Source organism: Ruditapes philippinarum, unplaced genomic scaffold (genome assembly GCF_026571515.1).
Source record: "Ruditapes philippinarum isolate M1 unplaced genomic scaffold, ASM2657151v2 ctg1635_1_1_1_1, whole genome shotgun sequence".
In the NCBI taxonomy this organism is placed as follows: Eukaryota; Metazoa; Mollusca; class Bivalvia; order Venerida; family Veneridae; genus Ruditapes; species Ruditapes philippinarum.
The window spans coordinates 33,261-105,349 of NW_026862835.1; the positions used below are offsets into that span (position 1 = coordinate 33,261).

General features: G+C 32.7%; 3 protein-coding genes and 1 long non-coding RNA gene across 5 annotated transcripts; 1 reads left to right on the forward strand and 3 right to left on the reverse strand.

Annotated features, from left to right (window-relative positions):
• Positions 1–1,351: 1,351 nt before the first annotated feature.
• Positions 1,352–16,211, reverse strand: LOC132720336 (ciliogenesis-associated TTC17-interacting protein-like). Its single transcript, XM_060704464.1, has 10 exons — positions 16,064–16,211; positions 14,562–14,656; positions 13,051–13,295; positions 12,159–12,245; positions 8,933–8,993; positions 8,111–8,214; positions 6,964–7,088; positions 5,876–5,952; positions 5,449–5,537; positions 1,352–4,550 (listed from the first exon to the last, which is right to left on the reverse strand). Exons 1-10 carry the CDS (start codon positions 16,078–16,080, stop codon positions 4,299–4,301), a joined length of 1,152 nt encoding a protein of 383 aa, XP_060560447.1. The 5' UTR covers positions 16,081–16,211; the 3' UTR covers positions 1,352–4,298.
• A 1,501-nt stretch (positions 16,212–17,712) lies between these two features.
• Positions 17,713–20,593, forward strand: LOC132720337 (uncharacterized). Its single transcript, XR_009624325.1, has 3 exons — positions 17,713–18,131; positions 19,182–19,300; positions 20,313–20,593. It is a non-coding gene; the product is annotated as an uncharacterized LOC132720337 (long non-coding RNA).
• Positions 20,594–22,246: 1,653 nt separating this feature from the next.
• On the reverse strand, positions 22,247–45,946 carry LOC132720338 (uncharacterized). The gene is made up of 26 exons (XM_060704465.1): positions 45,807–45,946; positions 45,087–45,181; positions 43,678–43,735; positions 43,261–43,419; positions 42,709–42,876; positions 40,307–40,321; positions 39,345–39,585; positions 38,955–39,138; positions 37,055–37,190; positions 36,205–36,270; positions 35,493–35,519; positions 34,963–35,169; positions 34,040–34,123; positions 33,636–33,662; positions 33,094–33,300; positions 32,312–32,383; positions 31,888–31,914; positions 31,333–31,539; positions 30,359–30,442; positions 29,264–29,290; positions 28,556–28,762; positions 28,104–28,133; positions 27,233–27,271; positions 26,719–26,733; positions 24,760–24,972; positions 22,247–24,321 (listed from the first exon to the last, which is right to left on the reverse strand). Exons 2-26 carry the CDS (start codon positions 45,174–45,176, stop codon positions 24,308–24,310), a joined length of 2,604 nt encoding a protein of 867 aa, XP_060560448.1. The 5' UTR covers positions 45,177–45,181; positions 45,807–45,946; the 3' UTR covers positions 22,247–24,307.
• A 2,662-nt stretch (positions 45,947–48,608) lies between these two features.
• LOC132720339 (ORM1-like protein 2) lies at positions 48,609–60,692 on the reverse strand. 2 transcript variants are annotated; one of them, XR_009624326.1, is made up of 5 exons: positions 60,546–60,692; positions 59,617–59,826; positions 56,362–56,513; positions 51,113–55,953; positions 48,609–51,050 (listed from the first exon to the last, which is right to left on the reverse strand). XR_009624326.1 is itself a non-coding variant. In XM_060704466.1 (4 exons), the coding sequence occupies exons 2-4, from the start codon at positions 59,788–59,790 to the stop codon at positions 55,818–55,820; spliced, it is 462 nt and encodes a 153-aa protein (XP_060560449.1). In that variant the 5' UTR covers positions 59,791–59,826; positions 60,546–60,692; the 3' UTR covers positions 48,609–55,817. The 2 variants fall into 2 exon arrangements, 1 of the variants encoding a protein (XP_060560449.1); XM_060704466.1 differs by having other exon boundaries at positions 48,609–55,953.
• Between the last annotated feature and the right edge of the window lie 11,397 nt (positions 60,693–72,089).

Below are 72,089 nucleotides of genomic sequence, written 5' to 3' on the forward strand. Positions count from 1 at the left end.
CTTTTATTTGAACAAACTTGGTAGACACCTATTAGAACATGTTTGATGCTCAATATCTTAGCCATAGCTCTTTGAGTTCTTTAAAAGAAGATTTCTTAAGTTTTTATTAAAATTATGCATATAGGGAAAATCAATGACCCCCCGGGGCGGGGCCAATTTTGACCCCAGGGCTTTTATTTGAACAAACTTGGTAGACACCCATTAGAACATGTTTCATGCTAAATATCTTAGCTCTAGCTCTTTTGGTTCTTTAAAAAAAGATTTCTTAAGTTTTTACTATATGCATATAGGGAAAATCAATGACCCCCGGGGCGGGACCAATTTTGACCACAGGGCTTTTATTTGAACAAACTTGGTAGACACCTATTAGAACATGTTTCATGCTAAAAATCTTAGCTCTAGCTCTTTTGGTTCTTTAAAAGAAGATTTTTTAAGTTTTTATTATATGCATATAGGGAAAATCAATGACCCCCCCGGGGCGGGGCCAATTTTGACCCCAGGGCTTTTATTTGAACAAACTTGGTAGACACTTATTAGAACATGTTTCATGCTAAATATCTTAGCTTTAACTCTTTTGGTTCTTTAAAAGAAGACTTTTTAAGTTTTTACTATATGCATATAGGGAAAATCAATGACCCCCCTGGGGCGGGGCCAATTTTGACCCCAGGGCTTTTATTTGAACAAACTTGGTAGAGACCTATTAGAAGATGTTTCATGCTAAATATCTTAGCTGTAGCTCTTTAGGTTCTTTAAAATAAGATTTTTTAGGTTTTTACTATATGTATATAGGGAAAATCAATGACCCCCCGGGGCGGGGCCAATTTTGACCCCAGGGCTTTTATTTGAACAAACTTGGTAGACACTCACTAGAAGATGTTTCAAGCCAAATATCTTAGCTCTAGCTCTTATGGTTTTTTAAAAGAAAATATTAAAATTTTTTCTTTCGGTTGCCATGGCAACCAGAGTTCTGCATGGAATTAAATTCTTTGAACAATTTTTAAAGGTGACCACCAAAGGAACATTCCTGTGAAGTTTGGATGAAATTTGCTCAGCGGTTTATGAGATGTCCTTTAAAGTAAAAGTTTCAGGACGAAGGACGAACGGACAGACGCCGAACGAAAAGCGATCACAAAAGCTCACCCTGTCACTTTGTGGCAGATGAGCTAAAAAAAACTGAGTGCTTTATATATAGAAAGTTTCAGCAATATTGTTCTGTCTGGGTACGTGGAGATGTTATTTGAAGAAAAATATTTGGTCATCTTTAAATGAAGACATGACGGACACAAGGTCATGGCAAAATCCCACCTTCAGCACGTTGTGCTCTGGTAAGCTAATTAATAACAAAAATAACTTATATATTTACTTATGAGGTTTATTTTTAAACATTATATAAATATAATACATAAAATACTTGTCACATATAAGCATTACAACCTTTTTAATAAAAGAAGAACAATTTTTATACATATATTTATGTATCACATTTGATTTTTTTTTCACATATAATTTATAGGTGATGCAAAACATACGTCACAATGCTCATATTATCTCAGAATTATTACTCATATTACAACAATTTCAACAAAAATTTCATGTTCTAACTCTTAGTTTTTTTATCCGGGACAAAAAATTTATATATACTTTAAAAAAAGGTGAAAAAATGACCCAATCAAAATAAAAAACCATTTGTAGGAAGAGAAAATAAATAGTGAAAATTCACTAACTTATTTCATTTTCTTACAAATTGCAAGACAAAAAAGTTTGCCCCCGACTATATTTAAAGTGAGACAGTTCAGTATGCACCACCTATATTAACACAGACATTTAACAACAATACTTGGTAGGTGTAAACTAATGAATTTTATCATACAGAGACCAGTACAAAAGACCCTTTGCCATTGGTCAATACCAAATTGTCAACAACCAATCAAATATTTGAATTCAAGACTGGCACACTGATTTTAATTCAAACCAGAAACCTGGAAACTAAACGATTTTAAAGGGACTCCACTGAGGTTTTCTAACATGACAGGCTTGGAAATATTCTTTTGAGATTTGTGTACCATTTGATGTAAGTCTAAACCAATAACTGATGTGCAAATTTTCAAATCATTCCCTCACTAACTTTTTTCTGATTTCCTGAAAAATATTTTTTATTGTGCAAAATGATCCCCACCTCCCCAAACAAAAAAGGCATTGCAACACTTTTTGCTCAGCCTGGGCTATAAATCTCACGAAAATTCCATATTCACTTCAGTCCTGGGTAATTTTTTAATTATCCTTTGCAAACTTTTCCATTTTGAAGTGCTCCACTAGATCTACATGTACATGTATGTAAGAGTTTTATGTTTTATATGCTTTTTGACCTCAGTGTAGCATAATGTGTTTTGAGAACACAGTTGAATTGGTTTGCACATATTAAATATACAGCTTGAAATATTTGTAAAATCAACAGATAGCTTATGTTTGTCACTCCAAACTGACATTTACAATAGTGTTTTCATGTTCTTTCTCTTTTGTATTATAGGCAACAATAACACCTTTCCTGTTCTCAAAATATGAAACCCAAGAAAAAGGTATATCAATGTAACAGGCATCTGTATGTAACTTTTCTAACTTATCAATTTCACTGTTATCACAAGTAAATCTTAAAAAAATAAGCCAATCACTGAGCATGCTCTATTTTTATCTCTGACAGACAGCGTGGTAACTAGGGTGCGGGTAACTAATACTTGCCCTCCAGTCAATGCACCATGCATGTATGGGTATACAATTTAACTCTTGACACATTTTCAATAAGAAAGTCTCAAAACTATGAGATAGGATTATTTTGTATCATAAGTTGACTTCACAATTCAACAAAACATTACACAAGACAAAATATACAAAACAAATTGTTTCAACAAATAACACAGATTCTGTTTGACTGGTACAAGATCTGACTGGTGTCTAACGATAAACCTATAACCCAATCTGTTTATAAATCATATATAAATACCGCAAATATAACAAAATTAACATTATTTGTTGCAATGATGCACAGTGTCAGAAAAACAACATCATATTTCCTATGCTTCTACAAACACTTAAATAACTTTAAACAGCTAGATGTTTACAAATCACTTCAAATAACAGTAAAATAATACAAGAGCTGTCATTAATTCAGTGCAAAGCATATCAACGGTATATCAATATCTGATGACAAATATCCACGATACACCAATATATCAAACACCAATATATCGATAATTACTTATAAAGACTTGTCTGTTATTCACTTTCATACCTGTTTAAATGAATTCAGTAAAATACATTGTATATGTTCTGCTCATACAATTACAATTGGTCTTGTATATATTAATAAAATGCCCATAGCATGAAATTTTTTCCCACGACCATATGAGCCACGCCATGACAAAACCAACATAATGAGTTTGCGACCAGCATGGATCCAGACCAGCCTGCACATCCGCGCAGTCTGATCATGATCCATGCTGGTCGCAAACGTATTATGTTGGTTTTGTCATGGCGCGGCTCATTAATTTATGTCCATTACATAATGACACCAAAGTTTTAGACATGGCTCTTACATCTATATATTTGTTTTGGGTAAATTTTCATATTTTCTTTACATTTAATTGATTAGTCAAAATTATTGATTTTTTTCAAATCTGTATCAATTATTGATCCACAAAAAATATTGATGATACATTAATATAGTTATATTGATGAAAGCTCTGCATAATAAGCTTGTCATACATGTATATCAATTAATCTTTAAGTGCTTTATGATTATTTTTTTAAAATAAAATTGCTTGGAATTCTTAAAATGGCAATAAAGTGATGTGATGACATTTATAAGAAGTCAATTTTTTTACATTTTAATAATCTCAAAAAAAATCAAATACCTGTAATAAAAAAAATACTGTGGCATTGTCAGACTCTGTAATCCATAAAGAAAAAAATCTAAAAAGAAGAAAAATTATAAAAGTCAAGTGGACTGACTGGCTTGTTTTGTTGTTTTTTTTTTTTTTTTCTTTGTAGTTTTTTTCTTCAAATTTTGCATATAGTTATTGCTAGACGAAAAACAGTTCGATACTATATAAATATGAATATAATTTCAGATCTTTATTTTTATTTTCATCTTAATTTTTCCATAACTAGAATTCAAAAAAATAATGAATAATTTTTTCTATTTTTATTTTTGTTTTTCAATCCCTTTTCTCAAAATAACACATTTTGTTAGCACAAGTAAGATTTGTAAAATTATTATCAAAGTTTTTTTCATTATCAACATTCTATCGTGTAGGGGCTCGTAGCTGTTCTATTTTGGTGTTAGTTCTGCTGTTTGGGAAAGGTGTTACGCTGGTGGAGGCTAGGTACGGTGACGGAGAGGGCATCGTCGTGGAGAATGCAGCAAAATATTCAGCAGCAAAGGAGATGACGTCATCGGGTTTCCGTAGCAACAAAAATTGCATAAAGTCGGCCAGTAGAGCTTTCAGTTCTGGATGATGTCGCATGTATTTCGCATGGTCAGCTTTTAGCTCCTCCTGAATATTTTTAATATTATTACATTTTACAATTTTACAAACTGAATTTTACAATTTGAATTTTTCAGGGATATTGAACAATTAAATATACATCAATCAAATATAGAAGATTAATATAGATGTTAGTTTCAGGTAACAATGGCAATTGTAAGATCATTTTATGGTGGCTGATTTGCGCCATGTTATATTTTCACTCCACAGGGCGCCAGGTGAAAACACAAGTCAACGGTTTGGCGTAAATTGGCCCCAGGAAGGGCACCAGGCAAAAACACAAAATAAGACAAATTGGTGACTTTGTCGTATCATCCTGTTTACGACTTACAGAGCGAAAGAATGACAAAGTAATCATTTTGTCCTGTTTTTGTGAGTTTGCGTTGATCCTCATGGAGAGAAAATACGACATGAAACAAATCAGCCACTATATCATTTAGCAAAATATCATCTCTTACAGAACAGAATGTAGATTTGACAAAATGATACAACTTTGTATGTCTTTTTTTTACCCCGATTTTAGCACATTTTTTAGTCATGCAGTCAATCCGTTTAACCAACATTCCTGGATACCAAACCAGTAATATTTCCCTGCAAGAGACCAACTACTTACACCCCATATTTTCTGAATCAGCAGTGACAGACATATGACCATTAGACTCAATAAACAAGATGAATTCTGACAGAGAAATATCCCCTTTACAAACCACCCCTGGAATACAAATCTAATACTCTCCCTATATGTTCATGCTTAAGTTGAGTGGAAATGATACAACTTGTTGAACAGAAGTATTGTTAAAAAATTGATTAAAACAAGACAAATATAGACTTTGTTTCAACACAATATTCCTAAACAGTTTGAATAGTTATAGAGAATGGAAGTTACAATGAATGCACAAGAAAGTACCTTTCTATCGAGAAACTGAGAGTAAAGTTGGGCATCATCCTCCCATCTTAATGGCTGCTTCTCAAACGTGGGTTTTGGTGGCTCTTCGTCTACAAAAAACATTAAATGAGGAAATTGGAATACTTACTTGAGAAATTTATATATGTGGAAACATTATGTATTGTGTCCAGTCTTACACAGAAATAGTTTGTACTGGATCCAGTCTCACTTAGAATTACAAACTGTGTTTCTGAATTTCAATTTAGACTGTATTAAGCTAAACCCTTGGAAATACATGTACTTAGTATTTTTCCCATATCTCTCCAATTTAAGTGTACCTGTTGATCTATGTAAGAACTTTAAATTCTACATTTTAAGGCTTTTAAACCTCAGTGGATTCCCTTTAAGCAAAGGAAACAATCTAACAAGTATTTATAAGACCTATTACCTCTGATTATGTAAGGAGGAACAAAAGCAAGTTTCATTGTGACCGGGGAACCAACTTGTACTCTGTTTGTCAAGTGTCTGAAATAAAAACATGTTTTTGTAATTAAACATTATATTTAACATGCACTGCATATCTAAGTTAAGACTTTATAACTTTAGGCCCAGGAAGTATAAATCTGTCTTTATCCTAGCTAGTTGCCTGTAGTGATGGTTTTTGAAGTTAACCTTCTGGATCACAGCAGTAAGGAACTTTAATCAATCAGAGCAAAGTTCATCAATTAATCAGAGCACAGTTCATCAATTAATCAGAGCACAGTTCATCAATTAATCAGAGCACAGTTCATCAATTAATCAGAGCACAGTTCAGCCACCGCAAAATTCCTGGGCAGACTGTCAAGCAGTTAACCAATACTTAAAGTTGCCTTCACTTTAGCAAGAAACTGCTATTACTGCTGTACATGCCACAGCAAAGGTACAGTGCGAATGACTTTAGGAAGGATTTCATGATCAATCAACACCAAAGTGACCTGAACAGCTAAAGAATCACCCCGGGTCATCCAATTCACAGTCCAACCCTCTACCAATTCAGCTTATATGGACCTGCTATAGATGCTTGTAAACAGGCTAGTTTGGCCTGGCTTCATTTAACAATCCTTTCATAAACCTGCCTTTATATAGGATACTCACTTTATTACTAATGCTTCAGTCACAAATGACCACCCTGCGGCATCTATTTCTCAAAAAAATCGTAATATCGGCAGGTGTCCATCCGGCCACCGTGACGATCAGACAGCAGCAGCTGAAATTTTGCTCATCTGGAAGGAGCTGTTGAGTTTTAAGAACAACTTAAAAGCTAACATTGTCCGGACGATAATTTTTGGGGTCAGTGATTTGAAAAAGTCATCTTGCGGGGACCGCCTGCTTGCATGCAGCGCCCGAACAATGGTTTTCGGATCGAACGATTGTTTTTTGGCGCCCCATTATACATCAGTTGTTGCCGATGTTGTAAAAAATCTTTAAATTGGGCGGAGGCTGTTTAATTTGTTACCTAGGCATAAAGCATCACAATTTTTTTACAGGAGCACTTACCCATCTTTCATAAAATAGGATTGCCATGTGGTAGGTAGATCTACAGCTGAATTAATGGTTCTCTCAATACCAAACACCTTCAGCTCTGTTTTGTCTACTGTCTGTGTTCTTTCCTCAAGTCGTCTCTGTAAAAATAACACCATCAAATGATGGTACATATTATGTTGTTTTATACTATACAGAGGAAGTATGATTGTAAATTGTCTTAACCCTTAACCTGCTGAATTTCTCAAATGGATTTTTCCAATTTCCATCTTGGAGCAGTCCATTATAAATTTTAGGGGATATCAAGGGGAAAATTTGAAGTTAGCCAGCCAACAGTATAGAGCCTGGTCAGACTGCATGATTGTGCAGGCTGGCCTGTGGCTCTATGCTGGTGGCAAAGACTAATCACTTTTGCCTTCAGCAGGGTAAAGGTCAAGAGACTATCCTTCATTGTTTGCAGGCCATCAACGCTTAAAGGTTAAGAAATAATGATTATTACATGAACTATGGGGCAGAAGTGTAATAAAGCCATTTAATAATAACAGTATTACACAAGTTCAATAACACTTTGACAATCATGTTAGATAATCACAGAAAACAAGTGTGTAAAGTTTCAACACATTCCCTTCAATAAGTTTGGTGAAAACCAGGAGGGGGGGATGGGGTGGACTCACTCATATAATTGAGAATTAGCCCCTATTTTTTCAGAGGCAAGGGGAAAATTGTACGAAGCGAAAGAAGGAAAAGATCAACAAATGTAATGAATTCTCGCTTTTCAATAAAAAAACCCTTGTTTTTCGAATCCTAGAATAGACACTGGAAACCAATGTGCATGCAAAAACTTAACCAAAGTATGACAGTAACAGTGACACCTTAAAGGCTGGTATCTATGTGAATAGCTCTCCTGAATCTTTAAATAGTTAAGCATAACACAACAATTACTTTCCTTGCATGAAAGAAATTAAGAGTTTGGTTTTGAACCCAAAGAAGTGAGGGGCCAAAGCAATTTGTTTTAAGAGACCGTAACCATGTGGCCACTGGAGCCATCAGAGAGCAATGGATGGGTAACTATTTCATCATAAGACCACTGAATAAAACTGTTTGCTGATTTATAAGTATCAAGAACTACAATGATGAAAGTTTTGCGTGAATCTGAACTTACATAAATGGCAGGACATAAGTTTGTATCCGAGTCGAACGATATCAGCTGTAAATTTTCAGGTATTCCTTTCTCTATGAACATTCTATGAAGAAGGAGATTGGAACCTGAAGAAGAAAAAAGTAAAAAATAAATGATTCACTTCAGCAGATGTTTTACATGTATTGAATATTTTTTTTATCGTTGGTGACTGAATATCTTTGAAAAAATGAAAATTTATTACTGAAGGTGTCATCTTGTCATTTTTTATGATCTGGGATCATTCTTTTGTAAACAAACACAATTCAATCAAAGCACTTTAATGATTAACTCAGTAGTACTGAATTCACAAACACCCTGCTTCCTAACCCCAGACAGCCACACAGCAATATCCCCCTAAACATCTCACTTCCCAAAAATCAGACAACCTCTTTACTTCCCACTTCCTGTGCCTCAGAAAATTACATAATCCTATACCCATCAACACCCCCAATTCCTGTACTTCAGACAACCACATAACCATATTCCCCTTAACATCCCACTTCCTGTACACCAGACAACCACATAACCATATTCCCCTGAACATCCAACTTCCTGTACCTCAGACAACCACATAACCACATTCCCCTCAACACCCCACTTCCTGTACATTGTACCTCAGACAACTACATAACCATATTCCTCTCAACACCTCACTTCCTGTACCTCAGACAACCACATAACAATATTTCCCTCAACACCACACTTCCTGTGCCTCACACGGCCACATAACCATATTCCCCTTAACACCCCACTTTTTGACACTCTAAGAGAAAAAAATAACGTTAAAAAAGCATTAAATCTTACCCTCTGAGATGAACCCTTTCATGGCATCATGGTTTACTGTTTTAGATGATCTTTGAATATCCTGGAAGGGAACAGCAATAAATTATCTTAAAATATTATATGATACTAAGGCGTATAATTTTAACTCTTGCTCCCACCAGAGCCTCTCATAATATCATTTTATTCATCTTCTTCAATAAATTTAGTATAGAGTGTAGATTTAATACTAAATTATTGAATGAGTTGAATAAAATCATAGTATGTGAGCCTCTGGCGAGCATAATATTGTTTAATTCAATGAGTCCAATAGATTTAGTGTTAAATCTACATGAATATAATATTCTGTTTATTACATAAAATAAATAAGAACGCTAAACTGTAATAAAGAGTCATTTTTCATTGACGAGCCTAAAGTGTAATGCTAACATTAGCTCGCTTTAACTCTTTGTTTGTATAACGCAAATGACGTCACATCAAAGTGTTAATACACTATAGTCTGTCCCACCAAATTTGAATATTCCATTTTTTATTAGATATAATAGTAAAATCATTTAAATTAATGTCATGTTAATCCTGACATCAATATCTCTAGGCATGTTTTTCATTTTTTCCATAAAGTCAGTTATATGGTCATAATGTTAAAATTATATTTTTTCCCGTTGACTTACGTTGTAACCTGACGTGACGTCCATTTCAAAATGGCGGCGTCAATATAGACGTCATTTAGGGTTCGTCTCACAATTATGGTGAAATGTACTCGGTAGTTATAAAAATTGATTAACAGATCAATAGCTAAATGTTATCATTAAAATGAAAAATGAGAACAAAGTTGGTGTTAAAAAGGCAATTTTACTAGCAAACCATTATTTAAAATAATAAAAATCATTTGAAGCGAAAATATCGGTAACCGCTTTATAAATTATAACACACAAAGATTTATATAATTATATAATTACCATATTTTATATTCTTTTTAAGAGAAAAAGAGCAATATTATGAAGTGATTTGATTAGATAGCTTTTCAATCAAGCGCGTATGTTGAATACCGCAACGCGTCGTAAGGGAACGGGAACACTAGCTAGAAGACTGAAAAAATGGTTCTTCGCTAATGTTTAATTAACATAATTCTGTAGTTGTCTGAATACTGTCCATTAGTATGTATCACGTCTATTTAAAAATAATTAAATTAACCAGGTCCGATGGGATACAAAAATATATTACTCTTCTTATTTCAGGTGCGATGTTCGTGCGTTAAAACTTTTCGTAGGTTCAGAAACCTGACGTATATAAATCGCCAACAAATATAACATTAGCATGCAAATCTGACAAGAAATATATAGAAAGGGGAACTGATATATGTTTAGTATTGTTTTGCACGGTGTCTACTTTAACTAGCTCATTTGCTAATGAGAGAACACAGACTCGCGTGCGAGGAAAAATGTAAATTATAAGAATATAAAAATACTTTCTAGTTTGAGCAACCAAACGTTGGCCTATACACTTTAAGCTTGTAAATACAGATTAATTTTCCGTCTCATAATTTAACAAAATGTCCAGAAATACCGGCAGTGTTTGATATTATTAAGAATAAGATTGAATTGGAGCGTTTAATCAGGGACAATAAGTTTTTTTTGTAGACTCAAAGTGTTACATACTATGTTAATATGAAGGGGATATCGAGTCAAAGAGAAACACAGAGTGATGTGTCCTAAATAATTATAGCCTTCCTAAAATTTGAAAATATTCAGTGAAAAAACAATAGCTATATTTTTTCGCGAGAGAAAATAACACCGCATAGGGTATATTTTGTAGCTAAAAGAGTAGGATTTACAGAACTCTTGAATAACGAGATAATTTGTAGGGAAATTATTTCTGAGAAATATATAAAATAGTTTAAAAACATAAAGTCAAAACGAAGGTTATATGTGAATTAATGGAAGAGGTATTCTGTCATATAGATTCATGCCATTAAGTGTGTTTAAAATTATTTAAATGTTATCAAAAGTTTTATTGTTAATATATGAATTGAAGGTGTACTTTTAACAATTACTGCAAAATCTGGGTACTGTATACAAAAATTATTTTAAATGCCATCAAGACAAATTTATCTCGCTTAAAATTATCTTTATGAGGATGCATATGCCTAACCGCCCTCTGCCAATGCCGCAACTGGAATCATCCATAAAAAGCGCGAGGCATTTTTGTTACGTCATATATTTCGTAAATTATTGGTGACGTAATAATGTTTTTTCTTTTAATAGTTATAAACATTGTGCTGTCGAACTAAATTTATGGACCGTTCTTGAATTATGGATTTGGAACATACTGGATTATGATGTGTTTCATTTACATATTTCATTTGCTAACCCAGATAACTGCACAAATGGAACAATGTTTTAATAATGAGACGGATTATGAAAAAATCTGGATCATCATAAGTGTAAATGTCATGCCATTCAGGAGTTTCAAAGTATACGGAACTGGATATAAACTGGCAATGAAGTGATCTTCAGAATGCGAATTTGTCGTGACGTTTATAAAGATCTATTTCGAAACTCATAGGGATTCTATTCAGCTTAAAAGTAAGTGCTATTTCTAGATCTACTCCACAGACTCGATGATCTTGTTCAAGTTGTTGCTTGTTATTCATTTTTTAAAGTTTTCTATCATGCATTGCAACGAAACTGTTACATCTTGTAGATACAGCTTTGTAAAATAATCATGAAACGACCCCGAGAACATCATGTACATTTTAGAAACATGACACGTGCTTTCTCCCGTTCATCTTCAAATGAAGAGTACTTCGGCAATGGCTACGGAAAATAAACAACAGAGATTTGCCGTAGAGAAATGAAACTTTGCTTTTACAAGAAAATTAGACACTTTAGAGAAAAATCCTGAAAAATCTCGAAGGTGACTTTTTTTTAGTTTACAAAAAAGTTTTAATTTTTATTCAACGTGTTTTTATTAATTCATACCAGGCAAAAGTTAATTTCCATTTTTAATGGGACAGACTATAGTGTAAAATCATTTTTATTAAATGGCTTTATTACACTCCTGAGACATGGTTTATGTGATAATTAATTATATTTTGCATATCTTTCTGTTCCAAGTGCTGCAGTTGTTTTTCTCAGTGGAGTTCCTTTAAGTTTATACGAGAGATGATCATGTATACTGGTTAGTATATACATTAGAAGGAAGTTATTAGCCTAAGAAGTGAATTATCTACTTTGCAAAGTTTTCTTACCTCCCCTTGTGTTATAACTCTGTTAATGACAAAATCACCATCCTGTTTAACTATGAATGTTTTTCTATCAAGCGGACAATTTTCAAGCTGAAAGAAAATAAAAACATTTTATTTGTAACTTTTTTATCTAAAGTTCTATTAAACATAACTAAGTGTTTTTAGCCTTTAAAAACATTCTGAGTGTTTAACATGTAAGACTAGTAATCAAAACATCACTAGTGCTCAATGTGGGTTCAAACTCCCTGAGGGATAAGCCGTTGTTTCCTTAAGCAAGAAACTTTACACTCAATGCTCAGTACTGGTTGGTTCCAGGAACACATTTGAGTGTGTCTATAAGCTTATAGTTCCTACACTATTCGAACTAAAATAAATTCTAGGTAAATATGAAAAGAAAGTAGAACAACAATTCATAACACTGGAGTATGTTTAAAACACTTTATTTATCGGCCGATTTCGGTAAAAACAATGACTTTCTTCAGGATAATACAATTTCAATGTAAAAAATCAGCCCTAAGATACACAAAATATGGAGACTAAATATCACATGACTTGGTCAAAATGTAACTATTTTTAGAATAAATTCTGTATAATCTAAACTAAACATTCATATTCCAATCTCTCAAACAGGTTATTGGCGTGGGACCAAGCCCTACCCCAAGGGTACCCTCCCGCCCAGGACCTGCTATACAACCCAAATATACTTCAACCCATTCAATATACATGTCAATACAAAGTCAAACAATTCTTTCAAAAAATATATTACTGACACTATAAACTATGTAAATAGTTTATAGTATCAATAATATATTTTTTGATAGAATTGGGGGTGGGGGGGAGGGGGGGTATCCTTGGGTAGGGCTTGGTCCCATGCCGATATCCTGTGATTTCTCACCTTTACGTATTCATGGTGTTGTTGTTCTAATGTCTCGAGATTATTTCCTACATAAGCTGTGATAGATGTCCCACATGGTACTCCATCTATAGCTCCATGACTGTTAGCATGTACGAGAAAACATTCTTGTCCCTTGTGTTTTGTTGGCTCGATTGTCACTGCAAACTCTCCTAGTTCTTTTCCAGTGTCAGATGTAGTAACTAAATGGTCCTCGAATGTTAAGTACTTGAAATCTGTTTCTGGCACTGAAGATAAAAAGAAAAGAAAATATAATGCTCAGTCTATGTCTTTGAGCTTAACAATATTCTTCAAAACTATTAAACAAACTTATATTTGTATGTGTTCAGAACTTTAAGCAATATTCTTGCCTTCCATCTGCATTTTTGTGCCATTTGCTCAATGTAAAATTATCATTGTTCTGTCATTTGCTCAATGTAAAATTATCAGGCCAAGATTATACATGCATATGCCATTTGGAAGGTTCAGTTCCTTAAAACATGCCTTTCTTTTTGTTTTAAACAAACTGAATTATTTAGTGTAAGCATTTAATTAATCATAAAGTATATAATGTCTTAGCAAACACTGAACTTTGCTGTTGCTTTGGTATGACCAGTAACTTTTCTGTTGCGATAACAAAAATAATTTTTTTACAAAATTAAATAAAAGGTATTGGGTATTAAATTTTTACTTTGAATTTGGGATGTCTAGTAAATGTGGGTGACCTTCAATGTCATCAGTAAAGCACTTAAAAACCTGCTACGAAGGTATTCAGTTCAAAGTAGGCAGAATTTACTAACAACAAAAATATATGTTAAATTTCAACAGCTAAAATTAACTTAGTCCAATATATCAGACGTTACAGGCTTGTTATAGTTTATGTCGGTCAAGTCCAGAAGCAAACATATCTCAAAACGACGTCATATTTATAGGACTAACATTAATCATATAAACTAAACTACTACAAAAAGTGCTGTCCAAGATCAGCCAGCACATCTGTGCTTTCTATGCATGGTCTGCACTGTTACCTTTTTAGTCAATACTGTATATACATGTATTTGAAATTTCCCTTTGTAACAAATGGTTTGGTCCAGAGTAAAAGATGGACAAGTCTATTTATGATAAATAGCAGGATTATGTTTAATACAGTTTGGACAGACTGATCTGGTTCTTTAGTTGTAGAGACATCAGTTTTACCTTGACAATTTTTACCTTGACCAGTACATGTTAGTATTATTCCAATGAATGCTTGATTGGGCAGCTCTTATAATATTAAGACATGTGATTCCAACCAAAGACCAGTTCTTAGATTTAACTTGTTAAGGTCACATCAGTTATGACTGTTCATCTTCTTATTTATTTATTTACATTAGTGAATGACAGTACTCGGTATTATTACAATATTACATATACATAACAAAAAACATAATTTTTGAGACTAGCATTCAAATGGTCACAGACGTGCTTTGAAAACCAGTATGATTTTTTTGAAAATAAGAATTACTAATACTTACCAATACTTTCTAAAAAGTTAATTGCCTCTGTTGAAGCTTGTGGTGGTGGAATATCTGCCGGTGGAGGTGGAACAATATCTCCAGAAGTTGCTGAACTAAAGAAGGAATAAGATTCTATTTGTTTTATAGTAGTAGTGAATAACAAAACTGAAATATGTTTAACTTTAGAGATATACTAATAGTAATACAAGATGATATACATGTACCTGATCTAAGTCAGTACTTTACTGCAATGATAGGATTTTGTAGCTAGAAATGAAATGGCTGGGCACTGGAATGTGTATTTAAAGACATAGACATTTCAAGAAGTGGAATTTTTAACGACCAACCCTTAAAATATCATATATGTCTGATACTGTTGCTGATTCATTTTCCAAATATGTTGGAGGGTCTTATTTATAACATTCAAACTTAACTTTAAACTTTGCATGATTAAAGAAAATCATGTTTGAATCTTGATGGAAAAAAATGGGCCCTGTGAAAATTAGTGCTGTTAAACCATTATCTGTCAGATCATAGTTATTTCCATACTGTTAAAACTTAAGTTTTAAGATGGCAAAAACAGTCATCATGAATGATGTGTTTGAATATGGCTCGATTTATCTGATAAAACATCTTATTAAATAAAGTTTAGTTTAATTATCTGTTTCTATTATTTTCAATCAAATTATCGACTGGTATACTTGTAAATCAACTAAGCTAAGTATCTATTAGTTTTCAAGTAATGACCAACCCTACCCAGGGATGCAGACGTACAATAGATTCATTTTTGGGTTTTGAGGGTAAGTGGCAAAATTCTTTGCTTTAATTTAGCATACCCAGATTATATGATAAGCCCTGATATCATGAGAAACAGGGATATATAACTCCTACATGTAGTCAAAATATATTGATGTGCCAAAAATAGATTCTGAGATATTTTTGTTCTGGGTCAGAAGCTTGCTTTTACGTTGTAGAGGCAGATAATGGCCAGACACAAAAATAGCACATCTTGTCGCTCAGTTTATTAAGTTGGACTAATATAACACCTAACTAGCAGCTAAATGATTGGGTAGAAAAATTGTGTATGCAGATGGGTAGCTTGGCCGTTAGGACTTCATAAGAGTATTCTGAGGGTCCCGGGTTTGAATGACAGTAAGACGGACCCTTCACATTTTTCTCAATCTGTTACAAAACAGATGATTCAAAATACTCAGTCTTTATTTGAGTGCTTATAAATGCTAATTTGCTTTAAAAATAATGACACTTTACAAAACAACAGGGAAACATGTGCAAGAACCAGTGACTAAACTTTAACGCTTATCTATATAGTTACAACATTTAAACTAAAAATTGTTTCATGAGTCAAAGATGAACAATGTTTACTTATTAAAAACTGAAATAATAACAACATAATCATTTAGTGAAATATGAAAATGTGTTTTGGTTACAAAAATATGCATGAATTTACAGTTATCAACGAAAAAAATCTTGATGACAATAAAAGAAATAAATATGCATACCTTGTTGTGAGACTCATAATTCAAAATATTATTTAATGATAAATTTTCAAAGAAAAACCTTAAAATTTACATATTTAGATGATAATTTTATCACTATGGCAATATTTCCGGGATGGGAAGTAACTCGTGCCGTATATCCGGTATTAGATATAATCCGTCCAAGGTACGTCACACGTAACATAACTGTACACCTAATTTATTTTATTTTTTTTTATTTTTTTTTTATATTTTTTAAAAATATTTGTCACAATTAGAAATTAATCGATGGAAAATGTCCGTTTTACGTGATATATGTTTTTGAAAATAAATCTAAATGAAAAGCAAAACAGTATTTCTTTTTTTAATCCTTGTTTTAGTAGAGAGATCCACTTATACATATTACATAGTACTTTGTAACAGAGATGTAATTATACATAGTACTTTGTAACAGAGATGTAGATTTTTCTACATCTCTGGTTGTAAAGGTAGCAATCTTGAGCTTTATATTATATTTATCTCTTTTAAATGTCTCTGTCTTGAGAGACACTTCCTTTCGATTTATTCAGATAAACTTATAGGCATCGAAAATATACTTATGCTCTAGATATATTTAGCTCCACCCTTATGCTTATCAGACGTGTATTCAAAATTGATAAACGTAAACATGCTGAGCAATACGTACATTTCTGTTACACATGTCGGATTATATTATAATATACAAGTTTGCTTCTTTAAAAAGATATGCAAGAGGTCTTTTGCTGCTTTTTAATTCGATAATATTTGGCGATATTTTTTGCATAAAAGACACACTGAATGGTTATAAATTACAATTATTTAACAAATAAAATCTATTATATATATTGAATATAGTATCATAATGAAAGTTTGTTTTACACTTCATTTTTTTTAAATGTTTTCAATGATAATATGCCGGAGAAATGGATACTTTTTCTAAAAGGGAACAATTTATGTTATGTCATCAAACTGAATTTAAAATACATGATATACACATGTGAAATACATATATATTAAAATTAGTATCAAAATAAAAGTTTCTAATTAAATTCAATAAGCACATTTTCGGTTAATGTTTTGGTAAGTTTATGGAAACATTTCCCCTACATTTTCCAAAACGGGCATAAAGTTTATTAATCAAACAGTTTTAAGTCCCAGATTTATATAAAAATGTTTATATCAATTGATTGGTATAAACAGTACATACAACCCCAATATTTGAGGAAAATCTTGAGTTAAATTTGTGTCATTTGCGCCAAAATATCTCCGTTGCGTTATTTAGTCATACAGTACCGGTTCTTGTTCAGAAGTGGAGCAGCAAACTTTCGGTACACGGTTCACTCGGTTATATAATAGTGCCTGGTGATATTGTACCGTAATATTCACAGTTACTATTTATCGGAAACGCTATTCAGAAAACAATACGTAATCGATTTATACATTTTAAAAGATTAATACGGAATGAAACATTCACGTAGCGCTAAATGGTCTCAACCCGGTACGGAATTAGACCCAACCCGTTGTAGTCTAGAAAGTAGTTCTTTAGAATTTTGAAGTGGCCCATTTTAAGTCATCTCTAGTTAGATTGGTCATAATTAAAGTGTATTTATTGCATGTGTGTGGTTTTTGTGTGTTATTATGATGTGTTTAAAAGTTGTTTTTTTGTGTATTCTCCAGGAACTCATTTGTTGGCGGAATGATTAAAGATGTACCAACCACCAGCAGTCAGGAGTTTTTAAAGTGGTGAATTTAAACTGTGTTACAACAGAATGAAGATTTCTGAAAAAAGGAGATGGCTAACCTATTATATTTTGGGCCTCATTTGACTTAGATCATAGTGTTGATGTTTAAAGTTGAAGACAGTATATAATTCATCAAGAACAGTGGAATCCAGAATTAAGCCTCAAATGTGACTGATTTACTATAGAACAAAGAATATGAAAATTCACCAGGCCGACACCCTCTTTAAGAGAAGAAATGTGAAAAATAGGAACTGGTTGATGAATATGGATGAAACTTTGCATCAGTGTTGTGTTTATGCATAGAAATCAGGAAAATAAAGGATAACTGACAGGTTTGAAAATTTTAAATTTTATTTCAAATTTTAAATTTTGACATTTTAAATTGGGACAGATGTTGTTATTGTTATCTCCCCTTCAAATGTAGATGTCTGCTACTGTGTCAGTAAGTGCAGAAGAAGGGTACAGAGCTTTTGCATGAAGGATTAACCACATTTTATTGAATTAAAACTGTAAAAATGAATTTAAAATTAAAAAATGAAATATAAATTTTGTTTAAAGCAGTTAATAAGTTGATAAATTTTATTTTTGCACCCTGTGTTTAGCAATTTACATAGTTCTATAGCTTATTTTCATAAGATTTATATAGAAAATGATAAGTTTTAGAGAAATGCATCTTAAATTATGGATAAACCATGCATTGCATGGCATTGGGGAGTGCATGTTTTCAGGCTGGTTACATTGGCAAAAAAAGTGATTGGCAAACTCATTCCAGAGGTCTTAGGGGCCCAAGAAGCACCGGCCATGGGATTCGAACAAGCACCATATATAGTAGCCTATTGCTCATATGGACCACGCATTATATGCACTGATGTTTCAGCAAAGTATTGATGCTGTAGTAATCAGATTGTAAATATTCACTATTGTCTTGTATTTCAATGAAGCAGAACTGACAATTGAACAGGACAAATGTGATTTACTTGTTGGAAATATAGGCATTTTCAGTGTAATGAAACTTGATGTTTTGCTGTGCTGCAGAATGTATTTGCTAATATATACATACAAAAGATTTTCTAGTCATTAAACAGTGAGTTTATGGATAATTGGCTCATTTAGAATAACACAGTTGGTGTGATTGTTGTTGTTTTTGTAGCAGCAGCTGCTACAGCAGTTAAATTAGGTTAGGTTTATAATGTCTAAACTGTTATTTCCATGCAGGTATGCATCTTTAAGCACACAATAAATAAGCCCTCCTGTGTGAATTAGCAAATCAAGCCATTGATTAATTAAGAAATGATTTTCTTTCTTTTTTTGATATCAGAATTACAGCATAAATGCCTCTTATAATTTCCTTCGACATGTATTAGTGTTGCATATTTTTTCAGACCATGCAGTTACCAAAGCCGGGGTTTGAGTACAGGACCTTACCTTATACTGGTTAAGATCTATGGAAGAACTCCTTCAGCTCAGTTTGGCAGCAGATTTGTCAGGACAAGTTGAGAAGGTAAAAACGTATGTCTAGTTTGAAAATTCAGCTATTTCCGGCAACGACTCCCAATGCTCGGGCAATATTAAGCAGATATTTTGATGTATATATCATATTTGGCAGATATTTTGATATCAGGAGAAAATTTCTCTAATTTTGACTATTTTAAGACTTCTCAATGATTTTAAGTGGGATACAGTATGTGCTATCATTTTTTAGCCTTATTTGTGTGAGAGTTGGCTAATCTTACCTTGTCAGAAGACATAGCCCATGGCGATATGGTAACCTCTTTGCTAAACTTAAGATTACCTCTGTTTGTCTTTATTGATATCTTAAGCAAACAATATAGGGTATATATCTTGGTACTTTACTTTATTTACCATGGTATATAGGTAAAAATCATAATCAGTAAGTTTTATTGCAATGTTGAAGGAAAAAGTTATGAAAAAAGCACATTTAATTGTGATTACTTGTATTTTAACCCAAAATTTCATGCTCTCATTAAAATAAATGGAGTTTATATTACAATTTTAAAGCAATAAGGGCTTATTCTTTCATAAAAATAACTAAATGACATTAGCCGGTAACATCAAACTTTATTTGAAGAAAATCCATTGGCAAAATCAAAAGATATGACAGAATTTGTGATATAAATTTTTGCGTAAAATTCTATTGGCCGAGGCTGATTTTTCGCATGAATTTTTATATTTAAGAAATTGTACTGCATTAATGTAATTTGTTAGAGACATGTCAAACCTATATGAATGTACTTGTATAACACTAAATTACTAGGAAATGAGTATAAATTTTGGCTTAACTTAAATTTTGGATTCATTTAGGTCTCAACCCGGTACGGAATTAGACCCAACCCGTTGTAGTCTAGAAAGTAGTTCTTTAAAATTTTGAAGTGGCCCAATTTAAGTCATCTCTAGTTAGATTGGTCATAATTAAAGTGTATTTATTGCATGTGAGTGGTTTTTGTGTGTTATTATGATGTGTTTAAAAGTTGTTTTTTTTGTGTATTCTCCAGGAACTCATTTGTTGGCGGAAGGATTAAAGATGTACCACCCACCAGCAGTCAGGAGTTTTCAAAGTGGTGAATTTAAACTGTGTTACAACAGAGTGAAGATTTCTGAAAAAACTAGATGGCTAACCTATTATATTTTGGGCCTCATTTGACTTAAATAGTGTTGATGTTTAAAGTTGAAGACAGTATATAATTCATCAAGAACAGTGGAATCCTGAATTAAGCCTCAAATGTGACTGATTTACTATAGAACAAAGAACACGAAAATTCACCGGGCCGTCACCAAATATCGTAAGTGGTATTCTCCGATTTTTCTATGTACCGATTTTTTCACTTCGATGTTAATTTTCCTTTTAAGTTAAGTCGTATTTTGAAATGGAGCATGTGCAAAACAATTTTTGCTCCTAATGATTTTAGGCTTTAAATGAGATTCGTTCACTATGTACAATCAGATACGCAAAAATGGATGCCGCCAGCAATCAGTCTGAACACTGTGGAGAGGTCTCATGACCTCTCCAATAAAGGCATCAAGACTCTCACGTACACCCCTAGCTGCATATACTCATTATCGAAACAGACAGGTGTAATGCTTACACAATATTGAAATACAAAAACATACGTGTATAGACATACTTATTTTTGATGATGGGTTTACATGTATTGGGTTAAACATGTACATGGTTGGCACTAAGCTGGATAAAGAGCTCCTTAGCCAAATATTCCAGATGGTTCTTGTTAAGAGTCACTCGTCAAAGTCAGCCGGCGTCACATCTGGGGTACCAACTATACTTGTTCCCCATACACACCACGTAATGTCACGGAATATGTTGATGTTTCAGTGCTGGTCCTGTACGTACTTTAATGGGAAGAAGAAGCTTACTTCTCGTCCGATACATGTTCCACTGCTGCACACTTGTCAAATGTAGAATTCAGTATTGTACTCAACGATATATTATAACCACGTCTTATCAAATAAAAAACATCTAGGAAAAAACCGACAATAACATAAGAATCGATGGAGTACGTAGATAAAGAGGCAACAACTATATTTACAATTGCTGCATTCAATACTGTTAAATTCAACTCTTTTTACAGCTTTAATATTTCGTTTACAATTCCGACTCATCAACAGTCTAAACTGATAAGCACCACCGAAACATTCTTAAATAATTACTCGTAAGTACAGTCTAAACTGATTCTAATTAACTTAAATATATTATTTATTACCCGCCCGATCTACCACGTAGCCTATACTTCTTCTTCTCCTTGTTTCTACATGAATACGTATAGTGAAATCAATACATATAATGTATGTTGCAATTGATTTTCTGTGTCAGTTCACAATCTGTACACACCTCTTAAACATTATATACTCTGATAATTTAAGTTTATTTAAATTTTAATAGAAAAACACAAGATGTTCGTGAAACATGTGTCTACCAAAAAAAGATATTTCGTGGTGAATGACACCATGGTAGAGACCTTGGTATTTGACCTACTGACCTTAAAACTACGAACGAGTAATTTACCAGTCATGACTTCTTTAATTTGCCACCAAATCTAAGGACTTAAGGCCAAATTGTTCTTTACTTACTGATCGGTCAAGTGTCATAATTTATCGTTCATGATCAACTTGCACCAACTGACGACCGAGGCGTTCGTTAGATTGTAATAAGACGAGCTTTTGTGGATAGTCTCAGTGACCTCAAATCACTAGAAATTATTTACAAGTAATGACCAACAGCTTCGTGAAATCCAAAGACTGCAGACCGAAACGTTCTCTATTTAATGATTAAACGATGTCCTGTCCTCAATCGGTCGGACGGACAGACCGGCTATATAAAATGAAACATCCTGGTTTTCAAAGGGACTAGGTAACAATGATCAGTAACTTCTGAATTCCGGAATAAGGGGGGAAATAACAACAATAAGTATACAATGTGACTATGAATTCAAACCGTTTAATTTCATGATGACAAGGATACAAACATATATAGAATAGAATGGTTGTTAAACAAACAATTATTTTTTTTAATTTTACATTTAGGTTCCTTAACTGGTTTAAAAATATAACTGATGTTTTTTTCATTTAACAAGGAGTTTTGATACATAAACTTGCAATTGAATTTGATGAAACTATTTTACTATAAGTTTTAGATATAATGAGTTTGATTTTGATAAAACGTTTTCATTTTCTTTTTAAAGCGAAAGCATGAACGTAAAATATATTTTAACAATACAAACAATAACATTATATTCAGAGGACAAAAGATTGCAACTTAAACAAACAATGTAAAGAAAGGGGAAATGATAAAATAAAACGTATATAAAAAACAATGAATAAAAACTTTGACAATCAGTAATAAAAACTTTGACAATCAGTAAGTAGTATCAAGTCAAAAGAATTTTTGAAAACAAAATTAATTCACAAAATGTAGCCGATTCAAAGTCTACAAATTTCCGAGTTGTTGACACTGCTGTTGGAGTAGGGATGAAGATGGGTCACTATTTAAACAGCTAAATGACAATGGCGGTTCGGACTGTTTCCTAGTGGCTGTGCAGAGTTTTCCTATTGTCTAGTTTTTTTGCGGTTATCAGATCCAATTTATCTTAACGTCTGTATATTGCACAGTGCTCGATCAGGTGCTAGCTTGACTTCGTCACCGATGCTCTATCTTATATGCTTTCATACAATGTATGAAACAATTACAGCCCAGCCAACCTTTCAATTTTCACTCCTATTGAATGCTAACTTTTTAAAAGTATTACTTATTTCCAGAACTCAGATCAAAGTACATGTTTGATATTGTGAAAAAAAAAGAGTAAAATATAGCAAATTATCAAACCATATGACTGACAAATGCACACAAAAGATAGCAGTCAAAGACGCCCAAAATGAACTTAAACAAAAAAAAAACAACAAAAACAACAGAAATAAAACAAAGCGAAAAATCAAAAACTACCAATAACAACAAATAATCAAAGTTAACAAGTGGAGTTTATGTATTTTACAACAATTTTCATGTTTACAAATGTACATTTCTTTCGTTAATTGAAATATTTATGCAAATGTTGTTGACCTTTTTTCACACGGCAATGTAAATGTTAAAACAACTTTAATTTGTTATATAGTGATTCAAACTTTAATTAATTTCATAAGTAATACAGAAAATTACCAACTATTTTCTTGCCCGACCATAAAGACATTTTTTTAAATATGTTTTGGTTTTATAGTATATAAAATGATATTCTTACTTTAGATTTGATCCAACAATATATTGTGACATTAAATTGTTTGAATTTGGACCAGACTGCCATTTCTTGATCCACCACGAAAACATTTATTTTTGGCATTTTTTTACCCAAAGTATAAAAATGGGGAATTTGAAATTGGTGCATATAATTATATAGGTTTGCTATAAGGAAGTATATTTAGCGAACATTTGGCTTTACATTTAAATATTAGATAATAGTAAGACACCGAAAGGAAACAATAAGTATCCTTTTAAAAAAGATAATCGGGGTAAAACGAGAACATCTTGCAATTGAATTTGAAAAATTGAATTGAAATTGAATAATTGAATTTTAGAATATTGTAATTAAGCAATCTAAATTCATAGAGACTTTTAAAAAGGCCTAAAGTATGTTATAAACTTACAAAACTGCTGTTCTTTAAACTAATCCTTAACATCTTGATTCAGTGAAGGTTTTGTAACTTACAATTCAGAAACAAATGTAGGTAAACAGATGTCAAGAGAAATAAGATGTGGCTCGGTTTCTGTATTGTCTATTTAACAAAATGGCGTCTATTTAAGAATCACCGTTAAAGTATTTATTGTATATTGAAAAGAGTAGTTGTACGTATGCATTGTCCAGTTAAAAGAGAATCAGGGCTGTCTATTTATAATTGCAAAATTACATTGGCGAAATACATTTTTTTTAATTCTATCGTGTTGTATTAACGTTCTTAAACAACTCTTCAAAATTGTGCATCATTTTCATGTTGGGATATCTGAAACGAAACAAATTTTAAGAATCGAAAGTTTATTTACGTTCGTATAACTTGAGAGAAAAATGAAGTTATAAGGTAAAAATTCTGCTAAACAACATGTTCACGTTTCTTTCACTAAAAAAAACAACATCATTTCATTTTTTTGAAAATAATTTTCATGAAGTTTTCTTTAGAAAGTTACTACTGAAATAAAACGTAGTATTCATAGAACTACCAAATCTTTAAACTCATATACATATATAATTAAACTAGTCAAGAATGAGAAAACATTACGAACCTTGACATTCAACTTTAAAAATTTTTAAACTCGTATGCATGTATCATTAAACTAGTCAAGAATGAGAAAACTTTACGAACCTTGACAATCAACTTTATAAATTTTCAAAGTAGCATACATATATATAATTAAACTAGCCAAGAATGAGAAACATTACGAACCTTCACATTCAACGTTATAGTCATGATTACACACAGGGGTTGGAAGACTTTCGTCAAACAGAGTGCTCGGAGGGCAAGTCTGTACCTCCCAGTAGTATTCAACGTTGGTACCAGCGGATCCCTCCTGGTGAGCACAGTGGCAGAACTGTTCACAGCCAGAGCCGTATAAAGGTTTTAAGCGCCGTACTTCATAATCATGCTGGCTGCATGGATCTGTAATTCAAATACAAGTATAAGCATTTCCAAAAAATGCTATAAAAATCCGTTCAACGGGATATTTAAAAATATAGGGTTTTCTTTTTGGTGTAATAGACTACTGAACAAAATAGCTAATGTTTCTTTTCTTTCTTAGAAAGAAATAATTCTATATATTATGTACCCCATAGGAGAGCCTACATACTGGTTTCGAGCTTCGTACATTAAGATTGTATTTAAATTCTAAACATAGGTAACCATACAAAACATGGCGGATTGCGTGCCCCGTATGCGCCCCTTTTCTTCTTTTTTGTTATGATCAAGTGCTATTAATTTCTCCATTTGATTGGCTTAGGTTAGGCGGTGTATGGGTTGAAATTGTCAAATCTTGTTAATTGTAGATGTAGCCGGCGACAATTATGATAACCCTTGTTGTAAAATAAGTTTAGATAATATCTTATATTATACAAATGTAATGTAAATTAGGAAATTATTGACTTTTCCTGCTTTCAATTTGAAACAGTCGAATATTGTAGTTATAATGGGTTTAATTAGTATAAATACAAAATACTAAATTGAGTGGTCATTCAAACTGAATGTGCTGCCGGACCTGACTATATAGTGCATTTTAAGCGTATTCGTTTTTTGGTTCTAACAAAGAAAAGGTAAACCAGTGCGTGCTAAACTGTACAACTTGAAATGCTTTCATCCCAATACGATTTAAATGAATATTTGCAGTGCAAAGAAATGAAGAAGTTGAATTAAGAAAATACATTAAAGAGCATTATGCTTTTATAAAACAAATTACTTAATACCTGTCTCTGAAGAGATATGAGGAGAAATAAATAAGACGATGTTTCCAAACAGAAACTCTGACAATACAGATAATCTTAATGATTTAACATATAACTTAATGAATATGCAGTCAAAAGTATATCTCTGCTGGTAATTATATTTTGCAAATGTAGTAGAAAGTATTCAAATGGTAAGAATTCCAGTGCTCATATTTTGCAGATACCTATATCAGGATAAAGTATGATCCATCTAAAGCATTTAACACAACAAAATTACATGAAAAATCAGACTCGGTTTTGTTAAGTTTGTACATGAGGAGTCATACAAAAATTGTAACATCCAATACGCCACTTAGTACCGACTTGAGTGCTATTCAATTTTCAACATTTAAAAATGTTGGAATCAATGATACCAAAGGACCAAAAAAACACACACACACAAAACAACAATACTGAGGTGATCACGAAGTACGAGACAATGTTTTCATACCTGTTGTATGCACGTGTAGTGAAGTTTAAATATCTGGTTAATATTGAGTTTGTTTGAACTCTCAGTTTTCATACTTACATTTTTAACATCGTATTTATATATAGTGGACACCGAGTCATTTATATTAAAGTTACCTGCGCAGTACTAAATTTTAACAGGCATTTATATTGTAGTTACCTGCGCAGAACTAAATTTTAACAGGCATACCTGCGCAGCACTAAATTTGAAAAGTCATTTATATTTGAGTTACCTTGCACAGTACTAGATATTAACAGGCGTTTATATTTTAGTTACCTGCATTCAGATCTAAAAAGTGCCTGTACTCGTATTTACTTCACCAGTGCCTACACCAACCAGATACATTCTTAAGTGATAGACGTTCAATTTTTTAATGGCACAGAAACCGTTATAAGTGCTTTAAAATATACGGTGCGTTTCCATTGCAAATACAGAAGAAACACTACTGTTGTTTTAACATACCTGCTTCAATACAACCTGATAAAAATATATACAAATTAGTTGCTGTTGCTGTTGCAGTTGTTGTTATTTTTTCCATACATGTGAGTAAAAAAAATTTCTAAACTTTTTAAATTTCTATTGTCAATTTTCAGTTTTAAATGAGTAACGGAACAGAAAACGATTCCGTTACTTTTAACGTTGTAATGTAAATCATTTCTTACAACAAGTGCAGTTGAAATAGATTTCAAACAAACATTGCTCAACATAGTAAGACTGGTATTGCAGCGAAATTGTTGAAATATAGAAAAACGAGACTTTATACGAACGTTTTAAACGATAAACTGAAAATGTTGCAGGCTTCGTTTGAAACCTTTGTCCCGGCATCGAATCAGGGATATGGTTGAACTTCAATTCACCTTTTGCCGCATTATATTATGCTAAAGTTTTATCGCATTTTTATATGTTAAGGATGACAAAAAGTCGAGTAGGATGAACAAAGGTATTACAATTTTGACGGAAGATTGAAACAGCTTACCTGGGTTGTCAATTGGTGCTGGGGTGGACGGAGGAATCGCTGTCAAGTACAGAAAAAAAATCAGGTTTTAATTCAATCAGTGGTGAAATCGTCAAATTGCTTCGCAATGATAATATCACCTTATTTCATGAGAACATATAACTTATGATAAGAAAAATATTTCACGATTTTTACCAGCGTTTGTGTAATGATTAAATAACATTATCATTTTCATTAGCTCATAAATCGAGTCCGAGAGCGCAAGCTAAGCAGTTAAAAGTTTAACGTTAATTTGAATTATATTTCACCGACATTAAACAAACATTTTAGGGGAGTAAGGTGTCTGCCTTTCAACCCAGGGTTCATGGATTCGAGCCAATATCGGGTCACGACCATGTTTCTTCATATGACACCGGTACTGGTTGGTTCCAGGAAGCGGACTCGAAAGTGATGTATATAAGATGCAAGAACTTGTTTGGCAATCGAGCATAAACCCAATCAAAATTTAAAAAGATGCATAATCAATTAAATGTTATATGAATAGATATATTGTACATGTAGAACAAACTGGATAAACAATGTTGAAAAAAAAAACGTATAAAAGTGTCTACCAATCAGATTGCATGGTCCTTTTTTAGTGTTATAAAGGCATCAACCAATCAAATATTTCCAAACATATTTATATTTCTAGATTGAACCAATTAAAACATTGGTTAATATTTTATAATAATAACTAGGAAAATAGACAGTGTATGAGTCAGTAAAAAACTAGAGACACATTGGAAATAATCGTGCTTAAATTTATGTATTTTATATTTTTTATATATTTTTCGTTTATTTTTCTTTCATATTTTCGGGGCGGATTGGCATGAATGTGTTTTGCTATACATACTCGATGGTGGTATTGTGGAAGGCCCTGTATCTGAAACAAAATGAAGTAAAAAAAATGAACATATTTTTTTAGAAAAAAAAAAGACTAAAACAAGCTAAGACCTACGACACATGTAGATTTGGATTTAAAACGGATAGAACAGAATTTGAAATGGGTGAGCCTGTGAAATGCTATTTAATTCTTGTGGTCTACTTAATAGAATGTTATTAGTAAATATCAGAAGATTATTTTTTGTATTTTCTTCTCCTTTTTCAAACGGTGTTTTGTTGTTCCGCTCCCCCTAAGGCAGAGACCACGTGTTAGCTGATTAAGAGAAATATAAAGTCAATATTTTCCTATATGTCTTTTGACACAGAATAACAAATTGACCACAAAAATAAACATATCGTATATATGTGATAAGTCAGTATGGAAAAGAACTTTGGCTTGAGATTTCAAAAAAATATGCTAACCAGAACATGTCACTTGACTTTCGTGGCCACATCCCGGCAAAGAATCGTCAAATAATGTCCCCAATGGACACATATGTTCTACCCAATAGTGGGTTACGGCGCCGGTATTCAACGTTGACGCATGCGCACACTGGCAGAAGTAACGACAATTTGTACCACCAAGAAGATTAAGTCTCCTGTCCTCAAAATCTTCTAAGGAACAATCGCCTGAAATAGTTACAATCGGAACGTCATCGGCTATTATTCATCATCATAATGATAATAATTATTATAGTCCTTATCGGAAGACGGACGGAAAGGGCTGAAAAATTGAATTGAAATAGATAGGTGGTTCAACACTGAAACCTGCCCTGGTTAGAAATGGTGCACGAATGTATATTTAAAGTTTTCCCCACCTGTAAACCAAACTTGTCTACTCAGCTAACAATGAAGGTTGGTGTAAAATTTTAAACTTATAAAAAAGCTTTATTATAAAACAAAAATGATTCTGAAATTAAGTTTGAAATATCATGAATTTTTAAAAAAAATAAAATACGTATGTTCTTGTGTGTCCGTTGTTATTTAATAAAAAAGGCGCTTCTGAAATATCTTATATATTAGTGTGCATGGAGTAAAAAACACAATGTGTTTACTTGTCTTTCAAGGAGGATGGTGTTTTGCTTATTTTGTTTCGTTGTTTGTTTGTTTTTTTTATTGTTTTCTACTTACCCAAACCAGCGTAGCAACGGTCATTTTCTGCAAAAATAAATGTATGAAATATTGTTATAATATACTAGTTTTGTATATAAAATCAACTTTCAAAGGCCGAACCGAGGTCTGGTGTATTAGATTAGAACAGATACATACACATATATTCGTACACGTTAACCCGCCAAATAATCAAAGTTTCACGAAAAAAAAATCCCAAAGGTGCCTACAAAGTCGCATCAATTATCCATTCATCCGCTACTCTGGATATGTTTCTCTTGGGAAATTCGACCTAATGTTGGGAAAGAAACCCACTGAGAAAGATATGAATAACTACCTGGAAACAATTATCCATCGGACGCATCAAAATCAGCAAAATTAAATACAAATTGTAGACTCGGTTTGATTAAGTCAGTACATTTGGGATAATGAAGAAGTGCAACACCCATCTCGACCCATAGCACCGGCTTTGGTGGTACTCAATTTTAGTTTAATGAATTTAACAACAATTACAACTTAGAAAAACATGTTTTTCTGAAGTTAATTCTTTTATCCATTTCGAACGAGGAATAAATAAAAACGTTAGACAAAGATGGAAAAACAAAAACAGCAGCACCTAACCTGGGTTCCACTCTGTCGATTTTTTATGTGCTTCGGAAAATCGACATTGATATTATGAAAACACGAACGAGTATGTAGCGTGTATGTTATAAATAAACAAAAATATCAACACCTGAATCCCAGGCTTAGCGGCACCAATAAAAATATATTGGAACATTGTGCCTTGTTGTAACAAATATAAATACCTTACAAAGATATGTCAGAAGAATATAAATAAAAATTCTTTCCTCAAAATAAGTCATAACTATGTCAATATGATTGTAAATTTAATAAATTACTAAGTAACTGCTTATGCATAATTTGTTGTGAATTATATAAAATTATTTCGTTATTGTTAAAACTGATTTGCACGCATATTTAATGGTATAAAAGATAAAAGAATAATTCGTATTTCTTAAAAGGCTTAATGCACTTTACATACATGTATTCAGCTTAAACCACAGAATTAGATGATTAAAAAAACATTTTTTTAGCTTCAAAGACTAAACTGATTACCAGGGGCACCTGTTGACTCATCACTCGGTTCTGTAGGTATCTGCGTTGGAGCTTCTGTTGGTCCTTGAGTTGGTGGAGAGATATCTGTAATTTGTCAAAAAAATATATGTAAATCATCAGAAATATTTTTTCCTTTTTGTAAGTATACGAAATATTTGTTCTCCTACTTCGTATTTTCTTTTTTATTTTCTTGCGTTTTGTGTTATAGATATACAAAATAGAAAATCACGTAACTTTGTTTTCCTGATCAATTTGCTATAAATCAATATTTTCTTATATAATGAATATTTATCTGTTGTGTTCTTCTTTTTTAAACTGCCGCTTGCAGAAAAATTCATCACATTTATTGACAAAGAATCAATTGTTAAAACAGAATACAAAAAGAAAAGCTGAACAAACAGAAAATTGGATGACAATAAAGTTCGTTTCATAACAAAGATAAAAGAGAACAACGTCCGATAAAAAGTTGGAAAAGAACAAATTTTATTAAACTACAAGGATACTGAACATTATTACTTGAACACTTATCATAGACAACAAAATAGAAATATAATGAATAGATTGGAATAATTTGAACAAAATGGCGAGGTTAACCTAGCTTTTACATATGAAAGTTGTTTCTAAGGTACCTAAATTTTTCATTTTCTTATATGCTGTGGTCTTGATGAATTAAAAAAGTCTTGTTTGTTGTTTTATGATAATGCATAATGTTTCGTTACTACGACATAATACATTTGTACTAAAATGAAATAGATAAAAAATCCTATTGACCATGTATATGTTTAAGAATAGTTTATTTTTTAATTGAAATTTATATTTTAATAATTTATGATACATACATGTGTATTATAAATGAAGATGAAACTTGCAAATGATTTGGTCTTAATCTATTTCTTTTTAAAAGAATATAAAGTAAAATATTTCATGCCATTGACGTTAAATAAAAAATTTAAGCTTTATTAAAATATACTTACCAGTACAATTAAAGCTGCTTTCATGGTTGCAGACGGAAATGCTTTCATCAAATAATGTTCCCGCGCCGCATGAATGTTCCACCCAATAATGCTTGACGGAACCGTCTAATTCTGTTGACTCATGCGCACACTGACAAAATTGTTCGCAGTTCGTTCCATGAAGAGCTGTTAGTCTTAAATTATTGTATTCTTCGAGCGTACAAGTTCCTTCAATAAAGAAACAACAATATAACAGTTTCTCCAAGTTGATGTCAATTTCTGTTTATATATTATGATGACAAAATTTACCTGCTTTTAACTTCGGTATTAGAATCCATATAAAATCAGATATACTAGGATGTATATGTTAACATTTGTTTAGGAATTGTTCAATAAAAATAAACAACATTCATAGATTACTCTTGAACTAATTACAACCACACTCTGCTTTGTTCATGTAATTTTGTTGTGATTAATGCTTCCGAGGGATCACTTTTGTTTCAAGATTTTTTTGCTGTAAATGAATGGGCTTTTTTTTAAATGTTATAAATGAAATAATTGCCTTCTCATGCTTACCGTGTTCTTCGAAGCAACGATCTTCACCTGCAAATAGTACAATTTGTAGAAACATATTCTGAGGTAACGAGAATTAACTATCATCTTACAATTTTAAAGCCGTGTTTATATTATTACCGATTTCTACATTGTTTAAATGACAAACTCAAAGCCGTTTATTTGAATCAAGCGTTCTTCGATCTCTCTTAAAGTTATGTCGACTTGAAAATGTAAAAATTCTCACAAACTAGTATCTGCGTAACATACTATTCATCTGATCAGCCTAACTGCACGCACATGCATATACGAAACGCTATCATATATAAATGTATGTAAATGGCCTAATGCATGTACACTTTTATTGTTTTATTGAATAGTATATGCATATACGAAATAATACGAAAATCTTTTTTTAGTTTTCCAGTTAAATAAGTAACATTATTACCAGGAACTTCTGTTGATTCATCACTTGGTTCTGTAGGTTCTTGTGTCGGTGCTTGTGTTGGAGGAGAAGTGTCTGCAATTACAAAAATGTTGAGGTGAACTGTAGCTGTTACACATGAAAAGTATTTCTTCTTTTCCTTATTTTTTTTCATTTTTTATATGCTGTGGACTTGATGAATTTAAAAAGTCTTTTTTGTTGTGACACAACATAATGTTTCGTTACAATTTTATTGTAAAGTCATATGTGTAGTTCATTTTTGTATTGGAATTTAGATTTTTATTATTAATGATACATATAATTAATGATGATGAAACTTGCAATCGATTTGGTCTTAATCTATTTTTTTCATTAAAGTATAAAGGAAAATAATTGATGTAATTGACATTAAATGAAAAATGTATGCCTTATAAAAGCTACATGCCTCCAGAAGAGTTAAAATAATTAAAAAAAAATAAACTTGAGAAAAATGAACAAAGATGTAAAGAAAAGTAAAAAGTTTTAAGATTCAAGTATTTTTGTTTTCATATTAGGTGCGATTAATGTCTGAATGTCTAATTTTTCTGAATTTACAACTATATTTCTACTGCATTACTAACGCGGTATATGCTATCTTGCATATTTTGACCACATTTTGGTAATTTACGTGGTTTGTAAGTGCTATTAATGATGTGTTCAATGCTTCCATTTGGTTCCTTCACAATATTACACATTCAAATACATTTTCAAAATTTTCATAAAAACAAGCATGAATCTCGAGGCGTGCTGCTTTAAAATAGACTTACCAGTACAAGTAAAACTGTCCTCATGGTTGCAGACGGAAATGCTTTCATCAAATAATGTTCCTGCGCCGCATGAATGTTCCACCCAGTAATGTGTGACGGAACCGTCTAATTCCGTTGACTCATGCGCACATTGACAAAATTGTTCACAATTCGTACCGTGCAGAGCAGTAAGTCTTACATCTTCATATTCTTCGAGGGTACAAGTTCCTTCAATATAAAGAAAAAAAGTTAACGTCTTCTACCTGCTTATTACGACCTATATGCATGTATGCCTATGTGTGTGTATGTGTATGTTCATGATTAGTTATTAGCTATGAAAGTAAAAATTGCTTGATCTTCAATTTGATTGTAGAATCCGCAAAAGAATATTGGACATAGGTATAAAAGTTATCTTTAGTTAAATGGGGGCACGTTAAATATCATATAAAATACTCGGAAATTATTTTCAAACCTTGTACTTATACAACAATCAGGCTTAATTGCACACGAAAAGGGTTCGTCTAAATTATCTAAATAACTTTATAATTGCGTTCAAAACTTACCGTGTTCTTTAAAGCAACGATCTCCACCTTCAATTAAAAAAGAACATTTTGAAAAACCACTTGGAACAATAATTTGCCACTGATCACTTCAAAGACGTCATTTTAGTATTTACCACATCTTAAGTTTTTATAACAAAAATAACTCCGTTAAGTAAATCATACATTCTTTATTCTCTTCATAGGTATACCAACTTTAAATTAGTTAATCTCATTTTTTTTAACTAGAATAAGAGCATATAAGTCTGATAAGCCTACCTCCACGTGGTAATTGACATTTGAGTTTACTATATAACGATATCATATTTGGATATGTAACTGGCCAAAAACAATTATTTTGCATGTATGCTAATTTAGAAGATATGAAATACTATTTTTAGTTTTCCAGTTAAAAGAAATACCATTACCAGGAGCACTTGTTGATTCATCACTTGGTTCTGTTGGTTCTTGGGTTGGTGCTTGTGTTGGTGCTTCTGTTGGTGGGGGAGTGTCTGCAATTATCAGTATTTTAAGTTAAACCGTATATAACTGTTACATTTGAATGTATTATAAGTCCTTTTGAGTTTTCATTTTTCTAGAATTTGTGGCCTCTATTTCTAAAGTCTAATTGAATATTCTCATGAAATTGCAAACTCTGTTTCTAGTACATGTACATTTAAAATTTGCAACTGGAATATTGTGTACATTGTGAATTTATATTATAATTTCTTACAATAAAAAAAATGTTTTTAATTCTTTTTAATTTTGTTATTTGTTTTTGTTTTGATTTCTTCATAGAACACAATGCCATATTGTAATTAGTTGGAGGTCTGCCGCCTAGAGGCCACTACAAAAAAATTCAACAAAAGAAAATGATTAAAATTAACGAGTAAAATTTTTATTTAATTCATGACGAAAAGAAAGTGGGTAAATGGGCTGACGATAAGCGCAAATGAGGAGATATGACCGCTAACGTGATTATTGGCAATCATGAAAAAGAACGAAATTATGTTTCAATAAAATTAAATCAATGAAAAACAATCGTCACTTTACACCTTCATTTTTTTCTAATTTAACACTGGTGAGGGTACGGCTCTTTCAATGTTTATGTCATGCACAACATTAGAACATTCATTTTTGCGACTTGCCATACCCAAAATTTGTCAAAGTACATCGATTCTAAAAGAACACAATGTGCCAAAAGCTTCCATAAACTTATTTGTCTTGAAAACTGGTAACTGAATAAAATCATGTTTAGAATTATGACAATATCTTCGAAACATGTAAACAGGCGTTACATATTAAATTGAACATGATGATTTTCATAAGCTAATCTTATATATCCTCTTACCATTGCATTCAACGTCGTAATCGTGATTGCAGACGGAAATGCGTTCATCAAACAATGTTCCTGGGCCGCATGATTGTTCCACCCAGTAATGCGTGACGGAACCGTCTAATTCCGTTGACGCATGTGAACACTGACAAAACTGTTCACAATTCGTTCCATGAAGAGCTGTCAGTCTTAAATTATTGTATTCTTCGAGGGTACAAGTTCCTTCAATATAAATCCATATGAAGATCAAATTTTCAATAGAACATCCATAAAAAAGTAAAATATTATAGGACTTGAGAATATTTTGGCAAAAGAATTTAAATGAATAAATAAAATATTTGTTACTATTCCTTTGGAGCTTTATTAAATAAGTTGCATATATTAGGAAGTCACCACACGGTGGTGAAACTGTAAACTGACATTCATAATTTAATCAAGCACAGGATTTATTTAATTCTTTTATGACATAAAACCTATCATTCTTAATTATGCTTTTTTTATTAGATTGTCTAAATTTAGAAATAATAATTGTGTTCAATGCTCACCGTGCTCACGGAAGCAACGATCTCCACCTGCAAAATAAATAACATGTCAATACATTACCCTAGAACACTAACCAATCGTATTTTAGTCCACTTTTAAGGTTAAATTTTTTTTTCAATAAATTTTGTTATTGTTTATTCTAAAGTGAAACCAACAATTAAATATAGCTTCAGATTTCAGGTAAACATGTATGTCATTGTTTTATCTCCTTTATTAATGAAAATAAAACCTCTTAAGATAAATTGATTATTTTGTCACTTTGATATCACAAGCCGAAAACCATTGTCAGGAATCATAAAAGATAGAGATTGGTTGGCACATGGGAAATTGATGAAATGATCAATACCAAATGAATTAAAACGCTAAAGAAAGTTTATAACGACCACTCATCGATGAGTTAATGCTGGACAATTTATTTTAAAAATCGACCCAAACGCTTCCTGCACTCAACATCCCACGAAGCATACCGCTTCCACATTCCCCTTTATTTTTTGAAAAAAAAGTTGGCCAATCTTCAGAGGTTCCGGTTTCTTGGTGTATTTATACAAAAGTAAAAATACCAGTTGATGTACATACATTATACATGTCAGGTTATGAATTAAATACATGCGCCAAATTTAAACACAGATACCGGTATCTGTATATTTTATTTTATTTTTATTGTTATTGACAATGTTATAATGAGATGCAACAAGAATAATGTACGACCTCTACCTGCAGTTGGTGTCATAACAGTTGTGGACTCTGTTATTTCGTCATCAGGATCATCCTTCAACAACTCTACAATGTAAAATATCATAATTATATATATAATCAATGTACAACTGTTGAAATGTTCAGCCTTGGAATCTTATTTATAGATATCGTGTTTGTTTAAATGGTTTGTTTACTTGTTTTTTCATTAGGTGGATCCGTTCTCGCCAGTGTAGAATAGTATTACGTTACAATATTTCAGTTACATACATTTGTGCCGACTAGAATCTATATCTAGCGAACCCGTTTTTCCTTTTGCTGTATGCTTAATACACTACTCGGTGGACTAATTTTCTTGTATTTTTCACAGAACGATCGCAAGCTTTCGGTCCTTACCGACAAACTTCGGAAACAAGATAATTGGTGATCAACGTGATGTTATATATATCAGATACATTAGCAGCATGTATAATACCAAATTATTGTTCTATTTGTTGTTGTCAAAGCCAAAATTTTTCAAATATTTAAAACTATTTTTTAGGTGAGAGGGCAAAGTCATACATGCACGAAAAACGCAATGATTGTGAATAGACGCTCACTTACGGATGGATCAAACAACTTGACATACATGTGTCGAGGAATAAGCGCAAATGCCAGAAAAGGTTCTTTTTTTTTCTTCTAACATATTTTAATAGTTACCATGCCTTTATATCTGTGCCTTTCCTGCTTCGGGCTCTTGTTTTACTATAGAATTCATTGTAATCATGCAGACGTTTATTAATCTTTATTACTTATATGTGAGTGGATATACGCTGAATTCTCATTAACTTTTGATTTTTGTCTCAGATTAGAATCCTGAAGTTAGACTTACCACATGCATTATCAGTGAGATCAGGTAAACGTTTTGTTAGTTCTTCGGTGTTATCAACTTTGACTACATAGTCCTGGTGAGACGCGATGCTCATTAATTCGGTATCATTAACATTACCAATACCGACAGCAAAAACCTAAAAAGTAGTGGAAAATTGGCAAAAGAGAATTGATAAATATCAAACAAAACATTGCATAGAGGATGATCAACATTCACTTCGTACGCACAGAATATTCATATAAATAATATAAATGTAGATCGAAGCAAACAGACCGCGCTCAGTTCTCAGCTTTTTAATATATCAAGTGCTTAATTTGACTTTAAATGAGAACGTTGTTATAATTGATAGGTTCTGCTGACAGCAAAAAGAATCATTATCTAGAATAGTGAGTCAATTTTAAGAAGATAGGCTTCGTGAAGAAGTGAACTAGTTGTTTGAACGGATAATTAGTAACGCGGCAGAGGACCAGTAAATTTGCATTGTTATGCTATAAACATCGAAAAACCCACTATATAATTGTGATGAAAAAACTTAAAGCATGGAAAATTTACATAAATATAACAGTGAACACATTCCGTATATGTTACTTGTTATGCCACCGTCACACAGGACTTGCCACCTTACTGCTTTCCAAGGGTGAACTAGAACGCAGAAGAAACGTCATTGGCCCCGTAAGGGCCGAGTTGAGAACGTAAAGACCACAATTGCAGCTTAGGACGCAGATTCATGGCGACTATTTTGAACATGCACAAAAGAAACGCTGAGGATCGATCTAGAATAAACTAGGGACGCAATAGTTGCAGTTAGAACACCATAAACACCCCAAGCACGTATTAACAACGTACTCTACATGCCGCATATAGTCGCTGTATAAACGCAGAAAAATTGTTTAACATGTAACTGGCTACTCTGTTATAACATTAGCGTTTTCAGTGCGTCTAGGTAGTTCTTAATATATCTATGACGTTTCCATGATGTCCTCAGGTCGTTGTGCACACCCATTGAACGCACTGAAGACTCCGTAGGGTCGCATATAAACGCCGTAAGATTGTCTAAGGAACGCCCTATAAATGTGTAAACGCATTACAAATGCCATCTCTCGAGGCGTGCACGTCGCGGAGAAGGCACACGGCATGTCAAGGTCAAGCCACCTCAGGTACAAGAGACAACTGGTTGACATTTCGTGACTTACATGAGAGGGTGGACTTAACAAGAGCCGTTTTTGTTTGTTGCCGTCACGGAACATGATGCCTTGGCAGTATTGTCGTACCTCCACCCACCACCAAAGAACGAAGAATAGGACAAGGAAGTTTGGCATGAAAAGACGTCCCCGATGCGACTTCTGGAGTCCGGCATGGACGATGATAAAACTCGGACATTCCGGCGCTGAGTATAACTAACACTATAAACACACACACACACAAATGCCATACATTTACTGGAAACGCACATAGCATGACATGACGCAGGTGTGACGGCTAACGGAAATTTGTACACAAAAAAAAAAATACGCCAGGGTCCTGAGCACGACTTCGTCGTTTTACAGGAAAGTACTTGAATGTTTAGATTGCCGTAAGAACGAACTGTCGGTGTAACGGGAGCGTCAGAAAACACGTTTAGTACTGGTAAATATTAAGAAGTAGATGAACAGATAGACAGGTAGGTGACGATATTAAGTAAATAGCAAAAATCTAAATGTTTTTTCCTTGTCATAGATAATTAAATTATTTTAAATACATGTATGTATTTTTGCAATTAAGGGAGTTTATCTTATATGTAAGTGAATGCTATCATGCTTACCCTTTTGTTTATTTCTAAAGATCTGAACTTTTTTTTATCTAAATCATTAATTTTAAAGTTTAGATATTTCAGGATTTTCAAATTAGTACCACTTCTTACCTTGTCAACATTTTGCTTTAAAGCGAACGCTGAGTGAGCAGTTTGTGATGGAATTGGAGAATTGCCGTTAGTTACAACTATAACTGTGTATGGAACGACGTCACTGCCAAAATCACTGAACAATAGGTTCGAATTGATGTAGTCCAATGATGTCGAAATATTTGGTGAGTTTCCATTACTCCATCTGCAAAAATGATTTAATTTTCGTCGGTTTGTGTTTGTCTGAAACACATTTACTTTAAATTACAAATACAAATGTATAGGCCTACCCATTAGTGACCATTAATAATTAAAGTAATTCGCCATGTTTTTCAACAAAAAATGATTCTAAAAATGTCTCTTATCAGTTTAATCTGCACTTTATGTTTTGCTAGATAAAATTATGCCTACTGTAGGTCACCAATTGCAGTTTGAAGTTCCGCTTTGTCAGCGTAGTCCGTAAACAAGATTACGTCATCAACTTGGTTTGAATACGTCACAACTGCAAATCGCGTGGTATCGACGCCCTGCTTCACGTTAAATGCGCCAACAAAGTCGTTTAGTGATTCAAGTTGTAAAGCAAAATTGTCCTCACTGACAGCAGAGGATGCGTCCATCGCAAACACAATATTTCCAACATAATCATCGCATTCTGCAAAAAGAACAAAAACATGAAATATCTAAAAACAGAACAGAACAACACTTAATTAACTCTAGTTACATGTAACAACATGCGAGTATACTATGCATAGTATATCAATATATAATGAGTGACATGGCCACTGAGCAGAACTTTCAATATTTTCATTACTTAAATATCATATTATTAAAAGGAGTGGGATTCGGGGGTTGATGTCCATATATGTTGGCGATTATTTAACACTGCAGTAAAGATTCAAATATGATACAATTCGTTTACTTGCAACCTAATCGTCGAATACCCACGGCCGAACCATAAATATTCATACATGTTATGTTACATGTTAATCAGCCGTGGGTATCCGACGATGTAGCAGCCTTTATATTGTATGAAGCGAAATGTATAAAACATGAAGCTAAATGACAATTTTTTCCTGGTCACATCGACATTTATTTTATCATAAGTTTCAACATCTCGACAGTTTCTGAAGTTTTACAAGTGGCTAAAAAGTTTCAAACTACGTATAAATTTCGTTATTTTAAAACAAATTTCTTTTTATCAATTGCTTTAGAACTCATAAAAGCCTTAATTTATGTAACATCTTCTCGTCAACATTTAAATGTAAAAACGTTTACGATAAACAAGTTTTAGATATATTTTAATATTCAATTTATTTATTTATTTATTTATTTATTTATTTATCTAATTTTATTTTGAATCAAATTTTACTTACCAGGTTTGGCAATATCTAAAAGAAAAAGAGAAGAAGAAAAATTAACACTAGATATCTAAAATCTGGAAAACACAATTAGGATTTGCATCTCTGTGCAACAGAGAGCCAATCTCTTCAGTGTTTCAAAAATAAAATCGATAAATAAAAAATAAGACTGATAACCTAATCGTAATAACTATATCCTAATGTTCTATCATGCCTCTGAAATGATTTTACTCTTATTTCTCAATTTAAGCTTTTAACTTTAGTGTACTTTTTTCATAGCATCCAAAAAATTTCTAATTTTCAAAATACCGGAGCTATCTTTCTCATTTGTTGATTGTTGGTAATAAGTATAAAAATGTATTTGTAATTGAGGCATAATGTGCCGTTTAAAATATATCCGCAAGTGCATGGGTGAAAGTTGGAAATTAAAAAATCAAAATGCTGAAAATCCTGAATTTAGCAGTTTTTCTATAGTTTTACATAGGAAATAGAAGGCTTTCAGGAGACTGAAAATCCTGAACTTCAGGAATAATCCTGAAAACTTCACCCATGCAAGTGTTCTTTAATAGTAAAGAAACGTGGTACATGTACATTACATTAGAAAATGTTTAGAACCGAAATAAAAGTTCATTGCGTGTAAACATTCAATTATTATTACACTTTATAGAAATTTTTTTATGAAAACACAACATGAAAGACAATTTGACAATCTGGAAACATGCGGATATATTAAATGAAAGTGGCTTTTTAACAAAGCATGCTCACAGACTACCAAATATATTCTTCGCCGGATATTATATTTTAGCACATGCGCAAAGATACGGAAGCGTCCTGGTGCCAATTCATAATGTTCTATAAAAAAAATAAACTCCTACGTAGGAGATAAAAAAGCCTAATTAGGAGTAAGTCCTACGTAGGACTTTATAACTCCTACGTAGGACTTTATAACTCCTACGTAGGAGATAAAAAAGCCTAATTAGGAGTTTATAACTCCTACGTAGGACTTTTAAACTCCTACGTAGGACTTTATAACTCCTACGTAGGAGATAAAAAAGCCTAATTAGGACTTTATAACTCCTACGTAGGACTTTGTAACTCCTACGTAGGACTTTTAAACTCCTACGTAGGACTTTATAACTCCTACGTAGGACTTTGTAAGTCCTACGTAGGACTTTATAACTCCTACGTAGGACTTTGTAAGTCCTACGTAGGACTTTGTAACTCCTACGTAGGACTTTATAACTCCTACGTAGGAGATAAAAAAGCCTAATTAGGAGTTTATAACTCCTACGTAGGACTTTTAAACTCCTACGTAGGACTTTATAACTCCTACGTAGGAGATAAAAAAGCCTAATTAGGACTTTATAACTCCTACGTAGGACTTTGTAACTCCTACGTAGGACTTTTAAACTCCTACGTAGGACTTTATAACTCCTACGTAGAATACATATCAAAGAACTGAAAGCACAGAGTTCGACGGACATGTATGCTAGAGTATAACTTAAGATAGCATATTATGTAGGAAAATAAATTATATGAGCCGCGCCATGACAAAACCAACATAGTGCATTTGCGACCAGCATGGATCCAGACCAGCCTGCGCATCCGCGCAGTCTGATCATGATCCATGCTGTTCGCTTACAAACCCTAGTACAAGTAGAGAAACTGATAGCGAATAGCATGGATCCTGATCAGACTGTGCGGATGCGCAGGCTGGTCTGGATCCATGCTGGTCGCAAACCCACTATGTTGGTTTTGTCATGGCGCGGCTCATATGTGTCAAGTTGTAATTGTGGCAAGCCACTTTAGTAAATACCTTTAGTCTGTAGCCAGAGATGATTTTGTCATTCTCTGCATTTATTAAACGATGATTCTGTATTATGTACGTTTAGTTATATTTATTATACACATGTACACAAAATGTATTGGTTAAACTTTGTTCAAAGTAGGATATACAATGTAATTCATTATTAAACATATGCATGCATAATGCTCCACAAACCGATATCTTCTTAAACTTTACGGAGCAGAACAAAACACTTCACTACCCCCCCCCCCCCCTCCCCCTGTCCCCTATAAGGATTTAATCATTTGAAACGGCCGAAAATGGATAAATTGCTCGTTTTGTTCAGCTAGTTCCTATTGAAAATCGTAATCATTAAAGCCTTTTAAAATTTTGATATGTATGCTTGATGTCGACTTTGTAAGTCCTACGTAGGAGTTATAAAGTCCTACGTAGGAGTTTAAAAGTCCTACGTAGGAGTTACAAATTCCTAATTAGGCTTTTTTATCTCCTACGTAGGAGTTTATTTTTTTATAGAACATAATGAATTGGCACCAGGACGCTTCCGTACAAAGACGTTATGAATGGCGTTCTTTCACACCGGAAGTTTACATATTAACAAATATGCACTTACTGTAGCACTGACTCTTTTTCTTCATTCCGATTCTGTTACTATTCCAGTTTGAATTAGTTGGACACTTCCGGCACAGTTTGTTTTTCCAGTTACTCTTGTAATAACCAGCTCGGCATTTTGTGCATGTTTTACCGCACTTAGATTCCTCATATCCGGGCGGGCACTTTGCTGCACGGTAAAAAGTGTGACAATTTATCTACATGTATATTGCATAACTAAATTTGATTACATTGATATTTTGTATTATTATTAATAATAACCGTAGATGTTTTTATATTTACCAGACGTTGATTATTTTACTGTAATGCGATTTTTGCAGATTTACCGAGCATTCTTAACGTCACTGTAATGCGATTTTAGATTTACAGGGCATTGTTAACGTTACCATTGCCATCTTTTTCTAGAATTAACGGAAATTGTTAATGTCTTCATATTCGAATTATTGAACTTTACAGGATAGTGTAATATCGTCGTAATGCGATTTTGTGATGTTACGACACAAAATCCCCCAACAGTTACAAAGATATATATATATTTTATGTCAATACTCACGAACACATTCCTTCCAGCTCTCTGCCCCTTTCCTCAGCGTGGTACAGCCATTCGGGCAGTTCTCACACAAGTCCGAGCCTTCGTTTGATTTGTAGGTACCATAATCACACGGTAGACACTCTAGCACCGGTAAACAACGGTGTCCTTTCGGGCACTTGACTTATAGGGAGAAAATATATGATAAATTCCAACAATACTTTTAAAATGAATATATTGCAAATATTTCCTTAATTCGTCTTCTATTTATCAATCGACGAGGTATGCCAATGTGTCAAAGAAAAAATATCTACCGACTTGTAGCGCTACCTGTCAATCACGATTACACTCATTTCCGGATTATTTAAACGAAAACAATTTTTGATATATAAAAATGTTAATAATAAATTTAATTGCTTTTTTATTTGTCTTAATACTTACAGCCCAGAAATTTGAATATGGCATTTGTCCCATCGTCTACATCGCTTGAAACTGTTTTCTGCATAAAAGAAACCTTTTATCATTCAGTGTGCATCTTTAATACCATAGGTAATATGTAGTACTTAAGTTACTTGAATATGAAAGGCATTGTATAATTCTGATTATATTATTTTTCGCATTTCTAGTAATACTTATTAAATCTTTCAATGGGACAAGTATAATCTTAGAGTGGGCATGATTTATTTAATAAAATAGACTAAATTTTACTTTTTGGAATACATTTTGACAAATGTCTCAACTATTTTACCAATTTGATAAAGAATATTTTTTTAAATATATTTTGACAATTGCTCTAATTCATTTCGACAATATAGCAGGAAGTACACTGTAAAATATCCCACTAGAGTGATTTTCAATGAGCTTTTACATGGAATAAGCACTTTGTTGGCAGTAATTCAAATGCCAACTAAACAAAGACACGTCGCCATATTATGCTCAAACATGTACAAGTAAGTAACAAATATCGTATTCAAAACAATAAAACTTTTCAGTACAAAAATTCTTTTTTATATACTATGCTATGCTATGCTATTGCAATGCTATGCTATGTTATGGGGAAGGTCTATGCAGGGTATGTGTGACAAAGCAGGGTATGCTATGCTATGTTATCTTCTCTGCCATGCCATGCCATGGGAGAAGGGCTGTGCAAATTTTGTGACAGCTCAGTGTTGGTCATGGCAGGACAGGACAGGCAAGTCAATATAGGGTAGAGTAAAAGTGATATAGTAACGCAATATGACAATTATTGTCATGAATTATCATGTACGAGTATACATGTAAACTAAATTTACAAATTGCCCAATCAAAAAAAAATGTTATAGTCCTTTGATCGTGTGAATCAGCTAAAATATTTATGTAACACTTCTAAAATGTTAATTAAACTTAATTATAAATATTGAATCTTAACCAATGATTCCATTCATTTCATGTTTCTCGGGGTTCTTTAAAATTATTCAAAATATGTTGTTGATTTAAATCATATACAAACTAATAATGCTAAATACGTAAGATGTTATTATACATTGTTGAGTACAATAATGAATTCTATCGGACAAGTACACAGCTGTCAGAACTATATTGGACGAGTGTGATACAGATACTGTGCCTCTGCTCTTGCATGTACAGAAGTTATCAGTACATTACGAAAGTTAACGCAACTAATACTGGTAAAATGCTTGACAGTCCGTCGAAGAACGATCCGGTGACTAAAATGAGCTCAGGTAAATTCAATGTGGCTTACTGCTGTGATCCGGAGTGAAAACTACCAACACCATGAAGATAAACAAGAAGATAACGCAAAAATACCCAACACCATAAAGAAATGTACAAGAAGATAACACAACACTTACGTCGATTGCTGCAGTATATACAGAATCCTCTCCCAGATCTCCATGTACAACGGCGAACGCCAGCAATACAACGCAACACGTCTTCAACATAGCCTCTGTATTAAAACAAATATATTTCTTATGACTTTATTGACAAAAGCCAATGGACCAGGCCCAAAACTTTCGTTAGCTATACAGATTAACATAACTGTAGTTAATTTTAATATTTTCGTTATTCTTCTATTTCGACACTTTCGATAATTTGTCAAAATTTATATATAAAAAATATATTTCTGTATTATTTTGTGAAACATATGCCTTTTTAAGATAGTGTGGGAAATAACTATATGTATTAGAATATAACAAGATGCGAATGTCAAGTTAGTAATCTTACAGTATCAATAACTGAGATTTGAAAAAAAACACAAGCATGAGATTTTAAAAAAGAAAATCCATCAATGAATATTAAATACAATATATGTCCTTTGTAGTAAACCAAAATTATATAATAATATATTCGGGTTTTTTTTAAATATGATTTTGTTATCTTAATTCTTATGACAATTTAAGTACAAATATAAATTAATTTCGAACATTTACGCCGGAAACCAATCTTTAGCTATTATAAATATAGGATTTCAGAAAAGAATTACAAATTCATCCAGGAAAAAAATAAGTAATCAATGCAAGTCAAAAATAAAACAATGAAATAAGTCAAAAAATAATGAAATAATTACTTACACTTTTCTATGATTCCAACTTCTGTTAACAATGCTAAAAAATGTTTAATTATTTTTTCACTTCCGCCCACGAGAAAACCTCGATATGGTTATGAAACAGTTTTTATATCTTTTTAAATTGACGTCATTAAAATTTGATACCAAAAGTATTGTTAACACTTTAATATATTTCTTTATACCATTGACAAAAAACAAAGAGCAATTTAAACACCAATGAATGGAACTAGATAGGCGTTTCACTGATTTTGTATTGAATCAAAATGAATTGAAACTTGAAACAAAGAAATGTGTCATTTAAGTCTATGAACAATTAGAATATTCTATAAATAAACACAACAGCCTATCTTTTGACGAGGGATTTAAATAATGTGTGAAGTATTTAATAAGAAAGTAAATCCTATATTTCACAACAAGTTATTTCCTTAAAGGAAATTGTTTTCAGTATCGAACGGTAGCATTGACTTATCAGCCCTTAAGTAGCCTGCAGCTTGGAATGTAAATGCTAACCGGGTATATATTAGATTTTCTGCAGTTTTTGAAAATTTTAAAGAACCTAAATGCAAAAATGCAGTAAAATTTATATTCATTGCTTATATTCACCTTTGCATAAGTTATTAATCGAAAAAAATAGTTAGTAAACCTTTTGGGTAAGATCAAAATGATTATTTAATTGTTAAATATTGATAAAATTTATTCCTTCACTATCGCCGATTACTTTACACAGAAAGCGCATGCGCGAAATGCTTCTTCCGTTTCTAAGGATATATCGTAATTTAAAAAAGTATATTCAAGGACAAATAAGTCCCAATCCATTCATGTCAAGACCTGTTTATGAAATCTCAAAACTTTACAGGTCTATTCAATATGAAATCTCAAAACTTTACAGGGCTATTTAACTACCAATGTATTGTCTTAATATTATTTCAAATGAATATATTCCCTGATTCAAACCTTCAATCATCGGACTAAGTTTCATAATGTTTATTTATCAATTAATCTCCTACCTTTTTTTAAAGAAACAAGAGCTGTCAGTACCTAATTGCTGAATATTGTGTTTTCTATTATTGTACCTGTAATCTCTATAAATGAACCTTCAAAATATAAGTGTAACCTTGACCTTTGATAAAGAGACGTGGTTCCTGGACGCGACTAAATATTGTTATGAGATAGACATTTGTAAATTATTTCAAAATCCCTCAATGCATGACAAAGATACAGTCTGGACATGATTGTTGTGTAAGTGGGGACACACGGACAGAGGGACATGAGCCTTAGCCGCGACACATTGTCTTGATGTGGTAGACATTTGTGCTAAGTTATTTTAAAATCCTTCCATGCATGACAAAGTTACGGTCCAGACATGAATGTGTATTTTCAAACTCTTCTCGGGAGAATGAGTACCTTCAAACTATAAGTGTGACCTTGACCTTGAAAGTAGGGACATGGATCTTTGTCGCGACATGTCGTCTTGATGTGGTAGACATTTATGCCTAGTTATTTTAAAATCCTTCGATGTTTGACAAAGTTAAAGCCCGGACACGAATGCATGTGTGTACCTATAAACTCTAATTGTGATAAAGTGAACTTCAAAATGGTAGTGTGACCTTGACCTTTGAGGTAGGGACGTGATTATTGGACGCAACACATCGTCTTGATGTTGAAGACATCTATGCCAAGTAATCTTAAAACCCTTCCATGCATGACAAAGTTACAGCCTGGACACTATTGTGTGCACCTATTAATTCTAATGGTGTTAATGTGAAACTCCAAAATGTTAGTGTGACCATGACCTTTAAGGTAGAGACATAATTTTTGGACGCGACACATCGTCTTGATGTGGTAGACTTTTATGCCTAGTTATTTTAAAAATCATTCGATGCATGACAAAAGTACAGTCCGGACACGAATGTGTGTACCTATTTACTCTAACTGCGATAATGCGAAACTCTAAACTGATAGTGTGACCTTGGCCTTTGAGGTAGGGACGTGGTTCTTGGACGCGACACATCGTCTTGATGTGGTAGACATTTGTGCCAAGTTATTTCAAAATCCCTCAATTTATGACACAGTTACAATCCGCACAAAATGAAGTGGGGACGCACAGACGATGCGATTGTATTATGCCTCCCTTGGGGGGGGGGGGGGGTATAAAAAAACTAGAGACCGAATTTGTCAGTCACAATGTTCTTTAAGATAGAAGTTTACGAGTAAATGCAGATAATTTTCAAACATGGAGGCAAGAAACACAACAATAAATTATAATTATGTAGTTAAACTATATAAATAGTTATAATTATCAATGTTTCACGTACCATGACCCATGCCAGTTTAAGTAGGGTAGGTAAGTGAATTATATTACTTTTATTTTTTAATATATATGAATTATTTATATCTGAATAGTAGCATTTCTTACTAGAGCTGCAGGAAAGAAAGAGTGCTCGACTATTCTCAGTGCTTGATGGTTAAACTTGATCAAATATAATGTAGAATTTTCTAAATTCAAAAAGGGTTATCATTCTGCCAAAATACTTGTTTGAGATATGGGCCTTTCATTGTGACCTCCTATTATGCACTTAATAAAGTGTGTGAATTTTTAACCCATTCCCTTAAGTAGTTTTTGACATACGAAGAAGCACGCAGACCTCATCAAAGTGCGACGCCGACGCCGGGATGAGTACAGCCTCTTTCAATATTACTGTAAAGCAGTAATTTTTGCGGGGTTTGTAGCGAGACCTTGGAAACAAGCAATTTTTTATTCCCAGCATGGACAATACTTTGCATTTATAAACAATAACAAACTCTTAAGTCCATAATTTATTTACAGTAAATATGATAATTGAATCAACAGTAGAAATACTTGTTTTCTAACACATTCTACCATACCTCAAATACACATTTTCTTACAAAATATTAAAATACTAATAAAACATTGAGCTACATGTATATATAACGTATCTATACATAGGAATTGTGGGGTAATCACATGTATATAACTTTATACATGTATATAACTTTCAGAATCTCAGTCAAACCTTGTGTCTAGTCATCAGCTTTACATGTACATTTAAACAGAAAATGATAAAAATAAACAACTTGTGAACTTTATAAGTAACTGTAAAGCATATGCCAGCAACAAAACAAGTCACAAAAACAGGTTTTTCAACTGCCCTCTATATAAATTAACTATGAGATAAAAACAAAACAAAACAAAGACATAATTTCATCAATTATGATCAAATCTGAATTATCCACTCAATATTCACCAGGGCACTTGGCTCTGTGAAAGTATAGACCAAATTTTTGAGAAATATTTGAGAAGTTGTACAATTAAGAAATCAAAATTCACTTAAGAAATCAACAGTTTTTTCCTTCCAAAAACAAAAACCTGGTTAATAAAAATTCTGTATCAAACATCTGTTACTACAGCATTACATAGCAGTAGCTTTATCTTAAATTTCATTAAGCTATGGAGTTGCCTGGCACCTTGGTTCACATGCTGTTTTTGTTTCTGTTCAAAATAAAATTAGAGCTCGCCAATTTTTTTTAAGCCAATCACCGACGAGGATTTTTCAAATTTTCAGGTTTCAAATATTAAAAGAACAGATTTTATATGAAGAACAAATTTTATATAAACTGGACGTTTTATATTATAAAACGCAAGTGGGCGGAGCACTAAGCCGGTTAGAGTGCATATTGGATTAAGCTCCGCTCCTTTTTAGCTTTCTTATTTACGAAGAACACCCAATATGCACTCTAACCTATACATACTGGTTAAAAAAGAAAAAATACTATCTTAACCAAGTGTCTCTTAAAAACGTACCTTGTTGGCATGGTTTATTATACTTGTGATTTTTTTTCTTCTTTTTTTACAATTTTCAAAATTCAACTCTTTCCTGACCTTATTAAATAATGTATAAATTACAAAGTATTATATATGAGGGATAAATTGGGACCTTAAGGTAGTCTTACTGTAATGCTTTCCCACTAAAAAATTTCTAACATCAGCCAGTGTCGTAATAAATTGGTCTTTTCCGGAACTTTATTTTTCCCAATTTTCCGTAATCAACAAATCTTAACCATTTATAACCTGAATTTAGTACATATTGATTACGAATGAGTGATTGTAAATAATCTAATACCCAAGATTTAAAAAAAAAAAACGTTCCGGAAATAACCAATTCGGTACGATATTGGCCGATGTTAGAATTGTTTGGCAGCAAAGCATTACAGTATGACGACCTTAAGATAATGATAACAAAACAGCAATCTTGATTGTCCATTCTACATATATTGAAGTCATTAAATTTGTTTTAAAATAAAAGCGTAACATTTTAATAACGAATGCCATTTTGAAGTAAATATATTGCTAAAATGACAGATTCATAAGTGTGATACTTGTACACAAAGTTGATAAATAATGAGAATGTAGAATAGTACAAAACAAGGAAAAGCATTGCAACAATTTTCACTCAAACCTGGCTAAAAAAAATTGTGCAAAAAAAATATTTTTCAATAATATTTTTCATTTTCTTTCGCAGATTTTTCCATTTTAAGTCTTCACTTGATCTATGCAAGAATTTCAAATTTTATGCACAAAAAAATCAACTAACTGGAATTCAGGCTAACAGTAAATGAACATACATATATTCATCAATGCATCATATAAAATAGCCATGTACACTTGAAATGTTAACATATTTTATATAAAAAAAAGATAAATAAATAAATATAAACAGCACACTGTTTATATATACCATCTTCACATTCCAAATCTATTCTAATCATTCATAAACACGTTAATACTTCTTCTTAAAGTCAGCTGTTTGAATACAAATATTCAATTTTATACATAATGTTTATCTGTGATATGTCACCATACACATGTAACACACAAACATGTATATGCCATTTATCACATACCCATGCCACTTTTTTCGGCTATATAAAAATGATAGGACAATTCATGCATTATATTTTGTTGCAACATCATAAGTGTTTTACAAACACATGACCTAAATGTACGCTAATTGTTCAATACAGTTTTTATAGAGTGGCAAAAGCGGTACAGTGTGTGATAAAAAATATTATATTCATACAGCTCAGCTTCATTACAAAATTTATTCCAACTTATCCAATAAATCTAGTACTGAACATAAACTCATTCAATAAATTTTGTACTGAACCTAAACTCATTCAATAAATTTAATATTGAACCTTAACTCATTCAATAAATTTAGTATTGAACCTAAACTCATTCAATAAATTTAGTATTGAACCTAAACTCATTCAATAAATTTAGAATTGAACCTAAACTCATTCAATAAATTTACATTGTAGTATTGAACCGTAGCCCATTCAATATCATCTATAAAACAGTTATACATCTGTAGATCATTAATCTTAAGCTCTCATGAACAAATCATTTGACAAACCAAAACAATCAAGAATAAATTATGTGAAAAAATGTGCTAAATTTTACTAACACCGGTTTTCCTACTAAAAAAAAATTCCAATATTATGCTGTATTAAATTTTGCTGCTATTTTGTTTTAAACCATTATGATTTCATCTGAACATCAAGGATACATGTATATGATCGTAAATCTATGAGATTTCAGTTAAGAGATGGTCCAAGTGGCTAAAGTGTTAGCTGTTGACCAGGAATAGTCAGTTTATAATTTTATAGGCTTTCCAATGCTATTGTAAATTTTTATCAGGCAAAAAAAGCAATTCTGAATCTTTTCAAAAAGCAAACAAAGTTTTTTTTGCTTGGTTTACATTTTGGTAAAAAATTCTAATTTATCGTTCTTCTACAAATTTACATCATGTGATGCTGTTGAATATTAATTAGCCACCTTAAATAAGTAAAAGCATAACTTTCCAGCAACTTGGGAAACTTGCAATAAAAATAGCCCATGTCTGACATTAACCTTTGTGATGGATTTAAATGTAATTTAGCCTACTTAAGATAAGTATAACTTTCCTGCAACTTGGTAAACTTGCAAGAAAAATGGCCCATGTCTGATACTAACTTTTAAAGTGCTAAATATCTTAAATAGACTTGTCCATCTTTCAATCTGGACTAAACCATTTATCAATTTTAGGGAAAAAAATCAAAATATGTGCAACCTGATTAGTCAGAAGGCATATAGATGTGCCAGCTTACATTGTATTTTGGTCTGCAATGGTCTCTCAAGTAAGGTAGAAGAATTTATGAGGCTGAGGGGTTAAAATAAAGGTACAATGTGCGAGTACAAAAATTGTAATTCCTCTTCTTTAAATGAATACATGTATAATACTGAAAGAAATCGTATCCAGATAAAATGACCGTAAAAGTTAATAAAACTTATCAATGATACTATATCAACACCTTTAAGGGCTTCCATTAATGGAAGTTTGGGAGTCATTTACTCCTTGATTTTGGCTAGTGACTTCCAAAATCTAATACTTCTCCTTCTTTACCTATATAATGTGACTTCCAATATCAAGAGATTTTGCAGTGTCTGACTTCCAAATTTTGGAACTTAGTGGAAGCCCTGAACTGTCCTTAGTGCTGTAACTGAACAACTCCTTTAAAATTTAGGAGTTACCCAAGGACAATAAATGTGATGATATACATGTATATGAAAAACAAGAGGGCCATGATGGCCCTGAGGTCGCTCACCTGTATAAAGGCACCCGGAGCGGGGCCAATTTTAACCCAAGGGCTTTTATTTGAACAAACTTGGTAGACACCCATTAGAAGATGTTTCATGCTAAACATCTAAGCTCTAGCTCATTGGGTTTTTTTAAAAGAAGTTTTTTTAAGTTTTTACTATACACATGTAGTTAAAACCAATGACACCACTGGGGCGGGGCCAGTTTTTACCCCAGGGCTTTTATTTGAACAAACTTTGTAGACACTTACTAGAAGATGTTTCATGCTTAATATCTAAACTCTAGCTATTTGGGTTTTTTCAAAGAAGATTTTTAAGTTTTTGCTATACACATATAAGGAAAATCAATAAGACCCGGGCGGGGCCAATTTTGACTCCAGGGCTTTTATTTGAACAAACTTTGTAGACACTCACTAGAAGATGTTTCATGCTTAATATCTAAACTCCAGCTATTTGGGTTTTTTTCAAAGAAGATTTTTTTTAAGTTTTTGCTATATACATATAAGGAAAATCAATGACCCCCGGGGCGGGACCAATTTTGACCCCAGGGCTTTTATTTGAACAAACTTGGTAGACACCCATTAGAACATGTTTCATGCTCAGGGCTCACACTGGCTCAAATAAAATAATAGCCAATAATTTCAACTTAAAAAAATAATAGCCAAAAGTTCAGCGGACTATTCACGAATTAGCGATTAACAACATAAGCAGTTGATTAAATAAACATTACATTTATATAAAACTTTCAGTTTTATAAGGATTCTCAAATAAACTGATACATTTGTGTATATTGATAACTACCTTTTTTAAAATAGAACCACAACTTTAATTGTTATTATAGAACAGAATAAAAACGTTATAATTAGTATAATTACTGTATAACAATAATATTAAAGATTCATTATAACTTTACATAATGCTGTTATCAGACAACTTTTTTTGTTTGTTCTAATCAAATTTTGTCAGCTATAACCACTGTCAATTTCCACATTTCACACAGAACTGGAGTAGATCTAGGTCATATTAGCCTATAGAAATAGCACAAGTTTGCAAACTCATTCACAGAATGCAGCCTTTTTTCTGAATAATTTACTGAAAAATATCATCATCACCAATGTAATACAAATTTTCTGCCACAGTAGTAAAGATTTTTAAACAGAACATAGCTTATTTCACCTTTAAATAAATATCAAAATTATCGGTGTCGCGAAAATATGTGACAATCGGATTTTTCCTGTTTTCTGAAGAAATATTCACAATTTTGGTTGTTGTGCAAAAAGTTGTTTGGAAGTTAATACTTTTTAAATATTTTACCATCGTTTTCCACTGGCGATTTAGTCAAGTAGCTTAAAACAAAAAAAACAAAATTTGCAATTACTGCAATTCACGGTAAATTTTGGATAAGTCAATATCCAGTTTATCAATTTAAAAACGATTTTTGTGGCTAATTGACGGATATTTGATGGCTATTATAAATGCTGGACAATATCTTTAAAGTACTTATACAATTATACATCTCGCATGTATTTTTTCACCTCGGGCAATATAGTTAGCAGCACGTGACCGGTAAAAAGTTGACACTCAATTAAATGCACCCCGCTGGTGTTAATTGGGTCTACTGCATTCATTATCTATTTTTACACCTTATATAAACACTGTTGGAAGTAAAAAATAATCGCCAGATTTTGTAGCCAAAATGCAAAAATAATCGCCAATCTTATAAAATAATCGCAAATGGCGACTATGGCGACCGACAGCGTGATCCCTGAATTGCTAAATATCTTAGCTCTAGCTCTTTGAGTTCTTTAAAAGAAGATTTTTTAAGTTTTTACTATATGCATATTGGGAAAATCAATGACCCCCTGGGGCGGGGCCAATTTTGACCCCAGGGCTTTTATTTGAACAAACTTGGTAGACACTCACTAGAAGATGTTTCATGCCAAATATCTAAGCTCTAGCTCTTATGGTTTTTTAAAAGAAGATATTTAAAGTTTTTTCTTTCGGTTGCCATGGCAACCAGAGTTCTGCATGGAATTAAATTCTTTGAACAATTTTTAGAGGTGACCACCAAAGGAACATTCCTGTGAAGTTTGGATGAAATTGGCTTAGTGGTTTATGAGGAGATGTCATTTAAAGTAAAAGTTTACGGACGGACGCCGGACGGACGGACGCCAGACGAAAAGCGATCACAAAAGCTCACCCTGTCACTTTGTGACAGGTGAGCTAAAAATACACAAAAAGTAAGCAAAAACCTCTTTTAAATTTCATAAGATCAAAAACTTAATTAAATCAGTAAAAGAAAACTTTATGATAAGTTAATGACATCATATTACACATGGGATAACAATTTTAAGCAAGCTTTCTACTGGACCAATCATATTGATATCCTTGTACATATAATGCACCTTCTACTTTTCTATGCACACACATATACGTATATATATACATAAAACATATATATATTAATATTTCAACACTCGAACGAAATAAAATAACAGACCAAAATTAAAAGGACAAAAATAAAGAACTTTTTAGGGAAGCTTGCTGAATAAATATTTACAATAAGTCTCACATTAGACTATTATTTATCAACTGGACTCTATAAAGGAAAGGCAAACCTGCCAAAAATAGTTGCCAAAAGAATTTTCCTTCTATAGAATTACAGCTATTCATTGCTGTTAAAGTGATTTTAACTGGTATCAACTGCCACAGTTATGCAAATTGGTCAGATCGCCATAGTTATGCAAGTTGGTCAGATTGCCACTGTTATGCAAGTTGGTCAAACTGCCATAGTTATATGCAAGTTGGTCAGACTGGCACAGTTATGCATGCTGGACAGGTAGTAAAATAGTGGAATAAGAGAGTTAAATTATCATTATTAACATTCCATATCATAACAAACTGTTCACTGCTACAAAAAGGTATTTAATTTTTTTTACCTCCATTTATACTGTACCTATGGGGGTTTTTGTTCAAGGTTAAAAACAAGTTGCAATCATACAATTGTCACACTTAAAAAGGATACTAAACAATATTCTGATTGAAAACCAGTCAAAAATATATTATTTTCATTGGTCAAATTTCGACATGTAATCATAAAACAAATATATTTCAGACTGGTCTCAAATATTATTATAACAAGCACATCCTTTGACCTAAAGGTCATGAAAAGCAGTCGAAAACATTTCAATACCTGATTAACTGCTTATGGCTTTCTTAAGTCACTCTCATTTTTATCCAATAGTAAAGCATTTTAGACTTTAGTCCAAACGATTGTTCAAAGTCTTTTTTCCTTTTATTCCAGGCAGCATTCATACATCATGTAGTCTATCATAATTTATAATCTTGGCACAATTTTCACCACTTGTTTATTTCAAAGAATCGTTTTCCATGAAACCATGGCATCTTTGCCACCACACTAAGAGCACAGAATGATGCGTTTATAAGAAAGTGTACTTTATCGTACTTTGTGTAAAAGCTCGCGAGGAAAAATCTGCAAGTAGATAAGAAAACAAATACTTAAATCTATAGAAATTAGAATATCATATTAAATTGCACACATTCACAATCTGCTACAAAGATTTTATCTACCAGCTTAAAGTGACATTATGTTCATTTTATCATTGTCAAATTAAGCTGAATAAACTATATAATTACATCAAAGGATTGACTATTATGATGGCAATTGACAAAAAGATGATATCGGAAAATATTTAGCATAAAATATCAATCTGCCTAAATATAAAAAAGATTGCCCTACTCTTTTTTTTTAAATTGAACATTAGAAAGAAATTACGATGGATATTTTAATTTATAACCTAGGCAATACAGACAATCAATTTTGTCGCCCCTGTGTGTAAAAGTATGAAGTAATTTGCCTGTAAAAGTATGAAGTACTTACAGAACAATTGGAACAATTGTAAGAAATTTTTTTGTTGGAGTAAATTGTTTTCCTTGATCCAGTTGTTCCCATTGTGTCTGTTTGCGGGCGGTTCCTTGATCTTCTAACATGTATGGTGTACCACGTGTCACATGCAGTATCACGAATAAAGACTGGAAATAATGTAAATGTTATTTCAATTATAATAGTGAGTTTGGATTTTAAGTTAAAATCAATATTGTGAAAAGCATATGATTTGCTGCCCTGCTGTCACATTTACTCTATCAAAACCCCACTTATAGGCTAGCTTGATAGTTTCCTCACATCTAAAAATTCAGAGTTTGTTACTGCTTTCTAAGGGGTTTGATTGTTGTTTTTTTTTCCGTTCTGATTTTAAGTTAACTTGTTCTATTTCTCAGTGGTCATTCCACCTTACATTACAGACTCTCCTGGATAACCAAACCAGTTGAGTATTTTCAAATTTCTCCTTAAGTGACAATCTACTAGCCACAAATGATTACTAAATCAGTGGTGACAGACAAGTGATCATTTGACTCAATTTCTGAAATCAACTGTCACAGAGTAATTTTGTCTTGCTTAAGGATCGAACAAACAACCACTGGATTTCATCCTATGATCTCCTTGCTGAGCTGAACAGGCGCACTATAACTGGGCCAATCAATTGTCAGCATTAACTGTGTTGTCAACAATTCAGTTTAAGTTACGCCATGAGGCGAGGATTATTTTATTGACAAGCACTGTATGATACGTAAATATCTGTACATGCCATTAGTAGTAAAGCGTGGCAAAGTCAATTTTGCTTTAATGTTCAAAGTTGGTGAAGTTCAGAAACTAAAGGAGACTAAGTCGCCCAAATCATCCACTTGCTAAAGCCCTGAGGGATAAAGTGGTTTAATATCAGCAACCTTAAACATTCAATCAGTGTTTACTTCTATGTACATGTAAATAATACATGTACGTTACAAGAAAACCAACCGGCATCGACCATATGCAAACAGTAGAGCAAATAGTTATATATAGCATTTATTCATAAATCTTGCTAATTGATCTTACACTCTATTACATATATGTATATACGATGTTCGGGAAGTTTAAGGACTTTTGCTGTATTTTTTTCCTTAATGGTGCGTTTTTATCCATATTTCACAAAATTAGCTTAAGGTCTTCAGCGTACCCGTTTATATATATGACATGACGTGAACGCTGAAGATAACCCCGTAGGGAAAGTCCACCAATAATCGTGCCAGGAATCTGACACGCTCGTATTTATTTATCGAACATGCCACGAAGTAAAGTGAAGCATACCTTGATAAAACGATATATAATCTGTTGATAAGCCAAGGATGGACAAATAAAAATCTTATTAGGAACATAAACTACCTAATAGTTTCCGACAGGTAAAAATTTCGGCACTTGGCCGCCATATTGCCAAAATGTTTGACCACGTGATTACGAGATTGACCTTTATGAACCCATGTGCCTCCAATATTTTTATAGATTACTTTTTTTTAAGATGTTGAAAAAGGTTATTTACTGACTGTTATATTCAATAAAATAATATTTAAATACTAAAAAATTTATGAAAATAAAAAAAAAACATTATCTTGAATAAAAATATCGAAATCATGTCAACAAAATGTTCTAAATATAGTACAAATCTGTTCCCGCGAATGAGGTCATACGAGGTCTCGCGTGACACTTGAATGTCATGGCCGACTGTAGTCGGCGAAAATTGATGTTTTACAGTTAAATAGGCAATTTTAATGACGGTATTAATATTTTATTACTTGAATTGGTATAGAACGATATTTAAATAATTGTTTTACCGTAAAATGCACAAGAATTGATCGGGTCAAGTGTATTTGCAAGTGAAAAACAAGAATAAATCAACTTAGGTTATTCTGGTTAGGTTTCGTAACGGGTCTAATCCAAAACTTTAATGCCGCATCTGATGAAAAACAAAAATGTTAAAAAGCGGCTTATAAAGTTTTGGAAGCCAGAACTATCACAAAATGTAATTTAAATATGTGTTCAATATGTAGTATAACGCTCACTATCAAGAATAGACAAATACTGCTCGAAACTTGTTTCTATATGAACCGCATAACACATACCAGAGCACTCCGATTTTATTGTATTTAAGTTAATGGTTCCGATATATTCATTTGATAATAATTTTCTTAAATTACAATGGATAACGTCACGAAAAAGCACAAGCGTTAAAAATGTCAAAGTCATTTCCGAAAAAATTCTACTCGTAAATCGTTACAATTGTTTGAATAACAACAGTTTTAACATCACTGGTGGTTACACAAATCAAGAGAAAAATGACATCAATAGGCGACGTTGAAGTCAGGGCAATCATCAAGTTTTGTGTAGGAATTGAAAAGACAACAATGGAGACTTATAAAATGATTCAAGCATCTAGTACAACAAAGCAATGCTGTAGATAGCTAGTATTTAGATGGCACGACATGTTCTGAAACAGAGTTTTTTTTCGGAAATCAAAGCACAGCTGCATGGTCGACGCTTTGATTCCAGGTTGGAATTACAAATTGAAACCCAGAAAATAATTTTGTCATTCGACAAAATCTGGAAACAGGACACGTACCACAAATAGGTCAAGAGGCATAGAAAATGTATCGCTGTGAATGGAGATTACGTCGAGAAGTGAGTCTATATGACGATTGGGGAAATTTCACGTAACCATATTTAGCACTGACATGACGTTAGCGTGCTCCAGGTATGCTTCGGTGTTTGTTTTGTTTTATATGTAATTTACTTACTGTTTCATGTATTCATTGTAATGTTTACAGCTGGCTGTTAAAGAATTAAATATTTTTATGGTGTTTTTCTTGCTTTTGAATTCCTATTATTTATCAAACTACAGCAAAAGTCCTTAAACTTCCCGAACACCCCTCGTGTATTAGAGTCTAAAAAGGTAAAGTAAAGCAACTCACTCTCCAATGAGCAATGGAATTTTCAAGCATAGTAAAAACTAATGGAAACATCAGTTTAATATATATACAAGACAAACCACTATATGCATTTAATATCTTATAAATGAACAGGAACTTTAGTAGAACCACCAACATTCGATAAGACAGATGGTAAGCTTTTTACTATCAACCAAGTTAAGTCCCTTGCTGGACACAACTTAACACCTGTAGGCTAAACAATGACAAGAGATTTCACAAATAAGACTGAAAGATGATGATCTAGGCATCATGGCTATCATTCAAGCAAATTACTTACAATGTCATGTAATACATTTGTCAGTGTCCATGCTACTGCAGTGCTGAAGAACGGCATACTCAAAATGAAAAGATGTGCTAAAAATATCACAAGAACATAGGTCAGCCATATTCCACGCTGGTTAAAGTAGTACGATGTGGGATTCTCAGATCCCGATGCTGTGCCGACTTGCATTTTATTGCCCAACCACAAAAGTATTGCTTTTTCTCTCTGAAAAAGTATAAAAATCGAATCTTTATTGCAAAATACTTTGATATTAACATTTTTATTTATGATCAAGACATAAACACTACCCACGTAAAAGATTGGAATTTGGATGTCGTCATTCATGAAATGGTCCGATACTGATAATCTTTTACGAAATGGTGTAAAATGTACTTTACAAAATATACTCCAACTCGGTATTATCGGCGCAACTCTATTATCAATGTACTCTCAGTATTTTGTCATGTGTGGTCATGTATACATTGAAATTAAAAATCTTTGACCTCATTCAATAAAAAATGTAATGATTAGTTGATTTTGTACTGCTTTACACAACATATTGATTATTAAATTCATCAATGAGATTCAATGCAGACATATAGGAAAAGTTAAGTACGCCGATAATACGGAGTCCCATGCTAACTATTCAGTTCAGGGCCGGTCGCGTCACAAGGATTTGCCAACCCTACCAACGAACTATATTCAAGTGCAGATCAAGACGACGCAGCCACTCACTTAACAAAATGATTATGCGAGTCGTGAAGCCCAGGGTCGAAACGTCTTGGATAGTTTAGGGCCGATACGTTTTGGGGCCGAAATGATTGGAAATACATCACCTACATCATCATGATCATGTCTCGATGTCAACAAAATTTTGCAACATACAAATTTTTTTTCGATGTAAAAGCCCAGTATTAATGTTCAAACAGAAGTAAATGGCTTACGTTCTTTAAAAGAATATAAACACCGAAGAGGGGGCAAATAGTTTCCTGCCTTTGTTGAATTTAGCAAAAAAATGTTTGACGTTTGGCATTGACAGGAAGTGATATCATAACCATATCCGGTGTATGATTAATAACCGTAATACTCCGTATTTACGGAATTTACTCCGTCTATCCGGACTCGATACCGGAAAATAATGAGGACCAACGTTTCCTTTCCGGTTTTCTCTGGTTTTGAAGCAAACGTTTTATATGATTTTGCACAATTTTTCTTATAGATCTTTCTTTAAATTCTTTATATTCAAACGCTGTAATGACGAGTCATACTTATCAGATTGATTCCATTACCAATTGCAAACTCCTCGCAGCGGTTACTTCCCCTGATCAGTACAGTAACCACTGCCACCACAAGTAAATTCGGTCGAATATAGCCGGATATATTTTTTTCACTTTTAATTTTAAAATAGAATACTTTATATCATTTTAGTCTTCTTTCGTTAAATAGTTATGCTTAATGTACAAGAATGTAAACAAATATATGCATAAAAATTATTTTGTAAACATAACGAAATATATTTTCACTGTGACACCGTATGTATAGTAAACAATGGCAAAATTTAGACATTTATTGAACGATAGCGTAAAAGATTTGACCCGGCACTTGTTTTAAAGTTTAAACAAATTGTGTGTTTTGAACATATTTTGTCTGGTAAGAATGTAATTATAAATCTGCCAGTTTGATATGGGGTCCTTGGCGTTCTTAAACTGGCCGCCATGTTTTTGTCACATGATACAACTATCGTCACGTGATTTCAGTGGTGGCAGTGGTTAAAGTAGCAAAGCGTAACGTAACCGCTGTGAGGAGTTTGTACCAATTGACGTACGTAGTTTTTAACCATGCGTACATGTATGTCATAAGGGAGACTGTTCCATATCTGGCCGCTTTCTAGCCTAATTAATTCGGCGTGATCGGTTTGACCCATTTTAAAGACTTTTTTTCCTTACTGTCAAACCTGGAAAAAGACAGCGCCCGTCCAAAATTATCTCGGTGTCTCTTTGACAAGTCTAATTAGTTGGACTAGCCGCTTTCAAACCTAAAATAATTCTTACCGTATGTTACTGTTTTGACTCTTCAAATATTGACACTTTTTTATACATAAAAGAATAATTGGACTTTTTATTGAATTAAATCATTTAGATATGGTGAAGACTTTTCATAAAGGCATTTAAACACTTCTTTGGCTACAATTTTAATTCTTCAAATATGTAAAGTAGGTGTGTCATATGTAGAATACTTTTCTTAGAGCTCTATGCTGGAGTTTTTCAAGCTTTTCTGTGTTTGTTTAAGAGCAAAAATGTCAAACTAGGAGACCGTAGTTAAATAAGAAGAAGACATTCTAAATTAAACAAGAGCACCGCTAGGCGGAGCATTATATGCCCGAAAGTTTTTTTTTTTTTAAGTAAAGATGAAGCATTTGTAAGACATGGGACTAAAATAAAGTATTACCTCCTTCAAATAACAATCCTCCTTTGAAGTTTCAAAATTGTGGTCCAAATGGAACTTTAAGTTATGTCCAAGAAACTGTTTTCAATTCTAAGGTAAAAGTGACCTTGACCTTTGACCTTGTGACCCCAAAATCATTAGGGGTCTTTTATCCAATATGGACAATCATACTATGAAGTTTTTGAATATTGTGGGCTAAATGGAACTAAAGTTATGCTCAAGAAACTGTTTTCAATTTCTAAGTAATAGTGACCTTGACCTTTGACCTTGTGACCCCAAAATCAATAGGGGTCTTCTACCCAATATGGACAATCATCATATGAAGTTTGAACACTGTGGGCCAAATAGAACTTAAGTTATGCTCCGGAAACTGTTTTCAGTTCTAAGGTAATAGTGACCTTGACCTTTGACCTTGTGACCCCAAAATCAATAGGGGTCTTCTACCCAATATCGTCAATCATCCTATGAAGTTTTAACACTGTGGGCCAAATGGAACTTAAGTTATGCTCCGGAAACTGTTTTCAGTTTTAAGGTCATAGTGACCTTGACCTTTGACCTGTGACCCCAAAATCTAAAGGGGTCTTCTACCAAATATGGACAATCGGACAATCATCCTATGAAGTTTGAACACTGTAGGACAAATAGTACTTAAGTTATGCTCCGGAAACTGTTTTCAGTTTTAAGGTCATAGTGACCTTGACCTTTGACCTTGTGACCCCAAAATCAATAGGGGTTTTCTACCAAATATGGACAATCATCCTATGAAGTTTGAACACTGTGGGCCAAATGGAACTTAAGTTATGCTCCAAAAACTGTTTTCAGTTTTAAGGTCATAGTGACCTTGACCTTTGACCTTATGACCCCAAAATCAATAGGGGTCTTCTACCCAATATGGACAATCATCCTATGAAGATTGAATATTGTGGGCCAAATGGAACTTAAGTTATGCTCGGGAAACCAAATTGCTAACGTTTTCAGTTTTAAGGTCATAGTGACCTTGACCTTTGACCTTATGACCCCAAAATCAATAGGGGTCTTCTACCCAATATGGACAATCATCCTATGAAGTTTGAATATTGTGGGCCAAATGGAACTTCAGTTATGCTCCGGAAACCAAATTGCTAACGGACGGACAGACGGACGGACGGACAGACGGACGGACGGACAGACGGACGGACGCCAGGGGGTATAACATAATATGTCCGAAATTCTTTCGGGCATATAAAAATAATCCTAATTCTTTATGGGCAGCTTCTTTACACATTCTGGTGATTTGTATATCAAAGTAAAATAAAAAGTCGATGTCTACCCCAAGCAGTTATAAACACAATCCTCACATTTTATTGTTAAATTATCAATTTGGAATTCTTTCGAGTGTTCATTTGTAATTTTCTTAAAGATCCTGTATGTTTTGTGATTGATATTGTTACTGTATGTATCATACACTTGCAAAATATTATATATGTATATAATTATGCAAATAAAACAATTTTCAAACATCCAAGAATATGTAAAATGTGTGCTGCAAATATTTGTGCACATTATATTTAATCAATAAGTAGCATGCATTTATTTCTTATTGGAAAATTTGACTTGGAATTTATAGAAAATAAATTTCTAATTACCTCCCTTTATTTACGCAAAATGTTAAATTGGGTAATATCTTTATAAATAATGCTTATTTGAACTTACAAGATTGACAAATCTTAATTTGAGCATCATATTTATGAAATAAAACCATGAAAAAAATGTGTTACAGGATCTTTAAAAGCCTTTTGGCTTAAATTGAAATTTGCCACTGTTAGCTTGTATTTTATCAATGTTGAACCATATTATGTACATTTTGTGTATTTTGCTTTCATTTTCAAAGGTTTTTTTCAGTATGTCTAATTTTGAGTTGGAAAAGGCTAGATTATTGTCATCTGCATAATTGTAGAGGATGGACTTATCTATAAAGTAAAAGATATCATTCATGACGATGTTGAAGATCAAGGTCCAATAATAGATCGAGCCTTGAGGCACAACCTTAATTGTTTCAAGTCCAGTGCTATGATATTCTCCTATTTTTACTGTTTGTTTTCTGTTTGATAAATTGTTTGAAACTAGAGCACGTGCATTTTAAGACAACCCATATGCCCCTAGCTTTTGGACTGTAAGATTATGCGGTAGACAGTCAAAAGCCTTGGACAGGTCCATTAGGATTGCTGTTACATGCTCATTTCTGTCTAACGCCATCTTCCAGTCCCCTTGTAGGCCGATACCGACTTTAGAAGTACAGTAAAAGAACAAACAATTTACATGTCCTGCATGTAGTGGTGATTTTAACATGCATAAGAAGAAGAGTTATGTTCTTTGATCCATCGTCGTTAAATAAATAGTGGTAATATTTTGTGCAATTTGATTAAAATCAGCTCCTTTATCAGCTTCTCTTAAATATCTGACATCCAACCATAGGTTGTCACCTTCTCGTGGTTTTTCAAACAATTGCGAGTTTCATTATTTCAATAGCAATGAGATTTCAACTTTTAAAATATGGTAAACAAGTCAACAAGGAAAGGTGGCGTTCAATTAACGCAACCCCCACAAGATCAGCAGACTCCACACAACTGTTAAATGTAAGTGTTTATCACACACCCGTTCCGATTTTGCGACTCCGTAAATATGGTATTGCACGGCCGTGCATATATTTTGACGTGACGTCATTAGCGTTATACAAACATAGTGTAAAGACGCGCTAAACGTTAGCGTTATACTATAGACGCGTCAATGAAAAATGACTCTTATTTCACTTTAAACGGTCTTTATTTTGGGTATGTGATAAATAGAATATTAAATTCGTGTAAGTTCATTACTGAATTTATTGCACTCGATGAATAAAATAATATTATGCTCGCCAGAGGCTCGCATAATATAATTTTATTCAACTCGTGCAATAAATTCAGTATTGAACTTACACTCATTCAATATCTTCTATATCTTTAGCATGTCAATGTCATTTAATTCTTTTTTTTCCATTTTATTTAAGGCTAATGCTACAGTAGTGTCTACATCCCGCTCTTTAGTAGTACGATTAGTTTAACATGTAATACCATAAATTTGTCTTTCAAGATTTTCATATTGTTGGATTATGTGTTTCTTTTATAAGTTTTATGTTTACATGTATGTATGTCGGTCAAAAGCTATACATAACTTATGTTTTGTGAAACGTGTATATGTATACCGATAATAATTATATATTAATTATATTTTTATTTGTTTTGAAACATTGTCAATAAAGCTTTAGAAATTATAAACTTTTATTTTTAAAAGCTTTTAATTTTGGATTACTGTATTTGTTTTCAATAATATATTCATTGACCATGTAGTTTTTTTTTGTTGTTTTATTTTTGTTGTTGTTTTTTTCATTTTGGCAGATTGTGATTTGGCTTGGTGAAGTTTGTATTTTAGTACGAGTAAACAAATAGTTTGATTTTCATTGTGCCTTTGTGACTGTATTTGTGTGACGCGACCAAGAAAGATTGTATGAAGAATGAATTAACACACACGGCCGATGTGTTACCCAAAATATCACATGGAGAATTGTTTGTGTAAAGTTTAGTTGACTTGATGATATGATATGCATTACATTTGTGCACGTTATTGAACATCTTCAACTTTTGCTTTTAGTCTTGCAGTCTGTTCAGTTCTCCTTGAAGAGGATATGTTTGAAAGTCACTCGCTGAGCATATTTCTTAGTCATCAACAAATATCATTCATAAAAAAAACAAATATCATACGAACGTTGCTCTGCCTTTTAATTCTTTGTTCTCAGGAATATTACATAGAATGTTACATTTTGTGTTTCATCTTGTGTTACACCTTAATTATACCATACGGTTTAAGTTAAATAAGGAGACGCTTGCGAATAACTACATCAGAACCTTAACTATTGTTCATAGCAGCTAAATCAACCAGTAATCAGCCGTCCGTCTGTCTGTCCGTCTGTAGGTATTTCTGATTCAAGACAAAATCATGGAACTTCAAAAACGCGAAAGTTACATCGTTTTAATGGGAATCTTCATCTTTTGCGTGTTTTGGTATAAATTTACAAAATTTACTTCTATTTATGCGTCTGTCCAAAATAGAAATAAAGAACAATGAAATAAACAAGCCATACATAAACAAAATGGGGTTTTTCTTTTATTTTTATTATCATTATTTTGGACAGACTTATAAAGAGAAGTCTTGCCTTAAAGATGGGCATCGCCTACACCAAACCCTAGCTCTTTTTGTTCCACATTTTCATTAATATAATTCAACTGTCACAACATTTGGCCTGAAATTGTGCATTTGGAACAAACATTATTTTCAAATGTGCATTGGAATATATCAAAACCATGACATGCATGTATGACGTCTTATTTGCCACGACATATGACAAACTGGAAGAAAATTTCCATGTTCGAATTCTGAAAATCATGAAAAATATCGGGCAATTCAGGATAGGGCTAAGACTTTTTATAGAGCCATCGCATGCTTTCTTTGACATAAATATTTCCTTCAGATCAGACTGGCGTTCCTGTTAGAAATTCCATAAGGAATGGCGGAATGGGAACTCGGGTGCACCAAGAATTGACCCTTAGAATTAGGTGTGAACAAACGATCCCAGTAATAACGAAATTGAAAGTAATTCTAGTCTTAAAAAGAATATAAGGTACATTTATAGATAAAGGAGTGAAATGTACTCGACTGCATTCATCTGAACCTTTTTCATTTTGTGTACAAACTACTGATGCCAATAAGCATTATATATGTTCGTTATTGTACCAATAAGAATTGAAAATCAAATGATGTAAAATGAAAAAAAAATATAAAACACATCACGACTGTTGGTTTAAATAAATATTTATTTAACTGTTTTAATAAGTGTAGTACAAAATGTACATGTAATAATAATTAAAAATAAATTGAAATATCATAAATGAAAAACATAGTGTTTTTTTAAATTTTCAGAAACAGTCTAGAATATTACAAAACAACTATCAACAATATCCACACTAAGTATAGTGATACAAAGATAAATGATGACAAAGACGTTTATGTGTCTGCTTTTCAAATAACAGATCGTGGGGGATGAGCGTTTGCCGACTTCCGGCCATATTCCCTTATGTTACGTCCACAAGGGTGACTTGACACTAATTAATAAACGAAGAGTTTTAAACGTAAATATGTTGACACTCGTCTAATGTTCCCCAATGGTCCCCAAGATACAAAAAAAAATAAAACCGTACAAAACAAATCAGAAAAATTTCATGAATTATTTTAACGCTTTCTAAGAAAAGACGTTTGCAAAATGATACTTTTATGTATATGATTTTTATATCTCAAAACGTAATTGATATGAAGCAATAAACATTGATAAAAGGAAAAAGAAGTTAGTTTGTAAATGAAACTTTTTGAATCCGGATTTATCAGAAAGATCATTTACAAATGCTTCAAATAACGGTTGGATTTTATCTCTGCAGATAAGCAAGTGCGGTTCTGTTTCTATATTATTTTCCGTATATTTACCACCAGCTTCTTCTATATACTCGCTTTTCTTGAAATCTCTATTAAGCTCTTGGATAAAGATGCCCCATGGGTAGCGTAACAAATGATAAAATGAAGCGTTAATTGTCACAAGCAAACAATTCTGAGTCGGGAGCAAAACATTTGCCGGACTTATAGTAAGGTCATTTTCCACAGCATTTTGTGCAAATTCAAAAAGCGGTACATTATCGTTGTGATCAATTAGAGAGAAGACCAGAGAGGTAGAGTTATGGTTATTGGTTTCCATCTTGAAAAGATCTATTTCTACAGATAGTTCAAATTCTTTTTGTTGATTTTTTGATTGGACATGAAGGATAGAGTCGTGATAGTTGTAGATTGATTCAATGACGGAGATATCTACCGGTGCGAAAACTGGAATGTAAAATTGAATATATAGTACTATAAAATCAACGGTAGTATTTGAGTATTTGTCGCCGGAATGACTTTCAGACTGTTTTAGGAAAAATTTAAAAATAGAAGATTTTATGTTTTCATTTTCAAAAAAAGAAACAAAACTTTCTTTCAGCTTTTCGATTACTTCCGTAACATGTTCACCTGAAAGAAACTGTAAGGTTGTAATCTTTAAAAATACGTCATATTCTACTCCTGATATCTTGTCCACAATATTGACACATTTTCCACCAATAAAAGATTTGAAACCCTTGCAAACAAGATTTACACACTTCTCCTGCAATACAAAAAGCAGAATGAAAAGATTTAATAATAATTAATATGAGAGTAAACAGCAAGTAATAGGGAGCACCATTCACTAAACGCAGCCAGTTAGACAGGGTAACAAGAAATACAATTATAAGGGTTAACTTACAGGAAAGGGTAACATTGTATCTGCGGTAGTTTTCATTTTACATAGAACTATTGTTATTGCTAGAAACAATTTGTGCCGGGGCGACATAAAGTGAATAGTAACTTGCATTATCCACTGATCGGCGTCTTAAACAGCACTCACTCGCTAAGTTCAGAAATAAACGGAGTCTCTCTGTCCGTTTTCGACATTACCCGGACTCTCAAATAAGTGTGTGAAGTTTCAACTCATTCTTTTTAGTAGTTTTGAATACACAAACTTGCATAAAAAACCTAATCAAAGTGTAACGCCGACATCTGGGTGTATACAATAGTTCTCCCTATTTTTCGAGTACTCGTGACAATAGGCCTGTTTTATTGTTTGTAGTATTTTTTATTTGTCTTTGTCATGCAAGAGTCATAATAATATCTGAGCAGTGTTCATTGGCTATTTCCACCTATTTGTCGTTTTAATCTGAAGAAAACATCACTAAGGAGTAAGACCTATAACCAATGTCAATTTCTTACTCAAAACCGGTTTGAAATAGCCAATGGACAGCTCTCAGACCGTGCTATTTAAGAGAAGTAGTGGGCCATGTAACTGTAAACAGACGAAAAGATAAAAATGAAGTTCATTCCGTAACAATAGAATAAGTAAGGGGCCATGGCCCTTCTATTAAACAAAAGAAAATAACAAAAGAAATGGCCCCTTAGTCCATTAATTTAAGTGGTACGCCCGATATAATTTTGTATAGGAAGGGCAACAGACAATGATGCATGTACTTTGTTGTTAATGTTATTCAGAGGTTAACTGTTTTCAAATTCTGTATTCGACATGAATGACATTAATAGATATAGTTAAAATAGGAACGTAAGCAATGCTTACATGGCTTAACCGACAAAAATTTTAACTCAGCACGCTCGAGTCTCCTCTAGTTGAACAGAGGTAATGAGCAGTTTGGAACGATATTCTTTAACTACATAATTCAAATTTACTTATTAATTCTCAAAAGAATAAATATAAGAGGAACAATGCAGCCGTTTGATAAGTGAATTTATGATTTTACCTCGGTTTTATTGAAGCTTGAAAATGGTAGGAAAATAATTTATGAAAACACAGTCATGTTGTGCTCAATTTCAACACTTGTCATATTTGTGATGGAACCAGAAAACGATGCACGAAACTAAAGTAGCTGTCTGCGTATCACAACCGCCAAAAGACATACTCAAATTATGATTTATATTTATTAAGAAAATATATATAGTATAATCTTTGAAACGTACCTGTATTGGATCGAACAGTCTGTCTGTTGTGCACGTGTTATGTTGTATTCCGTTTGGCCCTAAATCATTATTTGCCGTACTACCTGATATTTCGTTTTCAATGTCAATGTTCAGAAAAACTGTAAATGAAATGTTTATAAATGGGTTTGGTCTACAGCTAAGCTTTTTCAGAGGCAGAATTTCATTGCACAAAAAGCAAAATACATTTTTGTATGTATTCAGAAAGATAGCCGTGTAAGCGCCACATGCTCTTTCAATAACTTTGTTATAACTGGCCCATTTACCAGTCACATTGCATCTAGTAATTGGAATAAATTTGCATTTATTTCCGGTTTCTAGCGGAACTGGGTTAAAGACTAAATTACACGTGTCACTTAACATTATATCATCGACTAGCGTTTCTAGGCTTCTTGTAATAAATTGTCCTGAGCCGCAAACAACTTGCGGCTTCCAGTAATGAATGTCTTCGTCACTTAAACCATTGCAATATGCACAGTAACGATTTTGATATGTGGTATTTGTTGCAGCATTCAAAACAGGAATTTTTGAAAACAGATCATTGTACTTAATGCTGTTTGTACACATGTCAGAATAAGAAGAATTAATCGGATTACTAGCACATGAAGTGACCATGTTATAGGCAACATCTGAGCCGGCGTAATATTTACTTTGTGGCTTTAATTCGGGGCGGATGCATTCAAATATGGTAGCGGGTACTTCTTTAGCATGTAAAAGGATCTCAGGGCAGCAATTATTGTTTCCACTGCATAATGAAGTATTACACGAACATGTTACACAGCAAATATCTGACCCATTAGGTATTTCTACTTCACGATATCGTTCCAGTGTACTGTCAGCAAAGTCTGTCCTTTCGTTTTCAAGATTCTCCGTTATCCAGTCTTCAAACTCCGATCTTTCGATATCATGATTCTCTTCATATGTATCACGCTCCCACCTGTCGTTTCCATGGTATTCCGGAGAGCCAAGTTGACATTTATATTTAGATTCATCAGGTACTGAACTCCTAAATGTATCAGGAGTACAGAAATGATAGTGTATAAAAGCAAGCAAATCGATTTCAGCTTCACGCCACTCTTGGCAGTAAGAGCGGGTCTGTAGAAGGCATAGCACAGTTATGAATATTGTCGACATTTCCACTAACAACCTGAATAAATGAAGAAATGCATCTTTAGTTATGTTTTACACATACTGAAAATGGTTGGAACTAAAATAGTATTTAAAGATGAAAGGAGAGGTTATGATACATATGTGTTTTTGTCATAAAGAAGGCTTGTCAAAAGAAAAAAAAAAGCAGAGTTATACACAGTATTCAAATCATCCAAAAAAAAGGAATTTAATTACAAATACCATAAACACGACAGAATAATCATTTTGAACGATCTTGAATAACTGGAAAGAAATATAGCAAAGCACAATATTCTGTTGGTGTATTATGTCTGTTAATTGTGTTCGATGTCTCTTGCGCCAAATAGCGTCACGAAAGGCCCTCTGTAATTTCTATGTTTTATCTAAATATGATTGATTGGGTTTACTATTTAACTACTTTAATATTTGTTTCTATTGTAAATTGTTTGATGACGGTATCTGTGAAATTTTAGTTTTTTTCGCTATCTTACTTTAATACAACAGTTTTATTATTGAAACAATTTTCTTAATGGTCATAAAATCATCGTCAATCATGAGGCGCAGCGCAACAAAAAAAACAAAAACAATACAAGTGTGCAAGAGGTCCTTTTGCAGCTGTGGAAGATATGTTAAATTGTTCATATGGCGGGAAAAAATTAAAGTAAGAATTTCTAATTAGTCGAATTGTATCTGCGAACAATAGCAACATATGTGTTCCAAAGTTAAAGGCTCAGCAAAACGTCGGTACACCGTTCATTCGTTCATATACAGTGCTTGTTGATATTAATTGTAGGTGTTTTTACTGTTACTATTTTACTATTTTTCAGAATATGAAACAGAAAAACGCTATTCCGACAACAATAATTAATTTATACAGTTTCAAGAATTAAAAGCGAAATGAACCTTGTTTCAATCATACAATATCCACAATATCTGTTATTGCAACTTCCAAGGTTTGTTCAAGTCACAATTTGTTTTAGAATTACTCGGTGATTCTGTCAGCTTCTAAATTTCGTTCAACATACATGTATATAGATTTATTTACGCTTCAAACCAAAAATATATTGACAAAATTGCTTTAGAATTACTCGGTGATTCTGTCAGCTTCTAAATTTCGTTCAACATACATGTATATAGATTTATTTACGCTTCAAACCAAAAATATATTGAATTAATACAGAACTTCATGCTGGGATTTTTAACAAAATGTCATTTTAGCGTTATTTGAATTCATAAGTTTTGTC

Coding starts and splice junctions, on each gene's coding strand:
- LOC132720338 (XM_060704465.1), bottom strand. CDS start 45,176: ATGTTGAAGACGTGTTGCGTTGTATTGCTGGCGTTCGCCGTTGTACAT. Junction 42,877..43,260: donor GAGCTGGAAGGAATGTGTTC/GTGAGTATTGAC, acceptor TTTACCGTGCAG/CAAAGTGCCCGCCCGGATAT. Junction 29,291..30,358: donor TGAGTCAACAGGTGCCCCTG/GTAATCAGTTTA, acceptor TTATTTTTGCAG/AAAATGACCGTTGCTACGCT.
- LOC132720339 (XM_060704466.1), bottom strand. CDS start 59,790: ATGCAAGTCGGCACAGCATCGGGATCTGAGAATCCCACATCGTACTAC. Junction 56,514..59,616: donor CAAATGTATTACATGACATT/GTAAGTAATTTG, acceptor CATTATTTCCAG/TCTTTATTCGTGATACTGCA. Junction 55,954..56,361: donor ACAATTGTTCCAATTGTTCT/GTAAGTACTTCA, acceptor ATCTACTTGCAG/ATTTTTCCTCGCGAGCTTTT.
- LOC132720336 (XM_060704464.1), bottom strand. Junction 7,089..8,110: donor ACTTATGTCCTGCCATTTAT/GTAAGTTCAGAT, acceptor TTATTTTTACAG/AGACGACTTGAGGAAAGAAC. Junction 5,953..6,963: donor TCCTATTTTATGAAAGATGG/GTAAGTGCTCCT, acceptor TTTTTATTTCAG/ACACTTGACAAACAGAGTAC.